This window comes from Ostrinia furnacalis, unplaced genomic scaffold (genome assembly GCF_004193835.3).
Source record: "Ostrinia furnacalis isolate ACB-3 unplaced genomic scaffold, ASM419383v2 OfSCF0635, whole genome shotgun sequence".
Taxonomy (NCBI): domain Eukaryota; kingdom Metazoa; phylum Arthropoda; class Insecta; order Lepidoptera; family Crambidae; genus Ostrinia; species Ostrinia furnacalis.
In genome coordinates this window covers 1,333,460-1,391,047 of record NW_021130874.1, presented here as the reverse complement: position 1 = coordinate 1,391,047, position 57,588 = coordinate 1,333,460, and the positions used below count along the sequence as shown (strand labels likewise).

General features: G+C 38.5%; 5 protein-coding genes across 9 annotated transcripts; 3 read left to right on the top strand and 2 right to left on the bottom strand.

Moving 5' to 3' along the window:
* Positions 1-214: 214 nt before the first annotated feature.
* LOC114366497 (uncharacterized) lies at positions 215-1,677 on the bottom strand. The gene is made up of 4 exons (XM_028323385.1): positions 1,608-1,677; positions 1,068-1,145; positions 783-994; positions 215-670 (listed from the first exon to the last, which is right to left on the bottom strand). Coding segments are annotated over exons 1-4 (627 nt in total). The 5' UTR covers positions 1,610-1,677; the 3' UTR covers positions 215-335.
* Positions 1,678-2,960: 1,283 nt separating this feature from the next.
* LOC114366498 (uncharacterized) lies at positions 2,961-13,023 on the top strand. Of its 2 annotated transcripts, XM_028323387.1 has the most exons (10): positions 3,090-3,134; positions 8,206-8,323; positions 8,715-8,888; positions 9,231-9,355; positions 9,699-9,896; positions 10,199-10,419; positions 10,620-10,835; positions 11,029-11,189; positions 11,863-11,931; positions 12,029-13,023. In XM_028323387.1, exons 1-10 carry the CDS (start codon positions 3,090-3,092, stop codon positions 12,058-12,060), a joined length of 1,359 nt encoding a protein of 452 aa, XP_028179188.1. In that variant the 3' UTR covers positions 12,061-13,023. The 2 variants fall into 2 exon arrangements, with proteins under 2 accessions (XP_028179187.1, XP_028179188.1); XM_028323386.1 differs by having other exon boundaries at positions 2,961-3,134; positions 11,863-12,132.
* Positions 13,024-14,796: 1,773 nt separating this feature from the next.
* LOC114366473 (uncharacterized) lies at positions 14,797-20,047 on the top strand. 2 transcript variants are annotated; one of them, XM_028323350.1, is made up of 9 exons: positions 14,797-14,968; positions 15,366-15,498; positions 16,316-16,441; positions 17,085-17,224; positions 17,869-18,045; positions 18,668-18,705; positions 18,787-18,846; positions 18,918-19,001; positions 19,543-20,047. In XM_028323350.1, the coding sequence occupies exons 1-9, from the start codon at positions 14,879-14,881 to the stop codon at positions 19,775-19,777; spliced, it is 1,083 nt and encodes a 360-aa protein (XP_028179151.1). In that variant the 5' UTR covers positions 14,797-14,878; the 3' UTR covers positions 19,778-20,047. The 2 variants fall into 2 exon arrangements, with proteins under 2 accessions (XP_028179151.1, XP_028179152.1); XM_028323351.1 differs by lacking the exon at positions 18,918-19,001 and having other exon boundaries at positions 19,543-20,018.
* Positions 20,048-21,161: 1,114 nt separating this feature from the next.
* On the bottom strand, positions 21,162-37,769 carry Edem2 (ER degradation enhancer, mannosidase alpha-like 2). Of its 2 annotated transcripts, XM_028323321.1 has the most exons (12): positions 37,222-37,769; positions 36,836-36,982; positions 36,326-36,478; positions 36,098-36,251; positions 35,363-35,532; positions 33,470-33,691; positions 32,334-32,499; positions 27,961-28,211; positions 27,549-27,686; positions 25,310-25,430; positions 24,681-24,761; positions 21,162-22,437 (listed from the first exon to the last, which is right to left on the bottom strand). In XM_028323321.1, exons 1-12 carry the CDS (start codon positions 37,335-37,337, stop codon positions 21,565-21,567), a joined length of 2,592 nt encoding a protein of 863 aa, XP_028179122.1. In that variant the 5' UTR covers positions 37,338-37,769; the 3' UTR covers positions 21,162-21,564. The 2 variants fall into 2 exon arrangements, with proteins under 2 accessions (XP_028179122.1, XP_028179121.1); XM_028323320.1 differs by lacking the exon at positions 24,681-24,761 and having other exon boundaries at positions 25,229-25,430; positions 37,222-37,763.
* Positions 37,770-38,834: 1,065 nt separating this feature from the next.
* On the top strand, positions 38,835-56,252 carry LOC114366455 (MOG interacting and ectopic P-granules protein 1). 2 transcript variants are annotated; one of them, XM_028323324.1, is made up of 9 exons: positions 38,835-39,217; positions 39,783-40,282; positions 45,500-46,460; positions 46,563-47,308; positions 49,903-50,151; positions 50,972-51,231; positions 51,373-51,493; positions 51,576-51,870; positions 54,270-56,252. In XM_028323324.1, exons 2-8 carry the CDS (start codon positions 39,809-39,811, stop codon positions 51,867-51,869), a joined length of 3,105 nt encoding a protein of 1,034 aa, XP_028179125.1. In that variant the 5' UTR covers positions 38,835-39,217; positions 39,783-39,808; the 3' UTR covers position 51,870; positions 54,270-56,252. The 2 variants fall into 2 exon arrangements, with proteins under 2 accessions (XP_028179125.1, XP_028179124.1); XM_028323323.1 differs by having other exon boundaries at positions 38,836-39,217; positions 54,287-56,252.
* The last annotated feature ends 1,336 nt before the right edge of the window (positions 56,253-57,588 follow it).

Below are 57,588 nucleotides of genomic sequence, written 5' to 3'. Positions count from 1 at the left end.
AAGATTCTTCGTAGGAGTTAGTGACCTAATTTCATCATGATTAAAAAAGTAAATAGCTACGTCATTGACAATAATTATTATAATATAACTTTACTATACTATGTTTTTATGTTTGACGAAGAAGAAACGAACAGTGAAGTAAGTAGACGAACGTTATTTGCATTGCTAAAATTTTAATTACATAGATAAGACCTACTCGTAGGTAAGTGAAATAAGTAGGTATTAAAAATCAGAAAATGGACAAAATACAGATCATAGTCATCCACAGAACTACATCTTGGAATAACAATCATAAGTCGCCGATCGTCCTTATCATAGTCCCATATCTCGCAGTTTCACGGTTTGCGTACGACCGTGCTGATTTTAGCGTAGTGCACTATCGAAGTGTTGGGTATTGGGACCGGTATGTCGGAGAGGTTATTGTTGAGCGACAACAGCGGCGGCAGCGCGATCGATTGCACTCCCGCCCCCTGGGGTATCAGCGCTGCGCCCTTCACCACTTTGACCGTAGCTTTGTCAGATGCGTCCCTTTTAAATAGATCTCTAAGATTATCAGCTGATCTTTTATTAATGGCTGATCCAGGAACATCGAAGTACTCTAACTCACCCATCATTTCAGGCATGTCCTCATCAAATATGCTGCGTTTTGCGATGTTCATAGGTACATTTCCTGAAGAAGAAAAGTGTTTAAGGAGAAGCAAATGAACTTTTCATTACGAAAACGACGACAAGTTAACTCTTATAAATCTTGATCTATGCTTTCTTATTACTTAGGTAGTTACCTGATGATTTGATTCCCGGGGCAAATTGCGGTAAAGATGCCAAGTTTTTTAATGCTGACCACGACACTTGTGACTTGTCTCCACTGGTGGGCTTTGGAGCCACTTGGACCATGCTTTGGGCCGTCACGTTGGTCAGCAATGGAGCAGGGATATTACTCAAATCAACTTTGGAGCCGTTAGTGTGGTAGAATGTAAGAGCCTCTTGATTTCCCCTATAAAATTTGGAAAGCTTCATTAATATTTCAGAATTGAATGTTGTAAAAATTTGGCAAATTCATCACTTACATGGTAACGTTAGAACCATTATCGTCAGTTTTGTTGGTTAAAATACCAACTTGATACACCATAGCGTGTATGACATACCTTTAAAAAATAAAATAATAAGCTAGAGACTTGAGGTTCTTCTAAACTCTACAAATCCATGTAGATTGTACCTAGAGCATGTTAAGTTATATTTGGTAACTAGCTACTGAGATTGAATCATGGAGGCTGGTTTTCCTCTGCTATAGATATACATGCATAAATTAACGTAATCATATTTTAAATCCTTGAATGGAGTTTTTCTATAGCTATGATGTCACTGGATTCTGAGAACAAACTCTTGTTTCAGAAGTTTCATGCCCGTTTTCACCATCAAACCCTAATTTTTAAGTGACCCCTATGGTAACACATTGAATTTTGTTTTCATAAGGGTCATTTGAAAATTTGAGATTGATGGTGAAAACGGGCATCACTCTCTTTTTTATGGTTTCGTCTGTATTTGATGCATAGCAATAAACATAATCGTAATAATTATTTTAATATCAAGAAAAACACTAAACTCACATATCCTTATTAGGATCCGATGAATTCGTAGAAGTATTATTTTCACACAATACTCCACCGAGTAATGGCAGAAGCGCCCAAGCAAACCTTGTCTGAAATATAAATGATTTTTTATAATTTTACCAAAAATAGCCATCCAACCATCTTAACATGGAACTATCAGAACAGCTTAGTTTATTATTAGACTGAAATAAATCCTACTTTATGTAGTCTAACAATTTATTATTTACTATGTACCTATGTATTTCAAGCATTGTGCGCATTCTTAGAACATGCTAATCACTGAACAACTTACCAATTTCTTCATATTAATAACCGCATTAAACTTTTCAAATAATATTTCTGCCTCAACTTCATTAATAATGAGTTCAGCAGTTAAAGGCGACTACTTTTATACTTTTAAACTAAGTACGTCATTTAGTTTGCACCTTGTCGAGAGCATGTAAATTCTTCCTAATCGACACTAAAGGGACCACGTTGACTTTACATAGCTACGACAAGTCCAAGGGTATGTAAAATAATAGGATAGTTACATAGTTAGTATATCTAATAGTATGTTTAGTTTGTATGATAGCAATGTAATAAATAAAGCTACCTCGTTTTCGGTGTTTAGCCAAATGACGTCCACTGCTGGACAAAGACAAAGACCTCCCTAAGGATGTACTTAGGTTCCTTCAGCGACCTTTACCAGTTACCTACACATACCTACCTAGTTTAGTATTTTTTTTATCAAAGTAGGTATGGGGCCGTCCATATATTACGTCATTTTAAATTAGGGGGGGGGGGGGGGGGGGGGGGTCTAAAATCTGAAAAAATCGATGACGTAATTTATGGACGGCCCCTATTTGATTAAGCAGTTTTATTAATGGACCAGTCTTTGTTTCCGGTTTTTACAATTATTTACGAGGAAATTCGCGATAGTTTTCCACGATAGTACCAGCCAGGACAATCTTACACGCCCTTTAAGTGAGGTTTATGTTTCTTTCAGAGTTCAAACCTGTTAAGTACTGTCATTTACCGTAACAAGCTTGTTTTAGATAACTGCTTGGATGTAACTAAACTTGGTATAGGTTCATTAATTTGCATAAGTAGGCACTTGATTTGTGATATCATTTCACAGATATTGACATCGGCAGGATCAATGGGCATGTGCAGGTGAGATTGGCACGGCATGTTACACCACAAATACTTTCAGGGTTTATACTTAATAAATTCCTTATTTGTAGGAAAGTGAACAGTTATCTGTTGACAACAGGAATTCTTTTCTCATGAAACACTAGCCAAGGCACACATGACACATCTTTATCGTAATGTCACATATCTTTTATCAATGATCGTACGGATCGCGCCTCGGAGAGCGTGGCGGGTGCGGCGTCAGTGGAGTTATCGGGTCCAAGTGTCCCAGTGTGATGCTGCGCCCGCCGACAGTGACTGTCCGCGGTAGTCCCGTGCCCTCTCCATAGCACCGCACGCGCAGGAGCCATGGCGGCGAACAAAATCCTCATCTGCGCGGGAGTGGTGACGTTAGTAAGTCATTTAAACGTTTTTTACTGCGTTGATTGATGTTACTTACATGTCTTCGCTGGCGATCACTTATTGATACAATGAATCAATGTTTGTTTTTTAAATTACAAACGCAATGCGAATGTATCACCAGATTGTTGCACTTAATAATGAATGACATACAAAATCTGACTTAAAGTCTCTATTACCATTCCGCTTTATGAATATGCTACTTTACTAATTACTATACCATACCCATACCACACAATATTCTTCATTAATATAGAATATTCCTGGTAATTTAACAGGGGATGTTATTTAGCCCACCTACTTACTTAATTAGGATTCAATAAATACATGTTACACACCTACATAATAAATAGGTAACGAAATACAATGTATGTAGCTTAGTAAGTAGCTAACAAAACAGTTATTCTGAATTACTACACCGTAAAATCGATAACTTGACAAGTGTACTTAATTAATTAGGACATCGCTGCACACCATTTGCTAAACTTCGAATTCGATATTTAGTTTTTTTTTGTCTTTACTGCCATATTTTAGAACATGTTTCATTTGTTTTGTTCTCAATTCGATATTTCAGTGTAAAACGATCGCATGTTTGCGATCAATAAAATTAATGTTGGTCTTCAACTATTTTCTGTACAGAATGGGAATCCCTGTATTAGCTAGGCCTACGAGTACTTACAGCATGCATTCAATTATTAGTGTCGTTTCATTATCAATATGATTATACTTACTCAATACACAAAATCAATTCTTTTTGATTTCCATTCCATAAAATCACCAAGTAGGTAGGTAGGTACTTACTTACTTACTTACCATCTTAACTGAATTAAGTATCTATTAAACTGTATATACTTATCTCTCATATTTATCTCAAACACATTTAACATTTCAAGACAGAAAATGATAGAAACTAGCATAAAAATACAGTTGAAATTCTATATTATCCCTTAATTAAGTATTGAACACGAAATCAAATGTGGATCATTAGCGTTGTGTGAAATGTGGTCATCAAAACATTATTTTAAGTAAATAGAATAACATAATATTGTATCAGGCAATTATTAAGCACTAACGTTTTTATGAAAAATGCCAATAATTCATTGATATGCGATTAGATATTCTAAACAATACTTACGATAATAGTATCTTATAAGGAAATCCAATCAATACCTAGTAGCTGAATTTCTGTTTTGTTTGTAGTACCTACATACTTACTAAAGTACCTACCTAATATCTCATTCTAGCTTAATTAATAAGTAGGTACAATGTTTTTTTAGGTAAAGAATTACTTAAATAAATATTAGTTGGTAAAAGAAATTCTTTTTGCTAGGCACTTACTTATAGTCGCACACACAAACTTTCTACCGATATACCTAAGTACTTCATATCTTATCATATTGATAGTATCAGCCTAATCAACGAGAAATTCTCTTAAATGTGCGACGCCGGTGACGAAACCTATCACATCAAGATAAAATTTACGTCGAACAAATTGGGATTCCACTTCACAATCATGTTACAGTTTAATGTCCGGTTAACTATTAGTATTTATACGATGTAACACAACAAACCACGAACCAATTACGATTACTTTCCAATAGTTTCATAGATAGACCATACACAACCGGTCAAGTGAGAGTATTTTCGTGGCTTAATGGTTCTGTATCGCGATTTATTGAAGTTATTGTATTGGTTAACTAAATCAAGTTCATGTTAAGGCTTGGTATTTCTTCTAAAGTAGGTATTTCGCGCTGTCAAAATCTGCGCGCGCAATTCTTCGCCGAAAACAGCGCGTCAAAGAGCTCCCGCCACAATTTCCAGCTACACAGTATAGAAATACGCAGTTGGTTAGGTTAGGTTGACTTCCTTCCTTTCAAGCGTCACACTCACAACACTTTCTAATAGAAATCATATCCAAGTGATACAAATTAAAACACCTTTCAGACTTTTTGGGAATATATTCTAGAATCGAATAAATATAAAATATAACTGCAGAAGTAAACACTGTTCAAAGTGGCCGTGGCGTCGCCCGACCTTCTGGAAGTTCTGCGCCGGCTTAAAGAATTTCAAGATTACGTCACCCGACCTATCGGTAGGCCCTTGGGAGCTTGAGCGATTGAATTTTTTTTATGATAAGTTACTCTTAGTAGCGATTATTTAGAGCTTGGATAATAAATTTAATTATAGTTGTTGCAATTCACGAAGCTTTGCATGTGGTTAATAACATTAATCAGTATAGGTACGCATCAATTTTGTTCAGTCTCTTTGTTTATTAATAAATAAAAATATCATACTAAAATTGCAGAAACATATTTGTTTGTATTGGTCTGGGTGTTTTCTTTCTATAATATGTATGACGTATGTACGGGGTTCTGTACCTATCGAAAATTGCTATAAGCATCACACGCGGTTACCTGCGTACCTCTGTGCACTCATGGGAGTTTAAGCAGAGGTCCCTAGAGTTTGACTTTGAGCTTTGTTTATAGTCATTACGAAGCAGACTGATGGGAAACTGCACTGTCTTGAATTCGAAAGGGTAATTTGACGGTGTTTGGGGAATTCTAGGAATAAATACAGACGCGTCCGTCCTCCGTAAGCGCCACCGCGCGACTGATTGAGATTGTCCAAGCCGTCATGGGCGATTTTTTCCACATTTTTTAACATAGTAACTAAATAAGACGCAATATAAAAATTTCATCCGTTAAAAGCCCTCAAGTTATTTCTGAACTTTAGTTTAGTAAAAGATTCAGAATCTCAAATCGCTTATTTTAGAAATAAAACCATTATTAGAAAACGAATAGAGGTAACTTTGGGAATTTATTCTATCGAGTCAACTTCATCAAATCTTGTTTCCATCCGTTAATAGCCCTAGAAAATATCCTCAACTATGCTCAAAAAAAATCTTAGCCTTTTATTTTACTGTTTAGTACCTCAAAAATGAAAAATGAAAACCTCATTTTCGCCATTTTCTCTGTTACCCGGCCTTAATTTCTAATTTTGTCATGCAATTTACAGTTTCTGTGAAATTATGAACCGAATACTATCATGCACCGTAAGAAAGAAGGCAAGATGACTTTGCGGGCTCAATCAAATTGTTAATTAGTGTACCTAATGAGATATTAAGCCTTTTTATAGAAATTGGGATAGAAAATTGTCTCTGGTCCTAAGAATTTATGGTTTCCGCCCTGCGTGTGATCGGGGTTCTGCTTTTTTTCAAAAGTTTTACGGATCTCGAAAAAGTGTCAAGTGCATAAAACCAAGTCGGAAAATGTTTTATTATCAATTATTTGTATAGCCAATCTTTATCTACGAAACTTTTGATCCAGAAAAAGACTGTTGAAGCATGAAGCAAACGTAGTATTAACATCCGTATCTAATAGTATACAGGGTGTCCCAAAATGGGTGAATCAAACTGCTAGGGGAGGTAGCTCTAATAAAGTCTATCCCTAAAAAATATAAAAAAAAAATTAAGCGCATAAGGAAACAAAAATTATTTTTGAAAAAGTGAAAATAAATCAACTTTGCCTAAATAAGTATCTGGCTATAAATTGCTGCGTTTGAAAATGAAAATGATATTTATTTAGTCCAAAAATATTACAGTACATGATCTGGTTACTGTTACATTCAGAATAAAAACGGATTACAATTTATATTTATACAGTTTGGTGTTTATTTTTACTTTTTTCTTACTAATATTAATTGTACATGATCGCTTAATTTATCTGTAAACAAACTTTTGAAAATAATGACTAGATTTCGAGTTTAGAGCACTTTATTTAAAAAAAAATTCCGAACACAATTTTTTTTAAATACCTGTATACTGGGTGGTATGGAACAGGNCTACTAAAAAGTGTAAAATAAAATTATAATAATTAAAAAACTTTTTTAAAAACAAGCTTTTATTTAAGAAATGCAGTTGTACTAAAACGAAAAAAATAATTGTACTTATTCAAGGTTCAAATAATTTCGAAAGTTTGTAGCGCAAACAAAAAAAATTGGCCAAGTGCGTGCGTGTCGTGCCACGCGCAGTGTAGGGTTCCGTAGTGGTCCGTCGCTACCACAGTATATTTCAGAAGCAAGCAATTCATTACATTCAAAGTCACTTTTCATTTTTTTTTCTAAGGAATTTTCACTAGTTAAGAAATTTTGTAATAACTACATGAGTTAAATGACTATTACTCTCAAACTAATTGATGTATCTTAACCGCTATAGTTTTCCTTGAAAGTTCATGAATAGCAGTATTATCACGAATTTTTCGAGATTTTTCAAGCCAACATTTTAGTTTTTAGAGGGGGGGGGGGGACGATGTGTGTACAAAATTACAGCTCCCTAGTGCTTATAGTTTCCAAGCAAAACCTCGGACAGACAGACAGACAGACATTATCGAAACTATAAGGGTTCCTTGTCAGGACTACGGAACCCTGAAAAAGAGGAATAAATTCCATGCACGATACAAGCTTTCGAAATTATTTGAACCTTGCATACAATTATTTTTTTCGTTTTATTATCATGTGTTAACGGACTAACGATTAACGTTAACTTGCGTTAAATCTTGTGAAATGTAACGTTTTAACGTTTAACGAAGTAAATTTTTTTATTAACGGTTTAACGATTAACGAAGTTAACTATTTGATTAACGGTGCCCAGCTATGGGAACAGGTTTGGGAAAATAACACTAAAGTTGACTGGTGGAAGCGTCATGTGCTTTGATGATGGGTTTAGAATGAGTACCTACCTATATATCTACCCTAAACTAACGATAAGAACTCATAAATAGCGTTTAAGTACACTGGATATTCTATTTAGTAGCTGTATTCCAAATGGTATGCAATAAAGTATTGAGTAGGTATCCTGTATACCTAGATAAGGTGCCTAATACTTATTCTTCGGTCAGGTCATTAGATACTGAAAAAGTGCTATGTATAGAACAATTTATTTTCTAATTTAGTGATCAGCTGTGAGAGTCACTTTTTTCCTGCAGTGTATAAAATGACATGTAGTACACTTACAAACTTAATTTGGACAATTTCTAGTCCTGTACTAACTTTTGTTTCTTATTTCTAGTTGCAGGCTGTTGGGCAGATAGTTTTCTGCACCCTCGGCCTGGCTCAGTACTACTGCGTGGTCGATTTTCTGCGGGAGCTGCCGATGTTGTTATACATCAGAATCATGTATTTCCACAGTAAGTTTGACCCTGCTGACGATGCACATCATTGCCAGACGAGTCTGTAAAGCCGGATTTAAATTATTCTGACGTGATGTGTCGTGCCGTATCAGAACGAAATCAGTTCCGGCACGACAGAAGCCCGACACAACACAATACCTAGTGTTGAAACCGGTTACGTTCTGATTCGTCACGACACCTCTCGTCATCATCGTCATCAACATCATCTCAGCCATAGCACGTCCACTGCTGAACATAGGCCTCCCCCAATGCTTTCCATGTTACCCGGTTGGTAGCGGCCTGCGTCCAGCGCTTTCCTGCTACCTTTATGATGTCGTCGGTCCACCTCTCGTCAGATAAATATAAATTCGGCTTTAAACGGTGTGACCAATGCAGGCCCTTCTTCCAGATCCTGTGCCGTGTGGAGCGCGCATCAACATCGGCTCCGCAATCGAGGGCATCGTGGACCAGGCCTTTGTGTTGATCAACAACGAGCCGCTCACTGCCTACCGCACCTTCATCATCAACTGCACCAACCTAGGTATTGCTGGGCTTTGGATACCTGCGAGCATCCTTTTAATAAGTAAGTGAGAATTTATTACTGTATTGCATTAACTGACTATAGAAACCCAAATCCCATAGAAAAAGAACGTATATTCCTGAAAATTTGGCATCAACAATTCAACATCCTCAAACTGGCTATCTTAACTCTAACTGGTGAAACACCGTATAAACATTGTTGTTACTGTGACAAACCTAAAGAAGCTAGTTAGGCGGACTTGGAACGAACTCTATCCCCAGCCAGACCGAGCAGAAAATGGTGTCCCCAGTGGGAATCTAGATAATCCAGGATCACTGATAAGACAAGTGTCCCTAGATCATAAAAGGTGGTCCCCGATACAAAACCATTTCTTTATCTTTTCAGTGGGTGGCGCTAAGAACTCCGCTTCAAAACACGTCCGGTGGCCATGGGTGATGGTGACGGTGATGGCCAGCGGAGTCGACCTGGTGGCGGCCGTCATTTACACCAACGACTCGTTCTACACTAGGGTGTGTAAGTTATGAGTGTACTAAACAGTAACGCTCGTCGCCGTCGTATTATTTCTACTTTATCCGATCGTATTCTGAGATTCCAGACAACAATGCGAAAGTCATTGGAGCAGGCAGGCATACGAGACGTAAAGTAAGGTCCTTGGGTTATGGGGATATTGAGAGCAAGGCTGTTTTTCACGAATAAAATGAATGGATATTAGGCTTAGCACAGAGAGAATAAAGACTTGTCAATGAATTAAATTGAAAATGTACCTATATTATGAATTAGTATTATTTGATCTTACTGTAATTCATCGAAATTGACTAAATACTCGTAAAATTCAGAATTTTGTTCATCCAGAGTTTGTCCGACATCATGGAATTCATCGGCGGGGTCGCGAGCGGTATCGCCAACGCCAATCTGGACACCACATGGGTTTCCTGGATCATGGTCATCGTCTACGCGAGGTTCATTGTGTTCTTCTTCTTCAACGTGATCCTCGTCGTCATGGTGATTGTGGACTGCAACGCCCCTATACTACCGATCACTACTGGGACAGTAAGTATCCCTAAATGTAATATCAGCTTATGTTTAGAGATATTACTGCTTAAATTCTGAATCTTGTTAATTTTTAATTCCTGTTTTGACAAAAATGGTAATGAAACTATAAATAATCACGGGTTAATCATAACATGGAGTTCTTTATTCAACTTGTCGACCTGCAAAAGCGCATGAAGCTAGAAACTAATCAGATCTGTGAAATGTTACTTTGTCTCGGTATCTTCTTTTTTCATCATCATTGTAGTAGGTACCTACTCGTATTTTACTATGACGGTAAGGCAAACAACTGCTGTTTCCAGCAAGTGGAGGCGCCGATAGGCATGCGTGATGTGAGCACGAGCGACAAGGACGTGGAAGAGAGCAGTACGTTCAGCGAGCCGCGAATGTTCGCGCGCCTCCCGCGGCCGGGACTCAGCCGCTCGTTTCGGCGCATGAAGGCGTACCTCTTCAGGAAGCCGTCGCCCACGCCAGTGCCGCCGTCCACGTCCAACCCCGAATCGTATAACCCATCGCCTAACAGGTGACGTTTGTTTATTCTGACAATAGTTTTATCACTACTGCAAGCCATGATTCCAAAACTGAGAATACATTGGCAATATTTTTGTATGTAGGCACCGTTGCAAACTTGCAAGCCATCAGGGAACCTCAGTAAAGGTTTCACTGCACTGCATACCATCGTAATGTAGGTATTACGTATGAATCTACAACTTTTATCTGTAGATCGCCGAGAGCTCACCATGTGGACATAGAGAAGAAGCGAACTGTGAATTTTCCCGAAAACCTATTATCGCTGCCGCAGCGCTTAGAGAACCTGATCGCAGAGCAGCAGCGGCGCCTGGACAGCGCCGTCATCGACACCGCCGGCCGGAACAGCCCCCCGCGCGCCTCGCAGTCCCTTCCACAGTTGCCCTCCACGACCGAGGAGGAGCCTCAAGGGTAAGCCATATTCTTAAACGACTTCTGAATAAGGGTTCATCCATGCTCAACTTGCTATGTAACCTTCCTTGCGAGAGGATATAGCAGCGAAATCATTGGCTGACGTGATAACATTATTGGACTTGCAATGAAATTAATCAGCACATAGGAGGTGTACGGAGCTTTCTACTATTTGAAGTCTGTGTGACGGCAGGATCTCGAGCCGGCGCGGCACAGCAGCCGAGCTGCAGGGCCAGCTGCCGTGGGCATACATCCCGGCGGCGCGGCGCATGCGCGACCAGCTGCCGCCCGACGAGGAGCTGCCGCCCGTGCCGCTGCCCGACTACACCGCCATCCAGCCCTTCAGGAAGGCCTGTGAGTCACCGCATCTTCTTTGAGTACAAGCTGTAGGGCCGGCTGCCGTGGGCATACATCCCGACCTGTGAGTCTACCACATCTTCCCTAAGTATGAGCTGCTGGGGCAACGAGGAGCTGCCGCCCGTGCCGCTGCCCGACTACACCGCCATCCAGCCCTTCAGGAAGGCCTGTGAGTCCACACATCTTCTTTGAGTACAAGCTCCAGGGGCCACTGCCGTGGGCATACATTCCGGCGGCGCGGCGCATGCGCGACCAGCTGCTATGTAGACTCTATGTATGATGCTGTATGCCACTGCTCGACTAAACCGCCATCCAGCTCTTCAGGAAGGCCTGTAAGTTCGTAATAACCTTCCTATGACTTCCCGCAACCGCTCTCAGGAGTCTCGCCCATGTTAGCTTTCTGCCCCTTTCAGAAAAACCGGTCCACAAACATCTTCGACTGAACCGCCATTCGCTCTCTGGAGTTCTCATGAGGACGCTATGTTAGACTAGCTTATATGTTACCTTTCTGCCCCTGTGATTCAATAAATCTTCTTTGACTGAACTACTAAAGCCAGTGAGTCAACATTTGAAACCTTCTCTGAGTGCAACCAGTCGGGAGTTTGTATGTTGGCTGGGCTATGCCTTGTTTTTTTCCTGACTTCATGAGTATATATTTTTTCATTTCCAGCCGTCCACCGGGCAGCGTCCAGCCTCAGCTCGCTAGCGTACAAGCGAGACGCGCTGGGGCAGTCACGGCGTGAGTATAACGTCTACTCCCAATGCTCGAGACTCTAACCTTGCTTAAACAACTTGATACAGCTTCTGCAAGTTTTATGCCCAATTGTTATTTCCAGCGACGATAACACAGTCAGACGTGTTGTATTAAACGGATCAGCGAATAGGAAACGAGAAGATGCCTGAAGACGAGCGATTTGAGTATTAAGTGATTAAGTTTATGAAGTAGTTTCATTGCAATAGGGAATACCTATCTACATATGTATGTGTTCAAAATGATTCAATTATAGATTTTGTTCTGTATTAGATTACTTGGTGATGATATAAAGAATATGTAATTATTACGATATCTTCTTGGTTTATTTGACGGTTGATTTGTATTTTTTCAGTTTTTTCATGCATTCGTTTCCATCCAATTAATTTAATGTGTGTAATGCGAGGCAATGTGCCAAAGTATTGTAAATATTTTTATACAAAAGGTATTATTGTTGATGATTTGTGTTAGGTATAAGTTTGTTAAAGTTAAAAGTGTTTAAGAAGGGCGAGAAATTCGATGTTAAAGTATCTCTCAATTTATCAAAACCTTTTGAAAATGTGAAAAGGTAGAAAAATCAAGTTTTGATATTATTAAAATCCAATAATTACCTATCACTCTGCAAATAAACATAATTGTTTATATCAGCTTTCAGATCTCATTTTTGATGAGATACTGATAAGCCTCGACGATTTGCGCGACGAATTAATTATTATTTGCTCGTCCTACTTAAATGTCAAGTTCGCATTATAAATGTAAGTTTGAATAATAAATTTGATTATAAAAGGTCTGCTGGTTTTTACATTAACATTAACAAAATATACCCAGAACGGAGATAGGTAAACGCCAATGCGTAGCTCCCTAGCCGTGCCGTGCTTCGAAAAACTTGTGACAAAGCTAAAAATATAGCTGATCCTCATGAAAGTAAAAACCACCTAAAATACCTGGCCCACATAAATAATAAATATACAAACCTCCTAAATGTGGCTTACCGTTTTGACCAAACCATTGCACTGTTTTTCTCCTTTATATTACTGAATCAACAAATTTGAGAACTATTGCAATAAAAATATGCTTACTAAAATAGTACAGTTTAATACCATAAAGTGATTACTATCTACATTTACGATACCTACTTATTTAAAATGTCAATACCACTGTACGACTAAACACTTATGCACGGTCGATTTCTTCTATTCGATTTTGTTCCAATCCAAATTGATCATGTACAAAGTCTCCAGAATGGACAGAATCGTGATAATGTATAAAAATATCGTTACTCTTCGACTGTCCAGCGTGCGCCCGATGTACCTATGGGCGAAGTATAGGGAATAGGCTTGGAAGGGGATGCTGATGATCCTGTTGGCCAAGCTCACCCTCGGGAACTCTGTCAGGGGGATCAGCTGGAAGATGACAGACGTGGCCATGACGCAGAACATCACGGATGCCTTCACCCACCCGCCGCACGTCGGGGTCAGNCATTTTATCTTTCTTCTCTCTAATTGCTTTTTTCAAAGTGTGCGTCACGTCACGCGGCCATTGATTGGCCATAAGGCACGCCTTCTGGCCAATCACAGCACTTTTAAGCCGGTTGCACATGTTGTGGTAGACTCTCAGTCGCTTTGTTTTTACACAGTTGAATGTGTGTGTGGGAGCTGTGGTGGGGGAAATGTGGGGACACTGGTTCTCGTTGTAGTTACGCGCGACATCATATCTATTCTCTTTCTATGATCTGAGGGGTCAGCACATCTGATATGGAGTAACTGGAGTAGAAGAACGCACAAATACGCCAAACCCAGAACACGTTAAGTAGACATGCCAGGACACTACCTGAGTCAAACATATCACCAATTCACATGTCGTTGCATTGCACCTATAGGAAATATAAATAGGAATTATATTATTCTGTCTAATGGCTTCAATGGTGCGAACACAGGTGCGAATATGAAGCACACTGGTTGATTGGGGCTCTGTTTTGGGTTCGTTTGGTCTTGTCTTGAGTGACATAATCTGACAAAGCAACAAACAAGTTCATAGATTATGTAATTAGTCAAAGACAATCATTCTGCATGTAGGATAATTTAGATATCACGTTCCGTGAGCCACATTTTCTAATAGGCCAGTAGAATTAAACACAAAAATTGATTAAATCGGAAATAATTCCTACAAAAGATTTTTTTGCTTTAATGGCTTCATTGGTTGCCCATTAAGACTCTCCTAAGTTTTCGACTTCGACGGAGTTGTGCTTAAGTGGTGGGGGCCCCGAAAGTATGTATCTACTAACTAACCCTGTGATGAGGTACAAATAATTCCACGACACGAAGTTGCGAAATTGCCAAAAGTTAGTTTACTGTTGCAGTTTCCATAACTACCAGATATATTTAAGAATGTTAGACACAAATACATTAAAACTTATGTAATATTTAAATTATCTATCCTCATCTAGCGAAATTCGAACCCGGGACCCAACGCGCGTCCCAAGCGTCCAAAGCATCGATCGTGCTTTACTGCGCTACGATTCAGAGATTACCTACCCGAAATTCTCATTTTATAAACGCAAGTTTGGAGGGTAAGTAATCATACATAATGTTATTTTTTCACCTACCTTCAAAACTACACCTACTTACAAATTCACGCGAACACATCGCGAGTGTTGATAAATAAATTAAAAACAAGACACATAATTACCACTTCAGTAATCAGGTGTCGGTTGGCGTACCCTGACTTCCAATTTGTCATTAAACATTCAAGCTGCTGCCAACAGCATCGGCTCAGCTGCGTGGTATACACGTAGATAGTGCGCACATTAATACTTGCCGATAACAATTATCATGATGCGATTAACATTGATACGTGCGTTGTTTTGTCCCTTCGTGGACGGACTTAAGCTCGACATGACGTGTTTACTGGCTATCAAAGGGTGAAAAATTACAAAATGAATTCCAACAACAATAATAGTAAATCGGCGCCGAAGCTTCCTTCGAACTTAGTTTTAACCGCAGTGCTGACGGGTTCTATAACGATAGTAAGTATATCTCATTGATTTTTTTTTTCATTGCATCGCATTCAACGTATTATATTTTGATATCTACGTGTAGTGATTATTTTCTGAGTCTGCGCGAATATTTGTTTCTCTAGTAACTTCCTATAGCTGTCCATTATTTTCTAAAGATATACCACTTGCAATGCAAGAGCTCTGCGATATATCTATTTTATTACATACCTACAATGTAAATATTTTCGTAGCTATTTGCTTAAGGATGCATAAAGTAATCATAAACTGCTGTGCATTTACACGTTGAATATAAATTTATTTAGGTAGGTAGTTATTTTCAAAATTGAAAGGAGAAAGGGAGTTTTTTCTTTTGACCTGCAGACATGTTGTAATGCAGTTTATTTAATTGTAATTGATCATTTTTCAGGTGGCATCATTACTTTACTTTTCTTTAAGTATAGTTGCGTTAGTATACAGATTCAAATGTAATGCGAAGGAACCAGAGAACGTGAGCGGTTCGGGTCTATTTCTGGATGTTGTGTACAGAGCTTACATCTTAGGTATGTTTGATTATAACAATGCCGGAAATTGGCGTCTTTTTTTTTTCGCGCGGCCATCGACCAAACCTTGCAATTTCTTACAAAACTTGCGCGCAAAAAGCAAATTTAGTAATGTAAATCATCAAACTTCTAACGGTCGTAACTCAGTTCAGACTGAGTTTAGAGGTATACATGTCATAGTAAGTTTGGTTTATTACACTATTTTGTAATCAAAAAACAAAGTTTGGTCGAAGGCNTTGCAATTTCTTACAAAACTTGCGCGCAAAAAGCAAATTTAGTAATGTAAATCATCAAACTTCTAACGGTCGTAACTCAGTTCAGACTGAGTTTAGAGGTATACATGTCATAGTAAGTTTGGTTTATTACACTATTTTGTAATCAAAAAACAAAGTTTGGTCGAAGGCCGCGCGAAAAAAAAAAGACGCCACCTTCCATACAAAATCTGGCATTGCCATTTGATTAATTAATTTAAATAGAATGGCGCGTGAATCATAGATGGATGTTATCATGACAATCGCTGAATATTGTAGAATTGTGAACTTCATCTTCGAAGCGACAGGGGTTCTAGAACTATGTATTTCCTTTGCTACTAGTTCACGTGATTACCTACCTAACATTACGGCATTAGGTAGGTACGTTTGTTTGTATAATTTTGTTTATTACTTTTGTTTGTGCTGGAGTTTAAATCAATCCACAACATTTTCGATATCCTATTTTCTTCAGATCAATTTTCGTTAAGGGACCAATAAAAGGTGAAATGTCTAAATATGTAAAATATACTAGTAATGCCTGTAATGCATGTAACTTGATTTTTTAGATGGAGGATGTCAAAATGCATTCAATAATGAGGAGATCACCCAAGACTATTCAGTATTCGTGTTTGCGCTGATCACTCTGGTCGTTTCAGTCGTGTCTCTGATCGCAGCCTCTATTCTTATTTCAGGTGAGTTTTATATATTATGATATTAAAATATATAAAGGTGAGTACAAACTAGAGCATTTACCTGTAACAGAACAACGAGCAGTTCTATGCTATGTTCTAGAGCAGTGTTTTTTCAAACCCCCCGACCGTTCCCTTTTTTTCATGCATTTTATAATGCTACATATAATTGTATTATGGTTTTCGGATAAATCTATCTTTATAACTTTGATTTTTTACGACCTCTCCCCACGGGGTTCGCAATCCACACTTTGAAAAACACTGTTCTAGAGTATCCCCTTCACGAACCAAACCTCGAGTAGGTACGCCCTCCGTTTTATTTACCACCTAATACAAACCAACGAGCGTATTGGAGTAACATTTCGTCGAGCCTTTGCACGGGCGATGCATATTTCCACAGACTGACCGCAAGGTACAAAAGTGTTACGGGTAAATGCAGCCTCGCTATGAGCATTACGCCGAACAGAGCGGCGAGCATTCGTAGGAGAACAATACATTACTAGTCTATACTCACCTTAAATAGATCGTGTGAATCATTGTTTCATGACACATCACGGATGAGGTAGTGAATTGTTTTTATAGATTTTAATATAATAATCATAGTTTTAAGTTAACCATGTTTTAACAAATAAACAATTATTTACAGTGGTGACAACTGAACGGGGGATTCAGTACCTCACAATAGTTGTGTGCGGGCACATAGGAGTGTACATTGCTTCACTGACCGTCGATTTGACTGTCGCCGTACACTTTGGGATGGACTACTCACATTTCAACGGTCTCTTAGTAAGTATTCGGAAACCACGTAGGTTATGCAGTGAGTTTACCTCAGAAAAGCCAGCGTCTCATACAGTCAGTAGTTCGTAACAACCAAAGAGGCCAAAAAGTTGATGACAGAACCAGGGACGGATTCAGAGGTCTGGGGGCCTCGAGGCAACAAGAGACGAGGCCCCCTGGCCCAATCTTCCAAATAAAATTGTCAAATAATACAATCATGTTTGTACAAAGTAGGTACTGTAGATAAAAGTAAAACGTGAAAAAAATCTCAAAGAAAAAGTTGTTTTCTGGTCTGAATTTCATTTTTTTTTCGAAGTCTATTGACCCTCTTTTCTGGAGGCCCCGGGGCTGTAGTCCCGGCTGCCCTCTCTTAAATCCGGCCCTGAACACAACCTTATTCTATACCTAACAAAAACTAGTTGCGTACTTTTTGGCTACTTTGGGTGTCACGAATTATTTGACGCTGACTACATACGAAGAACAAAATAACTTACAAGCATTGCGTAGTAGGACTTATTATTATTCTGTGGCATTGGTTACAAGCAGGTTTATTTAAGAAAATAATTTTCTTCCATAGGTAGATCATACTCGGTTTTAAATCGTTACATTACATTTTTTCTTTTTTACGTTACATTTTTTCTTTTTTTTTTCAGAATGAATCATCGCCCGGCCTCAGCATGAATTATATGATGGACTTGTTACGTCTAGGCGCCTTTAGTCTTATGGTGATAAGTCTCAAAGGATTTATTGTGCACATTATCAACATAGTATTGCTGATTTTATTGGTCGTGTACTTACTTCAGTACTCATCGGATTTGGATAAACAGGAGGCATGTATTTTCGATGTCTTAATTACGCGTGTAATTAATAAATATTTATAGATTCGCTTATAACAGCTGACACAGTGATACCTATATTCGATATAACGAATCATTCATAACACATTGATGCAACGTTTGAGTAAACTTATTGTGTAAAAATGTGATAAGAAACGGCTACCTACTTTACGATAGTCGATACTTTTAATCAGGGATGTTATGGATATCCGTAACCGTAACCGATTCAAACGTTTCGGATAGTTTCGGATGTAGGCAGTTCAAATTATTTTTTGTATAGCATTATGTAAAGGCATGACAGCCTGATTTACTTTATAATACCATCTAGTATCAATTTTTATTTTTTTATTACTTATTATTCGATGTAAAGTGTGCGGCCATGAATGACCCGTGTTGGAACACTATTGCAAATTACACTCTAAAGCACAGATATCCGTAACCGTAACCGGTATAATATTATTCCTATATCCGTAACCGTATCTATAACCGAAACTACATATCCATAACATCCGTACTTTTAATACTGTCTTTATAATATGACACTTTGCAAGCATTAAAGACCTAAAGTCTCTCCATTTATGAATAGTTGAATTAAAATGTTACTTTTTTGTTTCAGCATTCTATTCATAAATTGGGAGCATTAAAAGCCTACGAGTAAGTTTCCGTAATATTTTAGCGTTAACATATTTAATTTTATTGCCAAGCAGTACTAATTAGTGATAATTTAAATTACAGCACAAAGCGGTCCAGAGAGCCCCAACATAACCATCGCGATACTTACCAGCCGCCTAGAGGGTAAGATAAGTTCAACAAATCGAGTTATCAAAAAACTTTTGCTTTAAAACAATAACATTTTAATTGTTTAGGCAGCAATTGAATTATGGGTACTTGAGTGATGAAGAACCACCGCGAAGCCCTATGCGCGACACTACCCGGTCGGATTACTCTGGGTAAATATTTATCACAATTTATTGATTCATTTCTAAATCATTATTTTTTTAAAGTATAGAATGGGGATACCTGTGCATGTGGGCAGATACCTGTCCTTTATAACGAATATACTCGTAGTAGTTATCAAATACCATTATTATGGCTTACCGCAATAAAGTCGAGGAATTAATGCGTGGACAATGTTTACAATCATGCTTGCTGGGGCTGATAACAGAAATACCTCGGTGTACTTATCTATTTATAAATTATTACTAGATTCGTCATTATATTGTTAATCCGTAAATTTTCTTGCGATATCTATGATATCTAACGATGAATAAAATTATCCGGAATCTTTATGATTAATTTTGAATTGGACCCACGATAGCCTGAATGGTGAAGGGATCGGCCTGGACGACTTGACATCCGAGGAACGCGGGTTCGACTATTGTGAAGAGCCCACTCGTAACAAGCATTTACTTAGCTTACCACGAGGGGCTGTGACTTCAAATGAAATAATGAAATGTCTTTAAAAATATATATTTTGCTTTTGCATTACAGGGTAGGCTACGATAGATCGTACTCGTGGCAGCACGGGCCCGGCAGTAGTAGCGGCAGGCCGTTTTCGTACTTGGAAGAGGCCAAGCGGCAGGCTCCGGCGAGGCCTCCGCCCTCTCCAGCCGTGGAGAACAGCTGGCGAGACCCCTGGCGCTCCAATGGGCCTCCAGTACCGGCGCCCGACTATAGCCCGACCCCTAGACGCCTCAAACCAGCCCTCAAATCTGGCTACATGTAATTACACTTTGTCTTTTCCCACGACTGCAATCATGTGGTTTGACTAAGTCGATTGAGCACCTCCTGGATGCTGGTTCATTTCAGGAATTGAAGGCTATAACACCTAGGAATAGTATTTGGTGAAAGAATTTCCAGTGATGAAATTGTTTCATATTAATTATAGTATTAGTAGACTACTAGCGTACTTTGGTGATATCGTTTTGAAAACGCTCTGTTAATCCAATACTACTTCAATTTTAAAATGCTCCTCCCGTTTGTTTATATTTTATTTGTTTTTTAAATTAAGTTATACGTAATGCATTTAACACTAACATTAGTCTCGTTAACATTCCCCTGCTCGACTACTATACCTCATTAACATTTTATTTACTTAGTTTCTTTCTTATAACAATCCTTGTTTATTTTGTACGTATTACTTGGCTTACTTGAAATGTCAAGATTGGATTAAGTTTAAAAATAAATATTTTCATCTTACATACGACTTTTTTACTTAAACATTGCCTTACCCTGCATAGTTAATAAAGGTGCGCATGAAACTTTTAAGTACTAAAAAAAATTAGTTCTTAAGTATAGCCTGACCAGGAACATAAAAACCCTCGCCATGTTGCGGAAAACTAATGGTACTAATTTCTTTTAATGGCAACAGTAACTGAAAACTTCATTGACATGTCACCTTGCATGTCAGTCTATTGCTGTCAAAGTGTAAACAAACTTTATTTTAAATGTGCGCAATTGGTTTTATGAATTAAATTGCTAAAATATTTTTATAGTCGTGAAAGAAAAGTGGTTCACAATGTGTTAAAGTATTTGTCGAAGAGAAATACTAAGGGTTCGGACAATATTTTCATTGATTAATGTTTCCGACAAAGGTTGTCAAATTGACTGACATGTTTATCGTATAGTACAGTCCACTATGAAAATTAGCTGTGGTTTGTTTCAACTACCTATTTTAAATTTTTTTGTCACTTTCTAAGTGTTGAATTTTATGGGATTGGGAAAGAAGTACCGAGTTTGAAGCGTTCATGAGCAGACATTGCAGTTGAATATTCAAGTTCTGAATTTGATTATTGATGAATAATAAAATAAATTCTTCTAGCTCGATTGATGGTTTCATTTAATTTATTTAAATCAGGTTACCTATAATAATATTTTTTCGTTAATTTATGAAAATATCAAATTAGCCCGTAATCCTGAATCCTGATACATAAAGTTAGCCTATTAATTTAACACAGGTACGACTGTACTCAGTGTTGCACTATCAAATGCAATTGACGCGCCTCTCGATCGATGCCAGGGTTTTTATGTTCCTGGTCAGGCTATAATTAAGTTAATTGCGATTATTTTCTAACCGAATGAAATAACTTCGTTATTAAAGTAAAAATACGATTATTTACAATGAGTTTTATTCAACTTAGGAAAATATGTTAACTGTCTTTTTATGTAGGCACCAGTGTTACAGTAGTATATTAAATTGTGATGAACATTATTGCACAGAAGTACAGCGAAGGATAAAGAAAACTGTTTAAGATGGTTATAAATCAAACACTTCAAGATATCTTATTTCTAAAGTATACTAAGTAAGTATCAAATTAAATATAAACATTGATGACAGTCTTGTGTTCATCGAAATAATAATTTAAGAATATAAAACTAAAAAAAAAAAACAAATCAATGTAGCAGATGTTAAAGGCACAAAAATTCATTGAGTATCGTGCTTACAATCGAATATTTACATACTTTTTACACTGTACCGTCCTAACTATTATTTACAGTCTTTGTAAAGTTGTGTCAGAAATCACCTGGAGTTTTGTCTGGCAGTGCGTCTTTCTTTTTGTCCTCACTACTAGGTTGAGTTCGGATTTGATTCGCGGGTTCACTGTTCGCAGTACAAGCCGGAGTGTTCTCAGTTCGGGCCTTGTTGTTAATAAACTTTTCTTTTGATTTCGCGAAGAAAAGATCTAAATCGTCATTGGACTTCTTTTGACGTACCTGGTCTTCGTTCGACAGAGACAGTTCAAACTGCGCCACAAGTTGATTGAGTACTTTCTTGAGATGGTCGAAGGACTCCTTGTCCGCGCTGACGTCAGTGGATTCGATGACGGCCTCGCAGTTGCCGCCGTCGCATTGTTCGCCTTCGAACTCGCGCTTCAGCGATTTAAGGTCGCCGACGATCACAGTGAGCTCAGGGTTGCTGTAGAGAACTTCCGTCAAATACTCGGCTTCCTTCGAGTATAAGAATACGGCTGGTATGTGAATGTCGTCCTTTCCGTCTCCGGACATGGCGAACAGGGCTGTGATTTCGTGGGTGGAGTCGGGAATGTTGTCTAGTATGATGGCGAGTTTGGCGCCGGCGCTTTGTATGTTGCGTACCTTTTGCGCGAAGGTGCACTGTCCGCGCTTGGCGACGGCGAATAGGTCGCGGACGTCGGCGGGGTTCTGTATCTCGGCGCAGGCGTCGGAGGGGACGGTGAAGGCGAGCCGGCCGGAGAGGCGCGCGTCGCCGAGCTCGCGCCCGAAGTGGCCGGGCCCCGCGGGGAATATCCTGTCGTTCACTTTGACGCCGGCCGCGACCACACCGTTGTCGGTGTCGCTCATGGAATTCCATTTGGACATCTCCCGCATGAATGTCAGACCCTCCGCTGCGTCTTTGGCTGATTTCGCCTAGAATGCAAATAACTTTTATACTCGGTGTTACTTTGCGTCCTTACCATATTCACCGTGTATAAGACCACAGAATAATAATAAGTACTACGTACAGAAGTTTTACTTCGCGAAGGTATTTAAAAAAATGTATGCTCAATGTCATTAACAATATGGTGTAATTTAGCTTGTCTCAAGAGTCAAGCAAGTTTGTCAGAAGTTTTGTTGACAAACGTCAGTGATCGGTACTGCGCCGAAGCTATAGGGCTGACTTCGGTAAAATGATGTGACGTGAGGTGCCAATCTGCAGAAAATGGAGGAGGAAATCATCATCATCATCATCATTTCAGCCACAGGACGTCCACTGCTGAACATAGGCCTCCCCCAATGACTTCCACATCGCACGGGTGGTAGCGGCCTGCATCCAGCGCCTTCCCGCTACCTTTATCAGGTCATCGGTCCACCTTGTGGGTGGACGTCCCACGCTGCGTTTTCCGGTACGTGGCCTCCATTCCAGAACCTTGCTGCCCCATCGGCCGTCAGTCATCATGAATAATATTAACTACTTATTTACCTCTCAGTGTCTTGAGGCAACTTAAAAAAGTACATTATGTGTTTTTATTATTATTTAGGCAGTTAAATACTGCACAGTATTTAGTACACCATTTTCTTTATTTTTTTCCATCATACACAAGAATACGCGTGCGTGAATCAATGTTCGCTCGTATGTGAGGCCTTGTCGAATAGTACTCTTGTAGGGGGCAATCGTGCGTGTTTTGTTTTCGATGTAAACTCGCGGAGATGAACAGGCCTGATAAGACAGCATAGTCTACGCGGTCCTTCTTCTTACCTTCATAGATTGATAAAGGTAATATTGAAGACTAAGGCCGAGTTGCACCACCTAGCTTTGACAGTAACTATTACGATAACCGGTGCGTTTTGTATGGAGTTTGACCTATTTTTGACGTTTGTCAAAGTTAAAGTAAGATGGTGCAACCCAGCCTAAGAAGAAGAAGATAATTTAAAAAGGTTATTGGTCTAAAAACAAGCATCAAAACAGCAGTTGGCTGTAACTTGTACCGAGCTATTTACCGTAACTCTTCATAAAATCCCTTAGCATTAAAATACGTACCAACCAATTTTATCAAATTGCATCCATCGCAATTACAGATTATATCTGTATGTTAATTCGTTATCAAGACTTAAAAAACTACTTTTCGACGTATTTAATTATGAACAAATATGTTATTTTATGTTTTTATAACTATTGAAACACGATAAAAAATATTATTATGCCCGCTCTAATTGTTCATACATATTTGTGAATGGCTGCATTGTATTGGACTCAGCTAGCTTTTTATAAATGATTGGTTACGTTACATTACGGATGCTCCATTTATGTTGCCTTAATTGATCAGTTGTCGAACAATAAGCTTGCACCACACGCCGTTCGAAATAAACGATCGGTTGCAATTATTTAGCTAAGTCCACTTATTGAAACTTGATGCCCGTTTGTTTTGTGCGATGTTTTACTGTCATTGAATGCATCCAGATGCATTGCTACTCGTATGTAGCCAAAGGTGTGCTAAAAACCTGTAAAAACTTAATTTAGCTAACTATGGGATTGTTTTTCTGTTAGTTCAATACGGTGTAACCTTTAGGTAGCACGCCACTGGAATTATTAGTGAATATTATTAAAACGGACTATTCCTACCTCTCGTTCCCATCGCTGCAACTTCTGTGCAAGCAGGATCTACGAGTCCTCACTGGATACTTAACTGGATCAATTAGCCAGGGTTAAGTAGTTTCTTACCGTAGAGGTGGTGTAGAGAAGTTGTACGCGGCCATCAGGCAGCGTGAGGACGGATATGCCCATATCGGCCAGGGCCTACACTTGTCGCGGGTCGTTGAAGGGGCAGAGTTCCGCGACAATACACAGTATTAGCAAGCTGAAGTGGCAATGGGCAGGGCACATAGTACGCAGAACTGACGGCCGATGGGGCAGAAAGGTTCTGGAATGGAGGCCGCGTACCGGAAAACTCAGCGTGCGACGTCCACCTACAAGGTGGACCGACGACATCGTAAAGGTAGCAGGGAAGCGCTGGACGCAGGCCGCTACCAATCGATCAACATGGAAAGCATTGGGGGAGGCCTATGTTCAGCAGTGGACGTCCTGTGGCTGAAATGATGATGATGATGATGACACAGCGCCATCTACCTTTTAAGTAGCTACACCACACTGGTTTATTAAGCCAGGACCTTACCGTGGAGGTTGTGTAAAGCAGTTGTACGCGGCCATCAGGCAGCGTGAGGACGGATATGCCCATATCGGCCAGGGCCAACACTTGTCGCGGGTCGTTGAAGGGGCGGAGTTCCGCGACAATACACAGCGCCGTCTACCTTTTCAGTAGCTACACCACACTGGTTTATTAAGCCAGGACCTTACCGTGGAGGTGGTGTAAAGCAGTTGTACGCGGCCTTCAGGCAGCGTGAGGACGGATATGCCCATATCGGCCAGGGCCAACACTTGTCGCGGGTCGTTGAGGGGGCGGAGTCTCGCCGGCAATACACAGCGCCGTCTACCTTTTAAGTAGCTACACCACACTGGTTTATTAAGCCAGGACCTTACCGTGGAGGTTGTGTAAAGCAGTTGTACGCGGCCTTCAGGCAGCGTGAGGACGGATATGCCCATATCGGCCAGGGCCAACACTTGTCGCGGGTCGTTGAGGGGGCGGAGTCTCGCCGGCAATACACAGCGCCGTCTACCTTTTAAGTAGCTACACCACACTGGTTTATTAAGCCAGGACCTTACCGTGGAGGTTGTGTAAAGCAGTTGTACGCGGCCATCAGGCAGCGTGAGGACGGATATGCCCATATCGGCCAGGGCCAACACTTGTCGCGGGTCGTTGAGGGGGCGGAGTCTCGCCGGCGGCCGCGCGGCCGTCGAGCCGAGCAGCTGACGCATCGGCTGTCGCACCTTCTCAGGAACCAGAGACGCCGTGTTCGGACATGTCCTGGAAGTAGCAAGCACCTAAGTGTTATTCAAAATCAAAGATTTCATTCAGTACTTAGGCCCGTTATAGGGCGCTTAAACACGTCCAAAATATAGCTTGCCTTACCACCACTTCGAGGCTACATATGGGCTGGTGCTGAGAAGACATATTATTATTCTATCCTACTAATATTAGTGACAATGAATACTTTTCCATGCAATGACTACTGAATACAGTCCTCATTGCATCCAAGAATGAATGAATAGAATTTATTTGGTACAATACAATACAAAATTGCAGACAGAAACTTATGCGATAAAAATGGTCATCGTATTGCATCTACTCCCTCAAAACTCAAACTATATACTTTATTTACTTCATGTCAGCTTGCGCGCATCTTTAATTCAGTAGGAGATAAGGTAAAAAATATATAAAGATTAACATGCCTTATTATCATTGACGAAAATAAACAGCTTTCGAATAATCGCAATTTTGAATATTTTGCAAGAACTGTATCTTGTTATGTGGGTCATTACATGATACACTTCTGGAATTGAATAAATTATTCTTGTCCAATTTAATGATGATGTATCATGAAAAAGTAAACGACGACATAAGGCACGTTATCATTAGATAAAGCCTGCGCATATTTGAATATATCGAAGGTTAAAATTGACTGCGTAGTGCAGTTTAAACATTCATTTGCGAATTCTTTACATTAAAAAAGGAAACTCTGCATGACTGTGTAGTTCAGTTTGACAACTCCTTTGTCAAGACGTAATTTAATTAGCAGTTAATTTAAGCTGCTTTTCTCTTCGCAACAAAGTCGTAAATACATAATTAAAACCCGTCTCTAAGGTATTAAAACCCTGACGTAATCTCCCGATATCTCCAACACCCTAGTAACCGCAATATCGGGGTCATCTATTACACCTAAAGTTCAATACGTGAATCCATGAACCAACAGATTCATATACTATGTACTATGTAAGCGATATCGAACACTGGCTGGTTGCGTCAAGTGCTTAGCTTTTAATATTATCGCTGATAAACAGTTTTTTCCATATTATGATTTGCTACGCGTATCGATAAGGTAGATCTTACTAGTAAAAACTCAAAACACTGTAACGCAATGTAATGTTGACTATATCACAGAATAATAATAAGTACTACGTACAGAAGTTTTACTTCGCGAAGGTATTTAAAAAAATGTATGCTCAATGTCATTAACAATATGGTGTAATTTAGCCTGTCTCAAGAGTCAAGCACCATTTTGTTGACAAACGTCAGTGATCGGCACTGCGCCGAAGCTATAGGGCTGACTTCGGTAAAATGATGTGACGTGAGGTGCCAATCTGCAGAAAATGGCGGAGGAAATACATGATTTAGCATGAATTATCATGAATAATATTAACTACTTATTTACCTCTCAGTGTCTTGAGGCAACTTAAAAAAGTACATTCTGTGTTTTTATTATTATTTAGGCGGTTAAATACTGCACAGTATTTAGTACACCATTTTCTTTATTTTCTTCCATCATACACAAGAATACGCGTGCGTGAGTCAATGTTCGCTCGTATGTGAGGCCTTGTCGAATAGTATCCTGTAGGTGGGCCATCGTGCGTGTTTTGTTTTCGATGTGAACTCGCGGAGATGAACAGGCCTGACTATATTATCAAATGGGATTCAAAGAGCATCGTGAAAGGCGTCTGTGAAAACTCTCTCCCTCTTATTACAAAAAGTTAGGTGTCCCACGCACTACGCAGCCTGGCTGCCGCAGTCGAACATAAATATGACGATGAATGGGAGCTCGCGCCAAGAGTATTCATACACGGCCACACCAGGCTGCCTAGTGCGCTAGGTTGTTTAAACTCGCGTTAATCACTAGTTTAAATTGACATTTAGTATGGAAATGTCATTTTAAGCCAGTATTCACCGCCCGTTCAACTTTTTTGTATTAAGCCAACTCTTTTTAATACGATGTTTTTCAAATTCTCAATACAATCTAAAACCATTTCTTTTTAAATGAATGGAAATAAAATTTGACAAGGGTCTAGTGCACCCCTGGACTATTGGTATGACTATTAAGTTTAGTTGGAAAAGTATTATTACACAAACACTAAACATGTTTGTACTAACTTTCTGAATTTGTCTTCGTCTTCATCGTCAATCTTCAGGGTGAAGTAGGTGGTGTTCTTGCCGGCAGCCGCCAGCGACAGCGGCAAGAAGTGAGCCTCCGTCGTCAGCACGTAGTCTTCCAACTTCACGGGCAAATCCCTGGACACAAGGGAAACAAGATGTCACTAAATACTACTGATAAGTAAACAGGCGTCGTCTAATCAACCTGTGCTGGCTCAAGGTTATGGTTTAGCTAAATATTTTTTGGTTTAGCTAAATAACAACTGATGGCCTCACACTCGGTAGATCAATGATCTAGCGAAGGTCGCGGGAAGCACTTGGATGCAGGCAGTGCAGGGCCGGTCATTGAGGAAATGACTGGTGCAGATCTTTGTTCAGGGAGTCTGAAATGACGATCATAGTTCACACTTACTTGTCTTCCCCGAACAGCATGTACAGGTATTTAAAAGTCTCGGCCAGCACGAAGGAGTCCATCCTATCTTCGTGTAAGCGCGTGCGCACGTCGTTAACGGCCGCGTAACCGCAGGGCACGCGCGCGAACTGTTGTAATGCCTTCAGCACCGCGCGGCCCACGCGTAAGTAGTGATCGTCGCCGGTTGCGCGGTGCAAGAAGTATGTGGACTCCAGGAACTCCGGCCGTAAGGGGTGCTGGCCCCAGTGAACCTGGACAGAAAGCAATTTGTTCCTTAAAACCTTTATTCATAAGCGATAGAATCCAGTGACCGTCACTTATCGTGTGGAAAGGGAAATTATTTGGAGTCTAGGAAATCTAGTCATAGAGAATGGTTGACCTGAATAGAGGTTAACATGTCGCAATCAAAGACTTATTTGATACTTCTAGCCGTTTAAAATAAAAATGTGTCAGCATTTATGTATCAGCAGCATATGCAGTCAAGTGGATATCGATCCTTAAAATCAAACTTATATTGATAGTGCAACGAATCGATAGAGGCTGATTATAATTAAATTATTTCATAGAAAAACAGTATGTGTGGCTATTTAATTATATATTCTAACACACAATAATAATACATTTTGATGTGTCACTTTTGATCAGCTGCGCGTGAATACGATACTGCTCAAAACATGAGGTTCATATTTTAATGATCCAAGACGAGTTACTTATCATTTTTTGGGCACTATATTAATCCAACTTCGGATGGGCACCTTAAGTCAAATTATTTGTTTATACAAAAATCATTAATAAAATATCTAAATACCTATCATTATTAAGAGAAGAGGAGCGACCTTTAATGCATCATTACCTTTGTGGCCTACTAGTGCGAGTACTATAAAAAATGCGCCAATTCTTGTTTCAGTCACCAATATTTGATACTGACGATTGTTTAGAATAAAAATTACAGACAAAAATACATAACACTGCGATTATTGCAAATCCGCTGCTATTACAGTATATTTACAATTATGAGACCTGCGTTTAGCTTTATCTTTGTACCTACATGACCTAAATTGAATCGATCTCGACGCAAACAAGGCAAATCCTTTTTCGATCTTCATCTTACCATAGTATACAGTGTGTCCGGGCTTGTAGTGATCAAACTTTAAGGGCAAAATCTAGGGACAATTTTATCGATAAAAATACTTCAAATTTGGGGCCTGACCCATTTCTCGAAAAATTACATCGATTTAAGATTTTAATTTTTAGTTTACACCTCTTCTTTAAAAAACAAGTGAAAGCGTGGGTAGCTTAACATTAATAGGCAAATATTTTATATCATGCGATAGCCAATAAAATTATCTATTAGTTGAAGAAGAAAGCAGACACAAGTTTCATACATTTTATAGGNGCAGTGCATTTTCGCATGTCGCGTGCGCTATGGAAACCGCTGGGAAGGGGTATCTTTGTTCAACAATTACGTCGAAACTAATAGACGTAGACTAATAAATTTACATTCGTTTTGTAGAATAGCTCAAATACTAATAATACAATGCAAATAAAACATACCTTAACGACCCGGTTTTTCTTGTGTTGGAAAATAACTGAAAAAGAAGTGAAAAAAGTAACGTATTTTTCTAATTCAATCCATTCTTACTCCCATAAAATGTATGAAATTTGTGTCTCTTTTCTTCTTCTACTAATAGATAATTATATTGGCTATCGCATGATATAAAATATTTGCCTATTAATGTTAAGCTACCCACGCTTTCACTTGTTTTTTAAAGAAGAGGTGTAAACTAAAAATTCAAAACTTAAATCGATGTAATTTTTCGAGAAATGGGTCAAGCCCCAAATTTGAAGTATTTTCATCGATAAAATTGTTCATAGATTACGCCTTTAAAGTTTGATCACTACATGCCCGGACACACTGTATAAGTATTGTAAGTATACAACATCGAGTACGTCAAAAAAATCTATGAAGATTTTAGTTCTTGAAAGTATCCGCTAGGGACGCTGTACGATCCGTCACACATTTAATGTCTTTTATTTCGCACTCGATATACGAATACGTTTGATGTAAACTCACACAAGCCCCCTGATTGAATGATTTAATAAATATTATAGAAAAGGATGAAAATTAATATCACATAAGACTTTTAATTTACATAGCTTAAGCAAGGTTACCACGTGTTGCGCTTCACATAGGTAAACCTATTAAACCTATGCATTTTTAACGATAATAAGCACCTTCGATTGTCCGATAACGTTGCGAATCGCCTTGAATGCAGTGGGTCATAGATTCTGATATCGATTTCCGATTGAATTAGCAAACGATTATATCTAATGATGGATGAGAATATGGACATGTGGCATGACCCTGTAGGTCAACACTGAATCCGTTGTTTGGTAACTCACCAACTTAAAAAGGTTGTTGAGACCATGTCCTGCTGATGCTCATTTTCATTATACCCACTGTGGTATCTTGTTTAGTTACAATAGAAGCAGTCAGTTAATCACCTAAAGACAATGACAAATCATTCTATTTGTAATGACAAGAGAGTCTTATTCGACAAATGGTCACGTTCCTTCCCATTTGGAATCAATAGAAGTATACAGGCATCAGAATAATTAGCTTAACAAGCGTTATCTTACCTTGTGTAAGTCAGTACCTACCATTATACAGGGTGGAAACGATAAGTGATCTCACTCGATTATTTCTAAATTATACAAGATATCGAAAATCTGGTTACTGATCCTGAAAGTGCTTCATAAGCTCTATCAAACGGTATCAATAATAGGTTACAGAATAAACTGTAACTATTTGAAAATTCAATGTTTCCAGCTTACATACTAAGCGAGTGAGATCACTTATCGTTTCCATCCACCCTGTATAGTGTATTTTAAAAACAAGGACAACTGAACACAATTTGAACTATTTAAACTTCCTTCGTTATTTAATGTAAATAAAACAAAAACTGTTCATTGTTTGCGGTTTTTAATTATACCTATTGACTTTCAAACGGATTTGGAATACAATAAAATGTAAATAGCTTGTAACTTTGTAAGACGTCTTGCAAAATACGATAAAGAGTAAGAAATGAGGAGCGTCTGTTTAAAAATTCCATTATTCTGGCAATCTCCACTTTGAGCGATACTGTTCGTTTATTCAAATCCGTTTCAGAATCTCAGCAGAACCCGTCATACCCTATGCTCAAGTTTGATCAAATGTGCCTAATTTGTTATTTTTGTTTTCTTCTCGCAACCTCTAGAATGAAAGTGTGGGCATCTCGGACTGATCATTGGGCTATTGTCGCCTGTAAATAGGCTAGATGACAAAATTTCAACTATTTGTCCGTCAGAAAGATAATTAGAAAATAGTCATTAGTCTCGTTTTTTTTTTATAACTAAATAAATACTAATGGCTTAAATTCAACGCCTTAAATGTCGCGTGACGTCACTTTTGAGTAGACTTTTTACTCAAACGTGACGTCACGCGACATTTCAACTCAATTTAATACTGTAATGATTCGATTATGAAAAAAATTAAAAAGATACGTGCCCAATATTTTTTTATTATCTGTATGAAGAACTAAATAGAATTTCGATTTCATTACCCAGTCATCATTCCAATTACGTGACCAGTAATTAATTTTATTCTCACGACTGTGGAAGGTGGAATGAAGGTGTACCACTACATGGCCATGGTACAGCAGCGTCAAATAGTTCGTGACACCCAAAGTGGCCAATAATAAGTTGATGATACAACCTTATTCCAATTGTAACAAAAGACAATGCCGGAAATTGGCGTCTTTTTTTTTTCGCGCGGCCATCGACCAAACTTTGTTTTTTAATTACAAAATAGTGTAATAAACCAAACTTACTATGACATGTATACCTCTAAACTCAGTCTGAACTGAGTTACGAGCATTAGAAGTTTGATGATTTTCATACTAGATTTGCTTTTTGCGCGCAAAGTTTTGTAAGAAATTGCAACAAAATAGTGAGATTGTATGTGTAAACAAACAATACCATCCATTAAAGGCTCCAGACCAGACATCAGTATGAAGCAGAATCAGCGCAATAAAAAAATAGCGCAATATTTTGTTCAATTTCTTACAAAACTTGCGCACAAAAAGCAAATCTAGTATGAAAATCATCAAACTTCTAATGCTCGTAACTCAGTGCAGACTGAGTTTAGAGGTATACATGCCATAGTAAGTTTGGTTTATTACACTATTTTGTAATAAAAAAACAAAGTTTGGTCGATGGCCGCGCGAAAAAAAAAAGACGCCACTTTCCATACAAAATCTGGCATTGCCATTTAAGACAGCAGCACCTTCAGCTCCGGCCAGAAGGTATCGGCGTCGCGCTGAGTGCGCTCTCACCTGGAAGTCGGTGGTGAAAGCCTCGGGAATGAAGGTGTGGCGCTGCATGACCTGGTACAGCATCTCGTGCGTCTCCACGGCGGGCCGCACGTCGCCCAGCAGTACTTGCAGCCCCGGCCAGAACGCTAGCAGCGCGTCCATGAAGTTGCGCGACTGGAGATGAGGCCTGTGGGGCCGATCAACAGTCAGAGGGGCGTCAACTAGACTGTCGCCCGTATTCACAAATTAATATTTAGAACATCTGAGGTCTCAAATTGCGCGTGGACGCACAAACACACAAACCAATCACAGATCTCTATTCAACGCTGTGCGTTCGATTTGCTGCTTCACTTAAGCAGACATCGTTTGTGAATATGGGTGTGTCACTCGTGAAAGATATACGACTGATATAACAATATAATCATAAGGGTTTTGCTATGTAGTTTTAATTATTAGCATCTACTCACTATATCCATAACAAAAAGTTATATCTAATGAAAAAATATCCACGGTGGATCTAGTTGGAAAATGAAATCTAATCTAATCCATATTGGATCTAGTGAATGGATCTAATAAGATAAAGTACGGCCAACTAGCAGCGATACAAAAGGTCGATACGACTGTCGAGTTGACTTGACAATATATTCTGTCTCTTCCCATCTTGTGTATTTGTCGTAATGTCTCGTTCTCCCGCCAAAATATGTCAAAGTCAGACGGTTTCACCCATGACATTGGGTTTGTTTACATTTGGTATCGCTTCTCGTTGGCCGTACTTTAGAGAGGCTTCCGGCAACTGGGATCGCAATTAACTAGGACCGCGGTCCCAGTCGCCGGATCCATAAAAAAAAAATTCTTCCGGCGACTGGGACTACTCATAGATAACTTAAAAGAAAATATTATTCAATCCAAAATCGGTACAGTACTAAAATCTATGAGTGGTCCCAGTCGCCGGAAGAAAATTATTTAATTTTTACGCATCCGGCGACTGGGACCGCGGTCCCAGTTAATTGCGGTCCCAGTTGACGGAATCCTCCTTTAGATTGAGAGCTCTCACTAGGTGGACCGACCGAAGATTTGGTGAAGGTTGCTGGAACTTAACTTTTACCTTGTGTTCTGAAAATATTTAGGTAACACCCTGTATATTTCTAATGACTTGCCTGTGCATGTGCACCGCCAACATGACGGGTCCCCGGCTGATGTACTTCATGACGGCGTTGTAGTGCCGCGTGAACCGCGCCAAGTACTTCTCATCGCCCAGCAAGATGTAGGCCTTCAGACAGTACTCGTAGTACGAGTCGATGCCGGCGCCTACGCCCGAATCCTTGCGCACCCAGTCGCCCGAGTGGATGTTTATCACCGTCCCCATCAGGTCTGACGTCCTAGGGACAATACACAGGTACTAAGACTAGGTTCACGTGGATGTTTATCACCGTCTTCATCAGGTCTGACGTCCTAGGGACAATACACAGGAACTAAGACTAGGTTCACGTGGATGTTTATCACCGTCTTCATCAGGTCTGACGTCCTAGGGACAATACACAGGAACTAAGACTAGGTTCACGTGGATGTTTATCACCGTCTTCATCAGGTCTGACGTCCTAGGGACAATACACAGGAACTAAGACTAGGTTCACGTGGATGTTTATCACCGTCCCCATCAGGTCTGACGTCCTAGGGACAATACACAGGTACTAAGACTAGGTTCACGTGGATGTTTATCACCGTCCCCATCAGTTCTGACGTCCTAGAGACAGTACACAGGTACTAAGACTAGGTTCACGTGGATGTTTATCACCGTCCCCATCAGTTCTGACGTCCTAGAGACAGTACACAGGTACTAAGACTAGGTTCACGTGGATGTTTATCACCGTCCCCATCAGGTCTGACGTCCTAGGGACAGTACATAGCTACAGCTGAGACTTGGTTCACATAGTACTGCACGATTTTAACATTATTCGGTTTCATCGGGGTATTTTCAGTTAACGAAAGAAAAAAAATACTTTGTACTATTTACAAACGTGCAGTACATTATGAGTAAATGTCTTAATAATTATTATCCAGACTATGTTAGTATTATTTGTGAATGACATTTAGCTCATAAACATCCGTACGTAGACTAGAATATTTTGTGCAGACTAAAAAACTTCCTACTGGTCTACTTTTTCAAGCATTGCGTAACACACGTACAACAAATATGGCAAAACATTGTGGCTTTAAGAGAATCGAACGATGACTGTTGTAAACGAAATAAAGTAAGTGTCGACGCAGTTGTATAAATAAAAATTAGTTTTAATGTAAAATGTCTTTCTCAGCACTCAAATTAACTAGTTTATTATGTAAATGCCATGTTTCAATCGTAATGTGTTATGCGACACAGTCACACAGATATAAGTTAAAGTTATACATATACCTACAATGACAGAAATTTTATCATTGTGTATTTGATCAAGAGAAGTATATCGCTATAAGGTTTTAAGCAATAGCAACAACGTAGTAGTACCTCTCAATATTTTGTGACCATGTTACATAAGTAGCAAACATTTTTTCTTTGTCCATTAAACTGGCCACTTATCATTATGTAACATTTTACAATGTAAAGCCGAGTACGAACTAATTTGTTGTGTTTTACGAACACGGACTTTGTTTGCGTGATCGCGTTCGTTCATGCATACTTACTCAATTAAAGAAATCGCATGGTCAATACAGCAAGTCAATGGACGAAATTATAGTGTTAGGTCGACAATTTTTAATGGGTAACAAAATTTCCGAACCGAAAAGTGGTTACACTGTTGCACTGGTGTCACCATAATAGCTCGCTGTCGTAATATAGCTGGGCAATGTACATGAGGGTTTTATTCAGCAGTTTTGCAAGAACCATAATGAAGGCACCTGTTTCTCGAGTAAAACTTCAAACAAAAGCAGTGGTAGGGTTAATGAGTAAAAATATTTAGGTACTTGTAAAAATGCTCTTTAAAAGCTCAGTCGCAAATGTTACACATTGGAAACTCTATTTAAAAAGGCTCTTATTTTTCAATGATTCAATAACTCACCTATGTCTGATTTTCCAGAGCCTGTCCATTGCTTTATGAGCCTTTTGTTCGTAGATCAGGTTGCCGGTGAGCCGCGACAGAGCTGCCATCTCCAGAATCATGGTCCCCGCGCAGGCTGTGCACGTCTCCCGGGACTCCGAGAGCCCTCGTATCCCATGCCGGAGGTTTATCTAAAAGAAAATTAAAATTATGAAAAAAAATTACTCTTAGGGCCTATGCCTACACAACGTTTTATAGCGCGCATTTGTAGCGATACAGTACAGACGCGATACACACGAAAGTCTATAGACTTTTGTAGAAAAAGTTGGCGTGTTGGTTTTGATTAAAATCGAATTTTCGAAACAAATAAAAGTTCGTCAGGATTATTGATTGCTTCATGCCGATGCCATAGGTCGATAGTTCGATACAACTACATTCTCATTACCTAGGGCATACAAAATTATAAATCATAGTATGTGTTAATAAGTCAATAAATTAATGTTATGACCAAAGTTAATTGTGAAATGGAAAAAGATAAGCTTCTTAAATGCCTTGTTAAAATATTTTTGTAAACATCAATAAAACTAAAAATAGTATAAGCATTCTGATAACTTCCTCTCGCGATACTAACAATTAGTAAACAATAATAACAAAACGCGCAGTTACTTTGCGAAACGCAAGTTTATGATTGTTTATTAAAGGTGAATTAATAAGCAAGTAATATCCATGAAACAAAACCATGAAAAAAATATTTACTCGTCCATGAGGTATTCCTGTCGATGTATTGAATGCAGGCAACAATCTTTTTCCCAAGTCTTCAGCCATGGCCAATAGTTCTCCATTATACCATTGCAAAATTGGTATTTCTGGTTTCAAGGCATCAGCTAATACATGAGCCGATAATAATCCTCTGAAATAATATGATTGATTAAGTATGATCTCAAACCAACATACAAATTGAGAAGTTGAATTCAAGAATATTACCCCAGCATTCTTATATTGGTTTCAAACACAGATACTATAATATCGTGATCGAAAGTGACGTCTTTGATGACCAGTTTGATGGCATTGTTAAATTCTGAGAAATCCCCCATCACAACAAGAGTATCCAAACTGTCAACTAAGGTGAGAGAGAAGCTGCAAAAGAAAACACCATTAGGAACTCTGAAATGAAGACTTTTCTGGATGAACATCATAAATTCCCACATTTTATTACAGATAGTCAAAACAGTTAATTTTGCACCTTACATTTTGAACTTTAATTTTATCAATAACATGTCAATAATAACTCACATTTTTACATACTATTTCAAGGTTTAGAGAAAAATAAAATAACTATGCAAGCAATATCCATCATAAGATTGGTTTGATAACCTTGAAAGCAATTTCTGTTATCGTTAATTGTTTTTAGAAATCTGCAAGTTCGAAATGGTTTTTATTTTCTAGCAGGCAATTTCAAAAAGAATTTATGAGGTGTAATGTGAATGTACTTACTTTCCCAGAGAATCATCCATGTCCCCTCTGCTTGGAGTTATACCTTTCCATCGACCCTTGCAACTTAGGGGCATTAGTTCATCGGCAGGATATGCATTATACATGTATGCATCATATGCATGGTAGAACATGCTTCTAGCCTCTTCTCTACAAATAATAATTTAAATAGTTTAACATAGCTATAAAATAAACTTTTTAAAATTTTAATTCATAACCATTGACATTGCAGTTTTTATGCTCTAATATGAACTTTAAAGAAGCAAAAAAAATTGCAGAGCAACCTTACTTTGAAAACACATGTTTATTAAAACAAATGTGCAGAAATATACATTTAATTAATTCTTAATAAAACATTAAATTAGGTTAATAGGCAGGTATTTAGGTACCTCAACATTAGTCTCTCTGCTTTTGTCATCTTCGATGTAGTGTGTTCATCTTCCGTGCTCACACATATTGCGAAAATAAAAATTAACAACACCACTCGATATGCCATTATCACCATATCACAATATTTTTAAATGACTAGTAGGTAGTTAGCAGTACGCTCGAACAAACCAAGGTAACAATTTTGAAATTAAAATGATTAAAAAATTAAAATAAAAACATATGGAATTCATTTAATTATTCACATCACATGTACTCAGTCCCAGTTTTAGTGAATACCTACCTAACTAACTAAATAGTACAAAATTATAACCACCATGACACACAGTGACTGACGGTGACAGACGGAATAACAAGCAACAAAACACAATACGACACAAAAAAGTTGTGTGAAAGTGAGTGGATTTTTTTCGTTACCAATAACAAACACAACTGTATAATTATATTATGTATCAAGTCTGACGGAAAACTTAAACGAATCTGCTTTGAAATAGAAGAGATAGATGAAAATAGTAATATAAAAGTTATTTTAAGCTGTACAATACTCATACAGTTGGAAAACTGATAACTGTTATCAATGGAGACATAGACTGGAGAGTTGTGAACAAAGATTAAATTGACGTGTCTGTCGACCATAGACCTTTGATAATACGATCCATAGAGAAAAGTAATGATACGATCAAAGTACGAAATTAACGAGAGTAACTCGCTTCGGCTCTTCGACACCACACTCACAGTGGTCGAGTAATTTAGTCGAGTGACGAGTAATTTTATAGGTAGCTAAATGTATGAACGAAACGAACAATGGATTTGCTTGACTAAACGATTTAGTAACCTACTCGATTGAATTTTTGGTGTTCGGTGGACCCGATATTATTCGCCACTCGACTAAATTACTTACTTGACGAGTGCGAACAAGGCTTCTTCGCGTAACTTCACGAGTAGACTCCGATACCTCAGCTACACTACATCACTTCTTTGCTTCGACGAAGATTATTTTTCGAGGAATGGTATTCACAACGAGAGCCTATAGCCTCGTTCGCACTAGTGGAGCAACTCGGCTTTAGTCAAAAAACCAATCGCATTTTGCTTGAGTAGGTACAGTTTACAAAATGGTTTTATTAGTGGTTTTTAAATACAAACTCGACTAAATCACCGCTTCGGACTTTTATAGCCGGTGAGAAGGGACACGTAAATTGTGATGGGGGTGCTACTCGCCTGTCACAAATAGTACAATATGGATTGGCTCGACTAAAACGAGTTTAGATACTACTAAATTAGTCGCCACTCTACTAAATTACTCGACTAGTGAGAACGAGGCTTCAGACAATTTGCTAACGAACATTATTTGTAAATTAAACAACCAGATTTAGTGAAAGTATAAAAAATGCTAAAACTTTTGTTGTATAGAATAATTAATTGCACGTTGCCAATACGATGCAATGTGCGGCTCATCATTACATCAATTGGTTTGTAAAAACAAATGTTGATTTTGTCTGTGGCTTCATCTAACGAAATTACGAAACTTCAGAGTTCAGTCAGAAAGCGAAAATATTCAAAAAATAGGAGAAAATATAGTTTTAGGTTTTTGCATTTAGCTAGTGCTAGCATATTTTTTGTGATTTTGGAGTCATATTAAAAAATATATATATAAATAATGAAAATTGAAAATTTGCGCCATTTGGTTGGTCACGTGACTGTATCTCTCTCTCTCTTTTAACGTCGCCATATTGCGATTGTGCGGTGGTGAGAGTTTTGTGCAGTCTAATAAAAATTTTAACTTTTAAAATTTTCTCTTGTGATTTAATTGTGAATTTAGTGTAAGTGCACGTTCTGGGTTTCATAGGGCAAGAGAATTGTGAGAATTTCAAGAATATTGCCATCAAGGTGAAGGGTCAATTCATAGAAGAAAATAAACTCTCGGATCCACCATTGAAATAACCAAAGTAGTGACTGAGAACCAGAAAAGTTCTCCAAAAGCTGCATAGTCTGGAATAGGTAAATATATTTACAATTAATTAAAGATAATAAGAATCAAATATTCTTTGAATCCTTTAGATTAATTAGTGAAGTTTAACCGGCATCGAATGTTTACTTATTTAGGATAGACGAAAAAGTATGTAAAAACTACATAATACGGCGTATTTACTGGGAGTAATAAGTTAATAATTTTTATTTCATGGACCTCGTTTTCCAACTGAAGATTAATGACAGATTATTATTTTCTTTTAAAGTACTTAATGTTTCGTCTACGAGATTTGTTTACATTTGTTAAAAATATTTACTGTTGAATTAGCATCTTGACATGGCATGGTTTTTGCATTTTTTATTTTGACGTTGTAACGCGACCTTGCAATGGTGGTATCTTGAGATGGTACACGTAGCTCTACTGAGCGGTACCATGGAACCGCCATTTTGATTGCCAGTGGCTTACCAGGGGGGGAGAAGAGCGGCGGGAGGGGGGCGTTTCTACTATAAAAAATATGACGCTCAAACACTTTGACTTCTCATATTATGATCATAGTTTTGAAAACATAACCTTATTTTATTACTGTTTTGACAGGTCTACCCTATGGAATGTAGCTTGGGATGAAAATGAATGGGGATGTAAATGGTACTATGGAGGAGGGCATGGAAGTAGACCTTCCAAGTTCACATGAAAACGAACAAAGTCTCCAAAAAGTTACCTTAACAGACTGTGATGATATTAAAAACAATGGTGAGAATAGCAATAATTCAGAGACTGGCAATCATGTAGACAGCGAGACAAATGACTGCTCAACGGGCAATGGTGTTACAGAAAACTTGCTCAATGAGAATAGTAGTGAATCCAACAACAAACCACCCAATGAATGTTCCAAGGGCACACCTGAACTGCAGATAGATCAAGAACATAGCAACCATTCAGTAAATAATCACTGTAGTAACAGCAATGAGCATTCTCCAAAGCCAGTCTCCAATTCACTTAATACGGAAGTTGTGGAACAAGAGAAGTCAGGGGAGATAAATGATCAAAATAATGAAGACAATCACATTGTTGACAAAGGTGAAGGTGGGAAACAGGTGTGTAGTTTTAAATTTATTACTCCCATAGGTTCACAAAATGTTTGAATAAAACAGCAGCTTGACTAAAACTTGTGCAGACAAGATCATATGAGAATAATCTTTTTTCCAAATTATATGTTGTTATTCATATTTCACTTACCTACTATACCACACAACTCTAAACACTTGCATATTTCGATTGACACTCCCATACATAGCCATTACCATTATTCTATTGAAAAAATCTATTGACTAGAGCTTGTAGCAGGATATTTATTTATCATCTATGGACTTCTATAATATTATTTTGCAATCCTAATGTATAGAGCAAATTAAAGATGAAATACTAAATTTCATTTACCAATTTTGGCTTTTAAGCGAATTTTTTCTTTCCGAAGACAGACACAAGTGGTCAATTTTGGTTGGCAAAGATATTTTAACCTGTTTTTGTACCTTGTGTTATGTAGCAGTGGGGGCGGTTATCGCGCCCCCGAACCACCAAGCGGTATTACTTTCGCGTGGTTGTAAACCCCCGCGGCAAGGCAATGCCGTGGCGCTGGCACGGCAGGGCGAGAGCCATTCCTATATCTCGATGCGCCCCTCTCTCTGACCTGAGCGGTCGTCTAGAGGTAGAAAATGATTACGTTTATGCACGCACCGAGTGAAGATCGGAGCCGGTTTTTCTAAACCGTCTGTTACCGTCTCACTGGCACTGGAGGACAGCGAGTGGTTTTCGCCTTCACGTTGATGCTATGAGGTTGGAGGTCTTAGGACCTCCGCTAAAAGACGCGCGGGCACGTCACGGGCACGGCCGTCGCAGGCAGGCGCGGGCTCGCTGTGGGGGGGCACCCGCCCCGTGTACCCGCGCGAGTTTTAGCGGAGGCCCTTATAGGATCCCATAGAACTTTGGCCGTTCAAGTTTTAAAATGATTTCTTAATGCGGGCAAAAAAAGAGAAACAGTGACCAAAACCACGCGCCGACGATGTGCCTCAAAATTTGCTATAATATTTATTATTCCGCAAAATCAAAATCAGGGGTCGTTGCCATGGTAAATGAGACGACCGCGTATTTAAACGCTGGCGGGTTCCTTTGACTCGTGTTGACAGCGGAAAGGGTATGATAATCGCGGCTGTACGGGATTCAGTCTGACAGTGAAAAGAGAATGGGCAAAGCAGTCTATTTGGATGGCTTACCTTTATTATATCTATCTATTTACCACAATATGTTATCCCAGCTATACGTAGTTTCACGTCATCTGTCCCCAACGATTATGGTGGCATCTGGCTTTGTGTGAGAGGGAGAGAAACATAATGAAACTTCGGATAATGTTATTGGGAGTAGTCCCGGCGATCCATCCTTTCCCTAGGTGTGTAGTGTTTTCCTTGTTCCATTCCTGGGGTGACCACATGTTATTTTTGCGTCATTTATTCCATAATAAATTCTTATTTCTATAAACGTATTGAGTATTTAGTTTGTTTTCCATTATCCTACTATCCTACTAATATTATAAATGCGAAAGTTTGGATGTCTGGATGTTTGTTACTCTTTCACGCAAAAACTACTGCACGGATTTTGATGAAACTTTACAGTATTATTGCTTATAGGCTATAATTTATGACGATCTGTGACAAACGAAATTTCACGCGGTTGAAGCCGCGGGCAAAAGCTAGTTATGTATCATAATAACTCTTTCTCTTTTCACTTATTTTTATGCCAGTTTCATCTTTTCCATGGCACGTTATTAGAACAAGCTTAATAAATTCTTAGTCAGTGCAAATACCTCTTTCGAAATAAGTGAGAACTGGTAAAATGCATGTATGGTCAAACAATATTGTGGGTCAAGTAACAATTTGTTTTGAATGCTTGCCTTAGAAATATTTATTTGGTGGACCCAATTAAGTGTGTTCAATGTCATGCATTTTCATTATTTGAAGCCCAGGTGTTGTACATAATGGAGAAATTGAAAACATTTAATATTTCTCTGAATGGGATTAAATATAGACCAAAACTAAAAGCCGGTTAAGTTATTTTGAAATCCATAAAGAAACGGCTGAGAAATTAATTATTTAAATTACCTACATATTTTCGCGTGGAACTCAAACATAGGCGGTGCCGTGACGTCACGCCACCTGCTTAAGTTTCAACCACAATGCTTACCACCCCTGCCCTGGCGCATTGTCGAGAATGACACTATAATGTCAAAGTCTTCTTCTTCTTTTTGTCAGAGGGCCTAGTGTGAGTTTTTATTAAACCTGCTCACTAGTGAGCGCGTCAAAAAATTACACTAACGCCCGTATTCACAAACAATGCTTGCTTAAGTGAAGCAGCAAATCGAACGCACAGCGTTAAATAGAGCTCTGTCATTGGTTCGTGTATCAACCTGTGCGTCCGCGCGCACTGTCAGACCTCATAGTAATGTTTGTGAATACGGGCGTTAATGTATGACGGATTGAACAGCGCCCCTAGCGGGAAACTTTCAAAAACTAAAATTTTCATACATTTTTTCAGGGTTCGAAAATATCCGATATTTATTATAAATATCAAAATATCGGATATTTATGATATATATCCGATATATATCAACTTTGATATATATCAATTTTGTATGAAAGCCATACTATTATTTTATTGTATTATTCATGAATACTATTGCATATGTGTTACATAAACATGTTTTTAATGTTTTTAAACTTAAAATCTGACAAATAAAGCAAAAACATAAAATATTCTTTTAAATACGGCAAAATCAACTAAAAAAATAAAAATCTTATGTCAAAAAGTACAAATACAGTAACAAATTTTAAAAGTTGATATATATCATCAAAACTGGCTTGATATATATCGGATATTGATTTTTTTAAACTTGCTCACACAAAACTCACACTCAGCCCACTGGTCTTGTAATATTATGTCAAAAAATATTAGATTTAAAAAATTTGGCCAAGTGCGTGTCGTGCCACGCGCAATGTAGGGTTCCGTATTGTCCGTCGTTAATACAATATATTTCAGAAGCAAGCAATTACTTCATGTAAAGTAATTTTTAATATTTTCTGCTAAGGAATTATTATTAGTTAAGTAATTTACTATAATACATGAGTTAAAAGACTATTACTCTTAAACTAACTGATCTATTTTAACCGTTATAGTTTTCCTTGAAAGTTCATGAAAAGCAGTATTACTATGAACTTTCCCAGATTTTTCAAGCCAACAGTTTAGTTTTTAGAGAGGGGGGGGGGGGGACGTTGTTTTGTATGAAAAACCTTTTTAACGAGTCTTGGATAATGTCTCCCAATAAAGTGTTTATCATCCTGTATTATCATCAATTTTTTTCGTTTTCGGACTTCTCTGTATGTTGCGTAGCCAATCTCATTCTTAGAAAATATTATGCTACGAGGGGCGGCTGAAAAGTTTTGAGCCTAAGTATCTACAAGTGCTATTATTGACTCGCGCTAAATTTAAATAACTTGCCAATAACCTCCTTAGTATATGTACAAAGTTTCATTTCATTAGCATTATCACGCTTTTAGTAATTAATCCGTAAACATCATCATGTCTCAGTCATCCGCGCAATGTACGAAATCGAAGTACACAGTTGTCATAAAATTCCTCAAAAAGAGGAACAAAACGCTGACGGTAACATTTGAAGAGATGTCTATAGTTTATGGGGAGTCTGGGCCTTAATTTGACATCATGAAAGATTGGATCCGATAGTTCAAGCATGGCAGGGAGTCTCTAAAAGATGACCGCAAGTCAGGGCGGCCCGATTTCGCCATTAACGAATAAAATAATGAAAATTTAAAGAATCTTGCTTTAGAGATCAGCGAATTAAATTGTGACAGATAGCTGAAGCCATAGGCAGCAGCAAGGAACGTATCGGCGATATTTTTCATACACATTTGCACATGAAATAGGGGTGCGCGCGATGGGTGCCAAAAATGCTCACGCCGCTCGACAACCAGTGTCGAGTCACAACTTCGCAGGAGTTTTAGGACATCTTTGGCCATAATCCGAACAATTTTTTTTCTCACATTATCACTATTGATAAATAATAGATCCGGCAGTACGATCTAGAGTCTAAATAAAAGTCAAGGCAATGGATTCAAAAGGGAAAACGCCGTCGCGGAAATTCAAAGTGGAGCGATCGACACCCAAGCTATATAGCCACTATTTTTGGGATTGTGGCGGAATTTTATTCATTGACTATTGATACTTAAAAAAATCTACAATAAACGGGGATTATTATGCTGTACTGTTGATAGGAGTGCGTCAAGTGGTTGTTGAAATATTAAGAGGCAAACTGGCGAAAGGAAATCTGTTACTGCAAGACAATTCACCCGCGCACACCGCGCATTTTGCATGGCTTGCCCCGGGTAAAACTGGATTTCAAGAAATTAATCACCCACCACACAGTTTAGTCCGAATCCCTAGCTATTTTGTCTAATTCTCAAATTGGAAAAAATACTTCCAGGGACGAAGATTTTTGAGTGACAAAGAAATGAAGGCGGCGTTAAAGGCTCATTTCGAAGGCAAAGATTGCGATTTTTTTTTCAGTGGGTTAAAAGCTCTTTTACACAAATGTAAGAAGTCCGTTGTAGTAGAGGGAGATTAAATAGAAAAATATATTTTTTACACTTTTCTATCGGCATTTTTAATACCCTAGGCTCAAAACTTTTCAGCCGCCCCTCGTACATTTTCGCCGTCCACCAGACTAGAAGAAATATGTTCGTCTAAAACTTTACATAGTTTCTGACGTCTTTTAATTTAAATCTGCCATTCATACGCATTCATGTCCTGCATACCAAAATAGCATAATAAAATCCCCCTAGGTGTTTTAAAATTATAATGCTGACGTTTTCAGGGTTTTCGGCTCTGGAGAGATCAATAATTGTTTATAAAATAACATTGACAATCTTATAAAAATTATGCTATTGTGTGCATACATAGTATGATTTTTTTCCTGTCGCATCATAATTGCTCTTGCTCATTATTAAATAAATGTTATCAAAAGGGTATGGGTAAGGGACGAAACTAGAAATAGTTGATATCGTGTGCTGTGCGATTTCACCTGGGCTTGACGGTGACAGCTAAGCAAATGAAGTAGTGTAGCGGCAGTATTGTGTAGTTTCAGATGTTATTCCGTATTTTATACATTTTGCTGCCTTTTCCATCTCGTCGGCTGTGGCGAACGTTGTAGTATTATTAAAGTGGCCTAATTCGTCATTTCTTGCTTTCAGACTTCGATTGATGACGAGTCCGATGAATCATCTGCTGAGGATGATTCTATTGTATCTGATGAACGCAAAGCCGAAGACACAGTAAGCATTGACTCTGGTTCAGAAGATGAGGGAGATGAAACTTCACAAGATGTCCAATCAGAAAATATCAGGACAAGTGATATTATTGTATTAGACATAGAAAGAGAATCTGAAAGTCAAAACGGTGATTCTAAAACTTCTGAAATACATGAAATTGAAAGTGACAATGATGACTGTGTAGTGGCTTCCGAAATAAAATCTGCTACTGTCAAGGAAACTTTGCCACTTAGACGTAGCAGCAGGGCAATAAAACGTAAAAGATATAATGATGACGTTCAAAATGGAATTGAGTCTGATATAGAAGAAATATCGTTCAACGAATCTTCATTACGTAAGGGCAAACCAATTGTAATTAACGATACTAAAGCACTAGTTGAGATGGCAGCCAAACAAATGAAGCATGGGAATAATAATAAAAAAGAACCAACTGTTGTCATTATTGATACAAACTCAGGTTCACCTCCTAAAAATACTTCAGTGTTAATAAAGCCTTCCGTTTCAACATCTACTTCGGTTCTCAACGCCCAGCATTTATATCAAAGCATTGTTGCGCGTGGCACAACGGTGACACCAGTTAGCAGCACTAAAAGTACATCCACACAGGTATCACAAACGCCTACACCACCTATTTTACCATCTTTGACAGACGATATGTTCGTCGTAGAAGCACCCTCATTTATTGTACCTTATGTATATGAAAAGCCGTCTTTAAAACCTTTTAGAGAGTTTGTATTCAAGTTAGGTAAAGAACTGGAAGAGCAAAAGCAAAAAGATAATAAGGAAGAAGACACGGATAAAGAAAAGGATGACGGTTCTGAAAGCGAGGCCCAGTCCACGCAGAAATCAGAAGAACAAGAGAAAAAGAAAAAATCTGATAGAGGTAGGTTTAGTATTTCTTTATTTTCTGCTATTTTTAATTTCACAGATCATAATACAGTGTTAAAGGGTATTCATTGAAATAAATGCTAAATTGTTTTCGCAGAGCGACGAAGGCGGAGGAATGATGACGATGATGCATCGTGGGACGGGGAGTCCGCTTCAGAGTCTGATGATGCACTGAGCGATGAGGAGGACAAAATTGTAGTGAAAGATAAAACTGAACCAATTGACCAGATAAAAAATGTGACCGAGTTGACTGCTGATAAGATTTGTTCAAGCAAGGCCAATGTTCATAGCTCTATGGATTGCTCACTAGGAAAGTTTTTCATTAATATTGGTCTTAACCTTGTCCAAGAATTTGTGCAAACCGATTTGTTGAAACAACAAAATCGCAAATTATACAAGGAAAAGAAGTCTGGTCAAAACACTAGAGCAACAGAATCATCTATAGCACAACTTAAGAAAAATCTAGAATTTAGTAAAGAAAATAATGCACCTTATGTGCAGCCCCAAAAGAAGTGTGAGCTATGCAGTTTCAAAACAGAGTCGATGCTCGCCATGGCTAACCATTTAGAGATTCCACATATGAAAAATAACATGTACAAATGTAATTTTTGTTCGTTTGAAATTCGAAGTCCGCATGAAATTTTGTATCATATGGAAGCAGAGCATAACGTAAAAGGTCGACTGGAGAGAGCGCCGTCATACCATCAGTGCTCAAACTGTCCGTTTGAGGACAACGGGAAAGGAAAATTAGCGCGACATCTGCTAGCCTGTGCAAAGAAATTCAAACCTGAAACGAATTTAGCTCCGCCTGTGGATTGGGAACCACCAGCTAAAATACCAAAGGTATGTTAGATATTTTAATATCATATTGTGCAGCAAAGGACAGTGCCAATCCATGTATGGAAGTTGGACCAAGTGCTGCACAGAATGAAACTATAGTGCATTTTGTTCCTCAGACCAATACTAATTTGTAAACCGGAGCGCACTGAAATCTATCCCTGGAGTTAAGAGAAAAAAAGAGTTTTGTTTTGAATTATTTACATACAAAATATCATCGATATATACGTACTACGTATAAGATTTCGTGATTTTGGCATTAAATAACACTCGCTATGTTAAACTTAACCATACTGCATCCGTACACCTTACTTTAGTACGACTTCGACATTATTTATAAGCGATCAAGCGCTGTTTCAGTAGTTTAGTTAGTTGACCGAAATTAATTATTTCCAAAATGGAGCAAGAAGTTTTAGCTTACAATAACTTCAATAATCGATTGTAATACACCAATAAATTGATTTTTCGCAAGGATAGAGAACTAAAACTTTTTGCTTCATTTTGGAAATAATGATTTCTGTCAACTAACCAAACTATTGCAACAGCGTTAGATCGCTTATAAAGAATGTCTAAGTCGCACTAAAGTAAGGTGTACGGATGCAGTATGGTTAAGTTTAACATAGCGAGTGTTATTTAATGCCAAAATCACGAAATCTTATACGTAGTACGTATATATCGATGATATTTTGTATGTAAATAATTCAAAACAAAACTCTTTTTTTCTCTTAACTCCAGGGATAGATTTCAGTGCGCTTCGGTTTACACATTAGTATTGGCATGAGGAACAAAATGCACTATGGGTTGATTCTGGGCAGCACTTGGTCCAGACCCTGGCACTGTCCTTTCAAAATATGCGCGAAGTAACATGACTGTTTTTTTTTTTATAAATAAGACTAAATGTATTCAAACGGTGGGAAACATGTGGGTCGCGCGCTCTGCGTGCGCCAACTCACGAACGTGGAAAATATGCGGAGAAAGCACGAATTGTTTTAGGCAATATTTCATCATTGTTAATATTGATTAATCTGGAGCAATTTCCTATGTGGTTTAGTCTAAAGCGCTACTTGTATGTTGTTTATTGATATGGTTTCTGTTAGTTAAACGATATAATAATTTTAGAGATTCATGTTGCAGTGATGTTGATGATCAATTTACTTTTTGGTGATTTGAGATACCTAGGTACGAGGGGCGGCTGAAAAGTTTTGAGCCTAAGGTATTAAAAATGCCGATAGAAAAGTATAAAAAATATATTTTTCTACTTAATCTCCCTCTACTACAACGCACTTCTTACATTTGTGTAAAAGAGCTTTTAACCCACTGAAAAAAAATTCGCAATCTTTGCCCTCGAAATGAGCCTTTAGCGCCGCCTTCATTTCTTTGTCACTCAAAAATCTTCGTTCCTGGAGGTCATTTTTCCAATTTGAGAATTAAAAAAAAAAAGCTAAGGATCCGGACTAAACTGTGTGGTATTCGATTAATTTCTTGAAATCCAGTTTTACCCGGGGCAAGCCTTGCAACATGCGCGGTGTTCACGGGCAAATTGTCTGGCAATAACAGATATCCTTTCGCCAGTGTTTGCCTCTTATTATTTCGACAACCACTTGACGCACTCTTATCAACAGTAAAGCAAAATAATCCCCGTTTATTTTAGTTTTTTTTTAAGTAGGTAATCAATGAATAAAATTCCTCCACAATCCCAAAAATAGTGGCTATGAGCTTCGGTGTCGATCGCTCCGCTTTGAATTTCCGCGGCGGCGTTTTCCCTTTTTAATCCATTGCATTGACTCTTGTTTTGACTCTGAATCGTACTGCCGGATCTATTTATTTATCAATAGTGATAATGTGAGAAAAACATTTGCTAGGATTATGGCAAAAGATGTCCTAAAACTCCTGCAAAGTTGTGACTCGATGCTGTTTGTCGAGTGGCGTGAGCATTTTTGACACCCCTTTTTCATGTGTACGTTCCTTGCTAATGCCTATGGCTTCAGCTATCTGTCACAGCTTAATTCGCGGATCTTTAGAGCAAGATTCTTTAACTTTTCATTATTTTATTCGTTAATGGCGAAATCTGGCCGCCCTGACTTGCGGTCATCTTTTAGCGACTCCCTGCCATGCTTGAATTATCGGATCCAATCTTTCATGGTGGCAAATGAAGGCCCAGACTCCCCATAAACTGTCGACATCTCTCCAAATATTACCGTCAGCGTTTTGTTCTTCTTTGTGAGGCATTTTATGACAACTGTGTACTTCAATTTCGTACATTGCGCGGATGACTGAGACATGATGATGTTTACGGATTAATTACTAAAAACGTGATGACGCTAATGAAATGAAATTTTGTACATATACTAAGGACGTTATTGGCAAATTAATTAAATTTAGTGCGAGTCAATAATAACACTTGAAGATACTTAGGCTTAAAACTTTTCAGCCGCCCCTCGTACTGCTGAAAAATGTTATAATCATAAACCCATGCCTGCACCCATACATGATATAACCCCAATAACTAATGAACGACGTTCACAGAACAAAAACACTATTCAATTATAAGCGCAATTTGTTCCGTGAAGAATCTACAATGTGTAATTTGGTGATTACAGATAGCAAAACCGCGCAACAACGTCGTGGGGTCTTACCCGAGCACGTTCAATCGCAGTCCGTACGGAAGCACCGCGGTGCGGACGCCTATGAGCATGGGCCTGGGCCTGGGCATAGCGGCAGGCGGTTTCCGCGGGCGCGGGCGCTCGCCGATGACGCTGCCGCCGCGCGGCGTGCCCATCCTGCGGGGCGGCGGCCTCATGCCTAGGCACACCTCGCCGATACTTATGCAGTCTAACTACGCTGCATCGGTAAGATTCTCCATTATTTTAATATATGGTGATTTATATTATCCTCATGCAGATGCACACTGCGCTGATACTTATGCAGTGTAACTTCGCTGCATCGGTAAGATTTTCCATTATTTTAATATATGGTGATTTATATTATCCTCATGCAGATGCACACTGCGCTGATACTTATGCAGTCTAACTTCGCTTAAGCGGTAAGATTTACTATTATTTTAACTTGTGTTTGATATTATCCACGAAGATACACACTTCGCTGATGCTTTGCAGTCTAATTACGCTTCAGCGCGGTGAGATTCACTCACTTGTCTTTAAAATACGACAATAGGAAGCAATTTTTTTTATACCGAGGTTATTATGAAGATTGAATGCATTCCGGTCCTGTTCCGGTCCTGTAAAAACTTCTATCGTGTTTACTAAAGAGACAACCCTAACCAATGCATGCGATCCTGACGCACGGAGTGGTCTCAGCGCGACTCAGTACTAGTGGTACATACTCAGATAGTAGTAGAGTAGATACTCAGATACTCTCGACGGCGTGCGAGAAGTATATCTCATTGAGCCTTGTAATATCTTTGTAGGCTATTAAAGTGTTGTGCATTTATAATTTCAATGGAAGTGAAGTATTTGTTTGTCAGAATTTGTGAATATCATGACATCTTTTATTCATTTGCGTCTTTGCGAAGTAAGAAGCCTTTGAGAATTTAAACAGAACGGAATACGAATACCCCGTCTATATTCCAACTTACTCTAATTTTTCAAGATGTATAAACCCTCTCTCTTTACTTTTGTATTTCAATCAAAATATGCTTTGTAATTTCAGAATCCCGTGAAACCAAAGTCAGTCCACCACCCGTCGATATCCATCACGCCGCTGCCGCGGCAGCCGCCGCCGCAGGTGCTGCCGCAGCAGGCCCCGAGCGCGCAGTCCAAGGGCTCGTTCGTGATCTGCGAAATATGCGACGGATACATCAAAGACTTAGAGCAATTAAGGAACCATATGCAATGGATACATAAAGTCAAAATTCACCCGAAAATGATCTACAATCGGCCGCCGCTTAATTGCCAAAAATGTCAATTTAGGTAAGGTCTTTGTACGATACTTTAAGTTTTAAGACATCGTTATTTTCAGTTGTTGAGACTTAAATAGTGTACACTATACCGCGTCATATAGCACACAGTCATATTACCGAGGTAATAATATGAAATTATCTCGTATTCCAGGTTCTTCACGGATCAGGGACTAGAACGGCACTTACTAGGCTCGCATGGGTTAGTCACCAGCTCAATGCAGGAAGCGGCCAACAAAGGGAAAGATGCTGGGAGATGTCCTGTCTGTGGCAGGGTAAGATCGTAATCCTAGTCTGTAATCATGATCAATAAGCAGAAACTATGGAAATGTTTTTCATTTATAACTTTTCATTCAGGTATACCAATGGAAGCTTCTCAACCATGTAGCCAGGGACCACAATTTAACGTTAAAGCCAGCCCACCTGTCGTACAAATGCACAGTCTGCACCGCCACATTTGGCATGTACAAGCAATTCGAGAACCACGTGTACTCGGCGCACAGTGTAGTCGCCAAACGAGTCATGGACAAAAGCAAGGCCAGCGCGCCGCCGCCTAAAGGCGCCAGTGGCAAGCCGCTCAAGATCAACGACGAAATAACTATAATACCACAGCCTGCCAAACCGACAACTACTAATGCCAAGGGGAAATAAGGTAATTATTAAATTTAAACTTATATTAAATTATCAGATTGCCGATGTGCCGAAGCTGTTGCGGTAGGTCTGTAGATAAACTATTCCAGGCTCCTAATAAGTTAGTATCAAATTGAACAAAAGACTGGAAAAATAGGTAATGAAAAGTCACTGTTTAAGGTTATACCCAACAATATAATGTGAAAAGATAATGAATAAAATCAATTAAAAGTTACAAGATACCCCATTAAACATTTTGGGCCAATGCGAATGCGATTGCTCATATAATGTACGATGACTGGCATAACATCAGGCGTTCTGCACATGCGAATGTTAAGAGTTGAGTGTGAACAAAAGAGTTGGGAGTTGTATTTTGATGTCCTTTTGTGCCATAATGATAGTGCAGTATTGCTTATTCTTATTTGCTATGCGAAAATATAATAATTATGATTTTAGAACAGAAACATTTTTCTATCAAGCATATTTAGAGTCGACAGCACATAAGATTCTAAATTTTTGTCGAAAAACGAAATACCTACTACAGTATTTAGGTTCGTTGTCGTCGTTCGTACATTTTACAATGTAATCAATTTAAGTTCAGCTTTATGCGAAGTAGAATTTTACAAATAAATTACATAAAGACATATTTCGAGGGTGGTTGAAATATACATACATAGGATATTACACTCCTATCTTAAAAAGTCCACTATTACTATTATATACAATACTTTTTAGATAAGCCCTTCGCGAAGGTTCCACAGTGGTTGGCAAATGACTTTTGTCAATATGTGCATTGCGATTGACTAAGCAAAAACTTTTTGCAAAGCGAAATTAGATTCAACCAAATTCCGTCCACTGCTGGACAACGATCACTCCCACGGATTTTCACAACAACCAGTCCTGCACTACCCGCAGCCAGGTGTTTCCCGAGACCTTTGGCAGATCGTCGGTCCAGCGAGTAGGCCCGCGTCTATTATACTTTTTCCGGTCTGTGGTCGCCATTTGAGAACTTTTCTGTCCCGCTAGTTCTACGAGTCTTGGCAATTATACGAGCTATGTACTTTGGTTCTACTACGGATCACCACATTTCTGATTCGATTAGGTAGAAAAACTACGAGCAAAGCGAATTTGGACATTTGTTTTTGCTGAAACGAATTTTATTAACGAAGTTATCAATCGATTCAAAAATTGTAATGGATAATATTATGTATGATATTATGTATCTGGGGACACGGCAGTGCCCCCGCCAAGTCGAGCAATAAAGATTAAAGATACTCATCCCAACTAATCCCAACTAATATTATAAATGCGAAAGTAACTCTGTCTGTCTGTCTGTCTGTCTGTCTGTCTGTTACGCTTTCCCGCTTAAACCTCGCAACCGATTTTGATGAAATTTGGCATAGAGATAGTTTGAGTCCCGGGAAAGAACATAGGATAGTTTTTATCCCGGTTTTTGAAACAGGGACGCGCGCGATAAAGTTTTTCTGTGACAGACAAAATTCCACGCGGGCGAAGCCGCGGGCGGAAAGCTAGTTCAAATATAAAAATAACTACTGAAACCCCAGAATCTAGTCTCTCTCCGAACTCCCAGGTTTCCCGAGACTCATGCTGGCTTACAAATAACTGGCGAAACTGTTTTTATGCGTTAGACGGCTAGTCGCTATAGTTATTATAGTTGACCGCTGTGTTACTAAGCGAGCTGACGCAAGTTCGATTCTTGCAAGAGCGAGTATCCATGGTTTGAACAGTGTCTATCAAATTCAGACAATAGAAAACCATTGTTTTCTTAATGATTAGCGTATATGTACAGGTCATCAATAACGAAGTTAACTAAAGAATAGTAGGAATTCGTAGAAAAAGATGAATTGAATAAACTGTTTATTCTGCATTTTCACTGTTCAATAAATTGTAGCTGCTGTGCGTTTTCACAATGATTATATTTTCCTTCTGAAAATAATTTCAAATCAAATTATTGACCTCGGCCCAGGAGGATAACTTGGATTTTTTCTCAAATCGATCCACTTTACCTCGCTTGCTTGATCGTTATTGATTTCTTGGATATTGACAAAACCGTATGCATTTAGGCGAAAATGAATTTTCCAAAATCGCCATTGCGATTCACTTTTATTAAAATATACTGCTTACCAGACAAAACGATTATGACCATCCTCAAATTGCCGTCGGCTGGCGAGTCGTGCTAGCAGAATCTATTCTTCTAGAATTTAATTCTAAATCGTAGGCGAACCTAACCGTTGCAAAGAGCAACTGAATTATATGTATAGCGGTAAAATAAATATTTATTGCTTACAAATATATTTCGCCGTGGTTTATATGTTCTAATGATAACATTTATATTATAAACATAGAATTTAAATGCAATATTATAAAAACGAGCCGACCTATTTGCTTATAATTCACTAGAACTTATGTTGTTGCAGGCCGCGGTTGCGCCTATGTTCGGAGCACCACGCTATATATTTCAAGCTTGCCGTCGTCTTCGCCACCATATAGAAAAATTGTAAGGCATATAAAAATTTAACCATCTTCATAGTGTACATTCCAATATTGTAGGAAGTACCGAACACAAATGATTTTAACTATACCGTGTCAGTGCTATGCACTCTATGCATGACATTGATTGTTATGGCCTATAAGTCAATAATACCACTCTAGCACATAGAATGCTGTTAGTAATTTGTATTATTTTGCAAAAAATATTTATATAAAACTTTATAGTTAGGCTTATTGCTTAGGAAACCCTACATATTCTTAAAAGGGCTTTTAAAAAACTACGATCATAGACTACGAATTCACTTGAATAGGTATTTTATAAGATTTTTCATAGACTTAACTAAAGAATTGTAAATTACTATTGTATTTACCGTTTAAGTGAACCTTTTTAAGATAATATTACAGAATAGAATTTAGCATTCTAGTTCCAAAGGAACTCTTCACTGCCCCGGCCTTTGTTGCCAGTGATTATTGGAAATTTTTTGAATATCTATAGAAATACATTAATTAGATCAAGGCAGTGATGTATTGGGAACACTGATAGATATTTTATTGTTGTTAACTATTAGTAAAACTCGCACTATTTGGAATGTATACTACATGTTAGCCTGTGCCTGATTCTCGTAAATTAAATTTGCCTATCTCTGAACAGTTTTGTGTGTACATGAGTATCATTGCAAGTTGTGTGTCCCAAAGTAAAAAGATATTACATAAACACGATGACTCAACGAATTGATGATTGGATGTTTATTAATATTTGTTTGAAATCTGTATTCAATATGGTTGTCATTTTATATTGTGTCAGTTAAATAATCGAGTAAGTACCATTATTTCTGATGAGTTTGTAGTCTCCCTTTGCTGTCATTTCTCATTTGTGTTATGTAAGAGCGCTGTCGCGCTTGACGGTTGTGACGCAGCTCTGCCGGGAGCGCCCCAAGTAGAGCGGCTCTTTCCAATCGAGGTGTACCAATAGTTAACACGCAACCTTTCGAATTACAGTTTTAAGCCGTGTTCTCGACTATATGCCGTGATTGTTAATAATTTATTGAATTTGACTAATAAGATATTATTTTATTTATTTTACTCATTATGGAACCGTCCATCATGATAGCGGGCGACACTCGTGCCGCTAGGAAGCCGTAACTGTCGTATGTCGGTGATAACGTAGCACAAAGAGGAGTACGCCAACGCGGATAAAAACATACAATAACAAGTCCGGTTGTCATTGTGAGTATGAATAAGAATTTAAATTTTATTATAATTATTTATTGAATTTATGAAAACTGAACAATTTTATTCGAATTATTGTTGATTCACTTCTGACTTACATTTAGGTATCTCCATGCGGCACTGGCACGCCAGTAGATTTTGACATTTAACCATGTCAAATGACATTTAACCTACCATTGCCGTGGTTGGTTAGGGGATGCGTTTTAATTTTATTAATTGGCACCATCATTGTTGTCACATACCGTATCGTCTGGATATTTCTTATCTTTAAAACTATGTAACGGATTTTGATGTGTTTTTAATAGAGTAATTCAAGATGAAGGTTTTTCAGCATAATACGTTGTACGGTGAACGTGCCTGTGCAAAGCAGGGGCGGGTCGGTAGTGAATCATAATTTTAAAATTTTACGATTAATCAATTTGTAAGCAATAAAAATGGCTGATTTAAGTCCTTTTAACCAGTATATCGACATCATTTATCCCAGTGGTTGAATCCTACGGGAAGTTTATTCTAATCCAAGACCAGGTTATATTGACTTGTCTTATTGATCAAGAATTTTTAACTTCTATTTAAATGCACTCCGCCTCTGTTCACACAGGCTATACAAAAATACGCACAATATTTTTCGTTCTACACATAAAATGAAGAATATCATACACAATTCAACACNGACCCCTATTCAACACTCTTTGGTGTTAAATTACAAGACTTTAAAACATAATATGTAATTAAGTCCGGTCGCCTACCTATCCTTACCGCTCGTGCGTAAATATATTGCTCGCACACTCACTGCGGCCGCTTGTCGCAGTCACGACAGCAATTTATTATGTAACTAGCGGCCGCCCGCGACTTCGTACGCGTGGATCTCGTTTTACCCCGCCTTCATCTATCTTACGCGGTTCAGATTTTTTCATACAATTTTTTTTCCCGGTAACTCCCGTTCCCGTGGGAATTTTGCAATATCCTGTTGTAACTAAGTTTAAGTTTACTAAGGTACCTGCATGCCAAATTTCAAGCGTCTATATTACGCGGTTTAGATTTTTTCATACAAAAGTTTTTTCCCGCTAACTCCCGTTCCCGTGGGAATTTTGCAATATCCTGTTGTAACTAAGCTTTAAGTTTACTAAGATACCTGCATGCCAAATTTCAAGCGTCTAACTTAAGTGGTTTAGATTTTTCATACAAAAGGATTTTTCCGCTAATTCCCGTTCCCGTGGGAATTCCTAAGTATCCTATAACCTGCCCAGGAGTATGAAGAATAATTGTGCCAAGTTTTGTTAAAATCCGTCGAGTAGTTTTTGTTTCTATAAGGAACATACAGACAGACAGACAGACAGACAGACAGACAGACAGACAGACAGACGGACAGACAGACAGACAGACAAAAATTTTACTGATTGCATTTTTGGCATCAGTATCGATCACTAATCACCCCCTGATAGTTATTTTGAAAATATATTTCATATATATATATAAAAGAAAGTCGTGTTAGTTACTTCGCTTATAACTCAAGAACGGCTGAACCGATTTAGCTGAAAATTGTCAGGGTACCTCCCTAGAGCCAGGAGAAGGACATAGGATACTTTTTATCCCGTTCGAAATAAAAAAGTCTGCTTATTTATTGCCATTAAGGCGGTACAAAGTTCGCCGGGTCAGCTAGTTTATTATAAGTATAGATTACGCGCGACCGATAAGGATGGGTAGCTTGGGGTCATTGTACGAAATTCTATCTGCTCGGCGACCGGACTTTAGTTATTGAGATTTTTAATCCATTTGTGGAAAAGTGAACCAACAAAGCAATAGTAAACACTTAGAATTTTATTATTGACAGGTACTTTTAAATAATAAGATCACATTAAAATAGGTAGGTACTATAGGGATTCCGTGGAAAGCAGTTCAGCGGAAAGCAACATTTTGATGCATAGTAATTATAATAAATTAAAGGTGAACGCACACCTTCTATTATAAAATATGTATCTGTCTATGAAATTGCATGGAG

Coding starts and splice junctions, on each gene's coding strand:
- LOC114366473 (XM_028323350.1), top strand. CDS start 14,879: ATGAATTCCAACAACAATAATAGTAAATCGGCGCCGAAGCTTCCTTCG. Junction 15,499..16,315: donor GTACAGAGCTTACATCTTAG/GTATGTTTGATT, acceptor TTGATTTTTTAG/ATGGAGGATGTCAAAATGCA. Junction 16,442..17,084: donor AGCCTCTATTCTTATTTCAG/GTGAGTTTTATA, acceptor AATTATTTACAG/TGGTGACAACTGAACGGGGG.
- Edem2 (XM_028323321.1), bottom strand. CDS start 37,337: ATGGTGATAATGGCATATCGAGTGGTGTTGTTAATTTTTATTTTCGCA. Junction 32,500..33,469: donor TTGGCGGTGCACATGCACAG/GCAAGTCATTAG, acceptor TCGGCCCCACAG/GCCTCATCTCCAGTCGCGCA. Junction 25,431..27,548: donor GACGAAGACAAATTCAGAAA/GTTAGTACAAAC, acceptor TGCTACTTCCAG/GACATGTCCGAACACGGCGT.
- LOC114366497 (XM_028323385.1), bottom strand. Junction 995..1,067: donor AATGGTTCTAACGTTACCAT/GTAAGTGATGAA, acceptor CAAATTTTATAG/GGGAAATCAAGAGGCTCTTA. Junction 671..782: donor CCCGGGAATCAAATCATCAG/GTAACTACCTAA, acceptor TTTCTTCTTCAG/GAAATGTACCTATGAACATC.
- LOC114366498 (XM_028323386.1), top strand. CDS start 3,090: ATGGCGGCGAACAAAATCCTCATCTGCGCGGGAGTGGTGACGTTA. Junction 3,135..8,205: donor GCGCGGGAGTGGTGACGTTA/GTAAGTCATTTA, acceptor TCTTATTTCTAG/TTGCAGGCTGTTGGGCAGAT. Junction 8,889..9,230: donor TGCGAGCATCCTTTTAATAA/GTAAGTGAGAAT, acceptor TTATCTTTTCAG/TGGGTGGCGCTAAGAACTCC.
- LOC114366455 (XM_028323324.1), top strand. CDS start 39,809: ATGAAAATGAATGGGGATGTAAATGGTACTATGGAGGAGGGCATGGAA. Junction 50,152..50,971: donor AGTCTAACTACGCTGCATCG/GTAAGATTCTCC, acceptor TTGTAATTTCAG/AATCCCGTGAAACCAAAGTC. Junction 51,494..51,575: donor GATGTCCTGTCTGTGGCAGG/GTAAGATCGTAA, acceptor CTTTTCATTCAG/GTATACCAATGGAAGCTTCT.